This window comes from Vigna umbellata, chromosome 6 (genome assembly GCF_029865625.1).
Source record: "Vigna umbellata cultivar VRB3 chromosome 6, Vumbellata_1.0, whole genome shotgun sequence".
Lineage (NCBI taxonomy): Eukaryota > Viridiplantae > Streptophyta > Magnoliopsida > Fabales > Fabaceae > Vigna > Vigna umbellata.
This window is the reverse complement of record NC_142170.1, coordinates 2,670,074-2,742,162: the sequence shown is the minus strand read 5'-3', so window position 1 is coordinate 2,742,162 and position 72,089 is coordinate 2,670,074. Positions and strand designations below refer to the sequence as shown.

General features: G+C 34.8%; 1 protein-coding gene and 2 pseudogenes across 1 annotated transcript; 1 reads left to right on the top strand and 2 right to left on the bottom strand.

The window, feature by feature from the left end:
* Nucleotides 1-19,874: 19,874 nt before the first annotated feature.
* On the top strand, nucleotides 19,875-20,870 carry LOC148196577 (uncharacterized; annotated as a pseudogene).
* Nucleotides 20,871-27,084: 6,214 nt separating this feature from the next.
* Nucleotides 27,085-36,944, bottom strand: LOC124846846 (glutamate receptor 2.8-like). The gene is made up of 5 exons (XM_088093288.1): nucleotides 36,549-36,944; nucleotides 33,857-35,100; nucleotides 28,372-28,681; nucleotides 27,876-28,273; nucleotides 27,085-27,639 (listed from the first exon to the last, which is right to left on the bottom strand). Exons 1-5 carry the CDS (start codon nucleotides 36,802-36,804, stop codon nucleotides 27,250-27,252), a joined length of 2,598 nt encoding a protein of 865 aa, XP_087949414.1. The 5' UTR covers nucleotides 36,805-36,944; the 3' UTR covers nucleotides 27,085-27,249.
* Nucleotides 36,945-50,331: 13,387 nt separating this feature from the next.
* LOC148196576 (cellulose synthase-like protein D3 pseudogene) lies at nucleotides 50,332-51,341 on the bottom strand (annotated as a pseudogene).
* Nucleotides 51,342-72,089: the final 20,748 nt, after the last annotated feature.

The following is a 72,089-nucleotide window of genomic DNA, read 5'->3' as shown; positions in this document are numbered from 1 at the left end:
CTACACCATTTCAAAATATATAAAACTTAATATCCCTTTACTATTTATATAGATACATTACAATACTTTTTTAAGGTTTAGAAGTTAAATCATGTAGACTATCAAGTATCAACTTATTTCAAGTATTCATTAACCTATTTTAAGTATCCTATTTTGGACAGTGAAAACGACATTAACAAAAATATCCAAAGTTTTTAAAGATGATATTTAGCATGAAACCTGAAAATAAATTAAAATTGATCTAAATATAAAACAAAATAAGAGGAAGAAAATAAATTAAAATTGATCTAAGTATAAAGCATGAATAATGATTATAGAAAGAACTCAAGTTAGATCACAAATTACAGAATAAACAATTTTCTCCTAGGGAGCTAAAGTTAATTTTAGGCTTAATAGCATACTTATGTTAAGTGATTTTTTTCAATTTAGTACCCGATTTTAAAAGTGCATACATTGGATCCTAAAGTTGTCAAAATTGTATGAATCAAGTCTCTTCCATTAGATTGGCAGAAACGGAGTTAACTCCCAATTGACGTGGTGAAGGAATCTGCACTTTTTCTTCTCCTTTGCTTTTCCTGCAATGTCCCAACTTTTTCTCTCTTTTCTATATTTTTATGAAATATTTTTTTCTCTCCTTTTTTTCTTTTCTTTTCTTGCAATGTCCCATCCTCCACTTAATAACAATGACCAAATCCGACGTTATTCCCTATGTAGCGCCATCGGAACTCACCCTAAACAGCAACAACCTATCCCCTCGGCTTATCTCTACAACCAGACATAGTGTTACTTCTTCGAATACTTGAATCTTTCTCCATTTCTTCAACCTTTCCCTACCATCATCATTGTCATCATCACCATACTAGGTTAATTTAACTACTAGCTACCATAAAAGTAATTAAAATTAAGATTTAGTCCTTCAAATTGCTACATTTTTAAATTGAAATTGAAATTGGATTTGTGTTCCTTCAAAACACATACAATGTCTCTTTGATGGTCAATATTTTCTTGATTTCACTTAGCTTATTGTGCTATATTTAATCAGGGAATTGTGCTTGAATGTCCAGTATTTCCCATTTTTGCTAATTGTGCTTAATTTGATCAGAAATTCTTATTTTAATTAATTTGAATTATTTGAGGCTAATTATTTGCATTATTAATTACAAGAAAATTGTTGGATAATATTTTGAGACATTAAAGGGGCTGCCACATAATTCAGGACTCTCCACAAAAGAAGTGTCCACATAAAGGAGGACACTATGGTGATTTTACTCTTTGGGCTTTTGAGAAAGAGGTGCTTCAATTGAGAAGGAGAGTGACGTCCAGCAAAGGTGACGACCTAGCTTGCAGGATAAAGGGTGCTTCATCATTGGAAGCACACAGCTGCCACGGCCTACACACGTTCATTTTCAACGTTGGAGAGGTGCACATGGGTCTTTAGATTTTAAAAGGAAGTCACGTCTACGTGAGAGGAGCTTCAAAAAGCAATTGGCTGAATTCAATTGTGTGTGCGCTATCCAGCGAGGCCCATGGGAAACTTATACTTGGAGCATCAAGCAAAGGGGAATTGAATATGAGGAAGGCAGCCGCCACCTAGGAAAAGGGGAGAAAAACACACGGACAGGGAAGCACATTTTTTTTCTTTCTTTGGAAACAAACGGTGCATGGATGGACGGTGATGTCCAGTATATTTAATTTTCTTCTTGTAGAAAGGGGTGTCGCGGCTAGGAGGGAGGAGACACACGGCCGAGAGCCAGCCGCCACACTTGCTGAGTTTTCTTTTTGGCTGGGAACGTTTTCATGGGAAGATGGAAAAAAATAAAATGTTGATTTTATTCCAGCAGCAGAAGGATGTAGTTTTTCTTTCGTTAGGGAAGCATGGTGATTGAGTAGAAGTGGTGCACGCTGATTCATTGGGAAAGGAGAGGGCTGTCATGGGAGAAGAGGACAGTAGCACGTTAGCAGCTCTCGGTTTTCACTTCTCCAAGCGGTGTGCACGGCCTGGAAGAAAGCCTCCACGCTGCAGCGTCAAGCAAGGAAAACACAAGAATAGGAAGGTGATTAATTGGGAGAAGTAGCATCCAGCTTGGTTGGAGACGGTGCAGCAGCACGCATAAGTAGAAGAGATGTGCACGGGAATTTACTTTGGAAGCAGAAGCGGTGATTTTAAATTGAAGATGCACGGTGATTAATTTTGGGGAGAGTATCTGTTACATCCAGCAGGCTCACGTCCAACATTGGGAAGCACATGGACTAAAGTTTCATTCGATTGGAATTGGCATAGCTGCCATGTCCACGAGAGGATAACCCAAAATAAATTCTAGTTTCTTTATTGTTCACGCGTCTTTACTTTGTGCTTTTTCGTGATGGAAATGTCTTGCTAGAAGACTTCAGCACTTCATTTATTAGGTCTAGGATGCATTTTATTATTCCTAGTGCTTGTAAATTTGCTCAATATGCATTCAATTGTTTCACACACTTTTACTTTGAAGTTATATTCCAGCCGCCTGGTGTTTTCAAGCTACATTATGTATTTCCTATTTTAGCTTAACGATGCATTTGAATAGCATTAGAAGCGTTTCTTCATTTTCTGTTACATTTTACTATTCATCATCTTTTTTACTGCTGCGTTCTGTCATTGCGTTTTATTGTTCATCTTGTTTTCAAATGTTGTTTCAATCTCGGTTTACTTTTACTGATGCTTCTACTATTGCGTTTAATGTTTAAGTTCATTTTGTACATTCAATTAAGCTGTTGTTACGTTTTCTGCGCATTTACTGTTCCAGCGTTTTGTTTTCAAATCCTGATGAATTCTACATTTTCTGGTTTTGGTGCGTTTAGACCGTTCGATCTCTGATTGTATCGTTCAACTTGTCTTCGTTTCCTATCTGTTCAATTTATTGTTTTCGTTCACTATGTTGTCTATTTTGTTCGGCTTCTTTATCTTCCTGCATTTCTAATTTTCTCACTTGCTTTAGAGACCGTTAGGTCTCAACGTAGAACCGTTCGGTCATTTGTAGGACTGTTCGGTCTTTCATGTTTTGTCCATTTATTTCAATGTTTTCAATTATGTTTTGTTGTATTTAATTTCCAGTTTTAATTTAGTTCATTTCGAATCACAAAAACACTTTCAAAACCCTCTACTACGTGTTTGACCTAAGCCTCGAACCACATTTGGTCCTTCAGAGACGACCTATGAGTCACTTCCTAGCACTATACTACATTTATTTGCACATCAAGACAACCCAATCACTCTCTCGTCCACATTCCAATTAACTGAGGTTACTACACTGTTTAACAGGATTTGTGCATCGAATGGTCCATGGATTCCGAACAAAAAAAAAATACAGTTTGAGCATCTTCTATATCTGGGTCAAGACAAAAATGGACGATGACAATAACAAGAGGGAGAGAAACCGAAGACAGTGGAAATGTTCGGTGCACATGGAAAAAAAAGGTTGAAATTCAGTATTTCTACAAGATAGCTAGGATAATGTGAAAACGAGACATCAATCCATTCAATTCAACTGTTCTTGGGTGGTTCTGCTCAATGCCTCGTATCTTTAAAAGCCACACTCGGATTTTACTGTGAGCGGTTGAGATTACGAAGAGGACCAAAAACACGATTTAGTCCAAAGAAATCCAGAAAAATTGGATGTTTACCTTACACAATTAACACTAACTAGAAAATGAATCAATTCCTTCTAAAACCAAGGGGATTTTTCGTTTTTCTGCAGGAAATTATTAAGAAGAGAGAAATTAGAGAACAATAGCAAGAACATATGATTATCAAAACTGAATTAACTGTTGCGACCAAGACTACAAGGTTGCGATCAGAACCAATTTATTCAGTTCTAATTTTGATTAAGTACATTAGTTTCTCTCACCAAAATCAGGTCTGGCCAGAACTTCGTTTATGGTTGTAGGAAAAGTGACGGGATTTCAGTTCTGAAGCTATGGAAAATGTAAATCTATGTTGAAAATTCAAGTAAATTTGAAAGCTTCTATCAGCGACGATGGATATAAACTTAGTCTTTACACCCAAGCAAGCAACGATCGTCTTTGTAATTACAGGACAAGCAGAACGTTCAGATCTTCAAAACCCCTTTTTTTCTCACAAAAAATGTATCTACGAGGCAAAAAGAAAAATCAGGAATAACTTAGCACAAACATCAAAGGAAAGAATAGAGGAACGAAATAAGGCAAAAACAAAACTCGGGTCTTATTTCCCAACCTTCAAAACTGGAAATCTTCTGCTACTTATTAATCACAATGATAAAAGGAAATCTCCATAACGTATTTCAATTGAAAATTTAAAACAGAATTGGGACAAACTCATGGAAACTCACGAGATTGACAGTGGACTCGAAAGGAAATAAGAGAGTTTGATGAAGTGGAGGATGGGTGTGGTGAAAAAGAAGGAGAGAGAGACAGAGAAAAAAAGTATTTCATAAAGATATAGAAAAGAGAGAAAAAACAATATTGCAGGAAAAGCAGTGGAGAAAGAAGAAAAAGTGCAGATTCCTTCACCACGTTAGTTGGGAGTTAACTCCGTTTCTGGAAATTTAAGGGATGTGACTTGATTCATACAATTTTGACAACTTTAAGACCTAATGTATACACCTTTAAAACCGGATACTAAACTGAAAAAAATCACTTAACATAAGGACCAAATAAGCTATTAAGCCTTAATTTATCTATAAAAAGCTAACTATAGAATGAATTCTTCCTCAAACTGTTTACGACATAATGATTACTGTAGCTAAATATTTATGGAAAAAGGGAATAGAGAATAAAATAGTATTTAAGAATTAAGATCCTATTTAGTTAACATAAAATCATTTATTTGCAAGATTAACTACTCAATGATTTTCAAGATTTATTTTGCCAAAAAACAGTATGTTGCTCAACTTTTAATTTAGTTTATAGTGTCAAAAGGCCTGAAATGAAAAATCTAATTTAATGTTGTATATTTGTGCAATGTTTTGCATTCTTTTAATATTCTAGAATTCAAGTGACAAGTGAGAAAAGAGGAGGAAAACCTTCTAAAGATGCGACAACTCTGTTGAAATTTTTCACCACCAATTTGTACAGATCCTCCCCAGACCAAATGAGATATAGCCTCACATAGCTCGCAATTGTTAGGATATTTACCCTATTTATCATCATTATATTGTGTCAAGGGTTACCTTATTTATCATGATTATATTGTGTCTAGGGTTACCCTATTTATCATGATTATATTGTGTCTAAGGTTACCCTAATCATGATTTTATTGTGTCTAGGGTTATCCTAATTATCATGATTATATTGTGTCTAGGGTTATCCTAATTATCATGTACTCTTGTATCAATTTATTTTTATAAATAGAAGATTAGGAGAGGGATAAATCAAGCCCTCAAAAAGTATTTTATAGTATAATTATAAGTTGGAATCAGAGCAGGTTGTCTGAGTATCTTCCTACTTTGTCTTTGCTGCTGCTGGTGGCCAATGGTAACCGCCACCAGCGGCCTAAAAAATTTCATCTTTTCTGAAATACCGTAATGAGTCGTCCTGTTCTGGTTTCTTTCTGGTCTCCAAATCATACTTATTGTCTGCAACTATCTGACACCGTTTGTCACTTTCCGGTGTCGTTTGTCATTTTCTGATGCCGTTTGCTATTGTATGGGGCTTTTTGCCGCTGTCGACTTAGCATTATTTTTCCACTGTGAGGAGTTTTCCACATAAGTTTGTCACCATCAACCTCTGTTCCCTACCATTCTGACGTCGTCCGCCACTATTCACCGTCGGTCACTGCCACAGTGTAGTCTGACAACCAATGGATCTAGATTGCCTCCGTGAGCGACGGACAACCTAGCCTGTTTCGAGGGCTAGTTCTCATCCAAGCGCCGCCATGCGTGAAACATCCTTCTGACCTCCGCTGCCACTACCATCTCGTTTCTATGGCGACCCATCCCTGGTGGTCGCTGCCTCATTCTCCTCCACACGCACCGTCACGCACGACTTCTCTCTGATCAGCTTCTAGCGTGTGTTTGTCACGCATCACCTTTCTGGTGTTAGAGTGACACCGCGCCACTGTCGGTCGTCTCACTAAAGCCTCTAGAGTTCGTTTCTTACCTTGTTTTTTTGGTTCGCTGGGTGTAACTCAGACCTAGGCCTTTCTCCTTTGATCGTTTTTTAACCCTAAGTCCTTCACATCTCCTTTGTTTCATCATTGTGTGATTCGCCAAATCATGCTGAGTTCATATTTACTAGTGGTTCATAATTTTGAAGTCATGCGTTGAAGGTTGCTCATGGCATAATAGGAGTCTATTTCAGCAGTCCTTTGTCAGATATATTTTTGGATGCTTTGATGAATAAAGGAGACCATTATGATCATCAACCTTCATGACTTTTCATTGGCGCGTCGTCATTTTCACTGTTCGCCGTGAGTGGGAGTATGTTTCCTACCACTGCAATATGTTTTCAGCCACTGCATAATGATGGACAAATTTATGATCACCAAAATATGATGTCACAAACTTGTTTAACAATCGGCAAGTATGACCGAGTCGTTTCAAGTAATAAACTCGGTAAGACCAAGTATCGTTCTCCCAAAGGACTCACGGCCTAGTTTAATTATGTGATTTGTTGATTAGCTAAGACTTAAGAACAAAATAATTGGATTTTACTATGCAAAAGACGAAAATAAACATGTATGCATGAGATTGATCAATGGCTTAAACAAAAGACAGACACTTTCAATGAAATATATTGATGAATATGTTGTTGGGGGTCAATTTCATCTTATCCACTCTCATATATTTTAGGAATTCAACATTCAAGTCATCATTGTTAATGTCACTCTCTAAATTACCTTTCAAGAAGGCTTCTCCCTAATTACGAGTTCATACGATTCCTAGCATTCCTAATAATTAGTTTTTTTAGCACAGGAGCTTAAGGCAACCAATATACTATTGAGAGAAATTCCCCGGATCTAGACTTCCCCGTACGTTCCCGTATCGACAAAACCAATAATCATGCATTGAATAAGTTAAACAAAGCAAGCATTGAGCAAAGAGGAAAAACCCTAACTAATGATGAAAGAAAGCATAAGTCTTAGATTAAGATGCAAGCACAAATTCCATATATGAGAGCTTCAAAAGATTACATTGATTCCCCAACAAACATACAAGGTTTAGTTCACCATATTCATGGTGAACCTAGATGAACAATAATGAAAGAATGAAAGAGATAGAAAAACCCGAGAAAGAGAAGAGGAGAGCTGTCACCATCTCCCAATCTACCCCAAGGGGTGGAAGAGAGAGTGTTTGCTTCGTTTATGCCAAAGATACCAACCCTAAGACATCTAGGTCTTTAAATAGAACATAAAAATAATAAAAAACGGGTCCAGGCCCAAACAGATCATAAAATCGCATAAAACTGGCCCAAAACTCGTCTGGTTGACTTTTTTCGTATTCTGGTTGACTGGTTGACTTTTTGGTTGACTGGTTGACTTTTCTGGTTGACTGGTTGTCTTTTTGGTTGACTGGTTGACTTTTCTGGTTGACTGGTTGACTTTTCTGATTCCATCTCTCTCCTTCTTCACTTCTTTCACTAAATTCACCTTAAAACCTGCACAAAAACACTGAAATCAAGCATAAACCTGTCCAGCTCTCTTATTTCTGAAAATATGGATAAAAGCATGATTTCAAGCTAGTTTCTAAGTGTAAAGGTTGCTTTTTGTGTCAATTTTAAGCATGAAAATAACAGTTTTTCAACTGTTATCACAACCCCAAACTTAGAACTTTGCTTGTCCTCAAGCAAACAAGATGTAACTCAATCTTCAACCAATTCATATGATGGTTCACTCATTCAAAAATCCTCTTTTTCAAGATAAGTAACAACTTCACTCAAACTTATGACCAAGAGTTCAATCAAGATGTGCACATGCTTTAGTATTCACAAAGTCATTTAAATTCCAACAAATGCTATTTTTCATGAATGATCAATCAATTAAGCATGGATGTTCATGTGCTTATGGAATATTTCCTCACTAGGTAAAGTGTTTCACTCAACACACAAGTGTATAAGAGGTAAAGTGTTTCACTCATTCACTCCACTATCACAATGTTACATGAATCAACTTTGCCTTTCATTTTACCACAATAAAAAACATTCACAAGCATGCATCATTACAAGGACTTTTCAATGGCTTATAATGTGGCTGGGCTAACAAGAAAATTGGTTTTTCTGGATCACAAAATCCTTGAGTTAAGATTATCATAACAACACAATTATTCTTATTTTTCCCAACTTGCCTTTGCATTTGCATTGGGCTTTGCTTCTTTTTCTTTTCTTTTCTTTTTTTTTTCTTTGCATATTCTTACTTTTTAGCTCTTAGCTCAATGCTTTTCCTTTTTCATGTTTTCCCAACAACCCCAAACTTGAACATTTAACAATACCACACAAGATCTTCTACTTAACTCAAGGTAAAGATTTTCAATCAAGGGTTTCAGTGTATGTTCAAGGCTAAGGGTTCAAAGGATAGAACACAAAGTGTTCTCTTTTAGTGGGCTAACTTTATGAATTTGGCCAATAAAAAGGGTTCCAACAAACGGCCTTGATCACATGATGCAAAACAAGCAATTGATTCAATCATAGAAAACCTGGGCAAAGTCATTCATGCTTTCAAAGTAATAGCATTCAATCAATAACAACTCTGGAGCTCAAAACCTCACATATAAGCTCATTGACATTTGACATACACATCCTGCTTAATTTCACAATCACAATCATAATATCCTGTATTTGTTCACAAAGCTTGTGAATCACCTGTATAAGCATTTTATGTGCACATCTATCTCAACATCAATCAATCACTAATCATCATCAAGCATTACTTATCACACAATCACAGTTAATAGCAAACCATCATAACAAACCAGGTTTCCAATAGAGTACATCAAACCCTAATCTAAAACAAAAAATAAATAAGTTTAGAAAACTTAAACCAACAAAAGCATAAGCATATGATAGCATTCATCCGTAAATGCTATCTCAGCTCCTCATCAATCTGAGCTGTCCTCTGTATCTTCCTCTTCTTGGATCTTATAGTCTTGATTCTTTTTGCCCGATGAGGAGGCCATCCCTGCATCAAACATAATTCACAAAACCAAAAGATACATTGTTAAGTATTAGTAAACCACAATGAAGAAATCAGCCCCTTCACTGATGCTCTCTCCCAACCCCAAACTTAGATGGAAAACTAGTGAGCAAGTGAGTGGAAGGGAGATTTTCTAAAGAGGGATGAGGGAAAAGTTGTAGAGAACCTTTGAAAAGGTATGTAGGAGTGTGTGTGCAGAGAAGAGCCTGAAAATAAACGCATTTGCGCATCTTAGGGTATAAAAATACCCTAATGGGCTCGGATCCCGCTAAGGGGAAACTAAAGCCCATCTGCGAGAGTACCGCTCAGCGGTAAGTTGTCGCTCAGCGGCACTTTCGTGAAGTGCTCTTCTCCTTCTTTTCTTAACCTACGTGCCTCCTAGACATGCCCCTCACTGGTTCCCTGCAATTCAATGTTTAAAATACTTATGCAAACCCTAACTAAAATAAAACAAACAAAAACAATCAATCAACTGGGTTGCCTCCCAAGTAGCGCTTGTTTAACGTCACGAGCCTGACCCAAAATCCACCAACACCCATCAGTAGGTGTTTAAAATCTCACTAACACCCATCAGTAGGTGTTAAAAACTTACCAACACTCATCAGTAGGTGCAAAATTTTCTCATCAACACCCATCAGTAGGTGTTACACACTTAGTATCCTTCAGTAGATACTTAACCACCTAGCATCCATCAGTAGATGCTATGTTCAGCAAAATATTCACAAAATCATGTTCAACAGATTAAAAATTACAAACTAAAATAAAATTAAAAGTTTTTAAATCACTGGGTTGCCTCCCAACAAGCGCTCTTTTAACGTCATTAGCTTGACCCAGTAAAGCTCAAGTTCCTTCTTTATAGTTGATGTTGTCATCCCACCAACTCCTCAGCTGTTTCCTGTGAACTATTTTGGTCCTTCTAGCATGTGGAGACTCTATCTCTATCATCTCCTTCTCTTTAAAGCCCTTCACAACCCACAACTTGTTCTTGATTCTTACAGGTGTGCCAAGTTGGAGTCTTCTTTTCTCCCAGTCACCAGGAATTTCTCCTCCTCTTCCAATCTTTTCTTCCTTGTGTACCTGAAACAACAAACAATGGTTACCTGCAACATTGAGATTTTCATCTTTACGGCTAGTCATGGGTGCATCTTGAAATGCAGCTTTATAACTAGCTTCATCCTCCTGTGCTTGCGTCTCATCTTTGAAGACGTCTATAACCACTCTCTCCTCCCTGTCCTGGAGCACCATTATACCTTCATTTACATCAATGATAGCTCTGGCCGTTTTCATAAACGGTCTTCCAAGTATGATAGGTATCTTCTCTGTCTCCATCTTCATCACCACAAAGTCTGCCAAGAACTGAAGTTTGCCAACACAAACTATAATGTCCTCTGCAATCCCACATGGCTCCTTTGAAGATCCATCGACCATTACTAGATTAACCTTTACAGGTTTCACATTAACATTGCCAATTTGCTCCAGTAAAGAATAAGGTATCAAGTTAACACTTGAACCTAAATCAAGGAGAGCTTTCTTCACCTTTTTCTTCCCTATGGTACAAGGGATAGAAAAACTGCCTGGATCTGTTGCTTTAGGAGGGAATGACTCTTTTTTAACAGTTATACACTCCTTTGCTTCATCATCTTTACGTCTTTTCTTTGTAGAGATGTTTTCATCAGATTTTGTGTAAACTGTGATTTGCTGTAGAATCTGCTCCCAAGGTGCATCATTATCCATCATTCTGAATAATTCTGTGAAGTCCAGTTGTTTCCCTTGATGGATTGGAAAAGGAAAAGTACTTTTGCTCTCTATTTCTCTTCTCTCTTCTGTATCTAACTCAACTTTCTCATCATCAACACTCTCTACCATCTTGCACTCTTCTCTGGGGTTAACCTCAGTATTAGCCCCAAAATTTCTATTTGGCCTTTCTTCCACCTGTTTGGTGATCTGCCCCATCTGAGTCTCCAAATTTTTTATAGCAGCTTCAGTGCTCTTTTGGGTAGACTCAGTTTTCTGTATGAAATTGCTAAGAGTTTCCTCCATCCTCATGGATCTTTCATTAAGCATAGATAACTGTTGCCATAAGGTGGGTTGCTGCTGCTGCTTATTATATTGACCAGCTTGCCCAGTTTGCCCTTGACCAATATTTGGGTGTGGTTTCCACCCCTGATTGTAGCTTCCTTGACGATACTGATTGGTCATGTAGTTTACATCCTCTACGGCTTCAACTGGAAAGGCACATTGACCATTGATATGGTCGCCTCCACATAATTCGCACAACTGGGTTTGTACCTGTGCAGCAGTTTTCAACTCTTTGGGTAATTGTGCAAGAGTTTTAGTCAGAGTCTCCAACTGTTGAGTTAGAATTTTGTTTTGAGCTAGCAGGGCATCATGTGTCTGTAATTGGAGGACTCCTTTTTGCATAGGAGCTCCTCTCTCATTGTGTAGCTCATTATCACTAGTAGCCATGTTTTCTATAATCTCTGTTGCTTCCTCTGGAGTTTTCCATTTAATATTGCCTCCTGCTGAGGCGTCCAGCATCATCTTGGTTTGTGAACCAAGCCCTCCAAGGAAAGTTAAGACTACTTCCTGATCTTCAAAGCCATGCGTGGGTGTTTTTCTTAGCAAGCTTTTGTATCTGTCCCATGCATGCCCCAGTGATTCTTCCATACCCTGCTTAAATGAAGAAATCTCTTGTTTGCCTTTTGTCACCTTAGATTGTGGGTAGTACTTGTTTAAAAATTTTGTGACCACTGCTTCCCACTCTGTGAAACTTTCTTCTGGGAAAGAATTCAACCAAAGCTTAGCATTGCCTCCCAATGAGAAAGGAAACAAGCTAAGTTTGATAGCTTCGTCTGGCACCCCATTAATCTTGACTGTGTTGCAAATCTCATTGAAGGTAGTGAGGTGCTCATATGGGCTTTCATGAGATAACCCATTAAATTGGTTGCTTTTCACCAGTTGAATCAGTGCTGGTTTGACCTCCATATTAGCTGCATTGACTCTAGGTTTAGCTATACTGTTAAAGTGCTGAGGTCCAGCTATATTGGTGTAGTCAGCAAGAGTTCTTCTAACATTGTTGTTATCCATATTTTCTGTGCTATGAACAGAACCTTGTGGTGATGATTGTAAGAGAGTTTCTAGAGAAGGGAAAAGTTCTCTAGATGTTCGGATTCTTCTCCTCCGTCTACTCTCGTCTAGACCTTCAAGCAGAGGTTCTGTTGTTTTCTTGCTCCTTGTTCTAATTGTTTCCTGCATGCACAAGAAAACAAAACCCTAGAAAAGATTTGTTAGCACAAAAAGATATAGGAGAAGATATAGATTCAGAAGATAAAAGATTCAGAGGATAAGATAAAATAATATAAAATAAAATAAAATAAAATAAAATATAATCTAATCAAATCAAATAAAATAAAATAAAATCTAATCTAATCAAATCAAATCAAATATAATCTAATCAAATAAAATCAAATCAAATCAAATCAAATCAAATAAGATAAAATAAAATAAAATAAAATAAAATAAAATCAAATCAAATAAAATCAAATAAAATAAAACCAAATCAAATAAAAACCGAAAAAATAAAAACAGAAAATAAAAACAGAAATTCAAAATTAAAGTCAAAGATAATCAATAATCACACAAATTAACCAGTTAAACCAGAGTCCCCGGCAACGGCGCCAAAAACTTGATGGACAAATTTATGATCACCAAAATATGATGTCACAAACTTGTTTAACAATCGGCAAGTATGACCGAATCGTTTCAAGTAATAAACTCGGTAAGACCAAGTATCGTTCTCCCAAAGGACTCACGGCCTAGTTTAGTTATGTGATTTGTTGATTAGCTAAGACTTAAGAACAAGATAATTGGATTTTACTATGCAAAAGACGAAAATAAACATGTATGCATGAGGTTGATCAATAGCTAAAACAAAAGACAAACACTTTCAATGAAATATATTGATGAATATGTTGTTGGGGGTCAATTTCATCTTATCCACTCTCATATATTTTAGGAATTCAACATTCAAGTCATCATTGTTAATGCCACTCTCTAAATTACCTTTCAAGAAGGCTTCTCCCTAATTACGAGTTCATACGATTCCTAGCATTCCTAATAATTAGTTTTTTTAGCACAGGAGCTTAAGGCAACCAATATACTATTGGGAGAAATTCCCCGGATCTAGACTTCCCCGTACGTTCCCGTATCGACAAAACCAATAATCATGCATTGAATAAGTTAAACAAAGCAAGCATTGAGCAAAGAGGAAAAACCCTAACTAATGATGAAAGAAAGCATAAGTCTTAGATTAAGATGCAAGCACAAATTCCATATATGAGAGCTTCAAAAGATTACATCGATTCCCCAACAAACATACAAGGTTTAGTTCACCATATTCATGGTGAACCTAGATGAACAATAATGAAAGAATGAAAGAGATAGAAAAACCCGAGAAAGAGAAGAGGAGAGCTGTCACCATCTCCCAATCTACCCCAAGGGGTGGAAGAGAGAGTGTTTGCTTCGTTTCTGCCAAAGATACCAACCCTAAGACATCTAGGTCTTTAAATAGAACATAAAAATAATAAAAAACGGGTCCAGGCCCAAACAGATCATAAAATCGCATAAAACTGGCCCAAAACTCGTCTCGCTGACTTTTTTCGTATTCTGGTTGACTGGTTGACTTTTTGGTTGACTTTTCTGGTTGACTGGTTGACTGGTTGACTTTTCTGGTTGACTGGTTGACTTTTCTGGTTTCTGGTTGACTTTTCTGATTCCATCTCTCTCCTTCTTCACTTCTTTCACTAAATTCACCTTAAAACCTGCACAAAAACACTGAAATCAAGCATAAACCTGTCCAGCTCTCTTATTTCTGAAAATATGGATAAAAGCATGATTTCAAGCTAGTTTCTAAGTGTAAAGGTTGCTTTTTGTGTCAATTTTAAGCCGTGAGTGGGAGTATGTTTCCTACCACTGCAATATGTTTTCAGCCACTGCATAACCCATAGTCAGTGATGGCAATCCATGTAGTTTGTCTCCTTTAGCCACTTCAGGCTCCATGCTTACTTGATGGCAGTTTAGTCCCAGTAGTTTGGTCGCTTTCATGATGGCAATTTAATCCCTGTAGTTTGTCGCTTTTAGCCACTGTAGGCCCCATCCTTACTTGATGGCAATCCAGTCTCTGTAGTTTGTCTCTATGTACCATTGTTGGTTGTCATCCACTCCTGATAGAAATCTCTTTTATCAAATTCATTCTAGTTGAAAGTTCATGGTGCTAGTTGAAGTTTCGTGGTTGTCCACTGTTGTCCAATATTATTCGCCATAAGCTTCTGAGGAGTCTCTTTGGCTACGTTCAATTTAGTTTAGAGACATTCTCTCTCAATATTCTGAAGCATTCGTGCATATTGTTCTAAGCTTAAGTTTCCAAGTTTCTAAAGAGATCTCAAATTGAGTTTATCTATTCCAAGCTTGGTACATACAATTTGTATGCAAAAGCTTAAGGAGGAGTGTTAGGATATTTACCCTATTTATCATCATTATATTGTGTCAAGGGTTATCCTATTTATCATAATTATATTGTGTCTAGGATTACTCTATTTATGATGATTATATTTTGTCTAAGGTTACCCTAATTATTATGATTATATTGTGTCTAAGGTTACCCTAATTATCATGTACTCTTGTTGATAATGGTTGAAAAACCATTATTTTTATACTGAATTTTGACATTAAAAACACCCTTTATGACTTAGAAACTAGATTGAAATCATGCTTTTGCTTAAGTTGTGGAAATAAAAGAGTTGCATGGGTTTTATGCTTGTTTTTCCTTGTTTTGACAGGAATCAAGATGAATTGGATGAAGAAGTTGAAGTAGCAAGGACTTGGACTAAGGAAAGGAAGGAAAGTTGAACAAAAGAAGAATCACAGCCACCGCTGAGCGCCATTTTCACCGTTGAGCGCCAAGCTTGCTGTTGAGTTCTATGTCTGATGCCTAAGCGCCATCGCTGAGGGCTAATCCAAGTATCGCAGTCACCGTTGAGCGGCATTTCTACCACTGAGCGCCAAAGTCTGCTGTTGAGTTCACTGTTTCGCGCCTGGGCACGATCGCTGAGCGTCATTCTGAGTGTCGCACCTACCGCTGAGAACAATTTCCAGCACTGAGCGCTGGCGACTTGGGCCTGGGGTTTAGTCGACCTAGGGTTCATATCTTTGGATAGAAAGAGGCGAAAATACAGTCCTTTCGCCCCCTAGAGGCGGATTTTGGATGTGTAAGCTCCGATCTTAAACTTTTAGGGTTCTATCTTTCATTCTTTTCATTATTTTCATCTAGTTTCACCATGTCTATGGTGAAGAAAAATTCCATTGTTGTTGGGGAAACGATGTAATCCTTTGAAACACTCATGTATTGAATTGATTCTTGATTATATATGCTTTACTTCATTAATTGTTAGGGTTTTTCCTCTATACTCTATGCTTGCTTTGTTTAACGCATTCATAGCATGATAATTGATTTTGTCGATATGGACACATACGGGGAAATTCTCCCAAAAGCAATATTACCTAGACATAGGGATAGGAGGGTTTGTTGTCTTTAAGCTTTTGTGCGAATGTAATGCATGATTAATTTCTAGGGAGACAAGACATTGTGAACTAGTAATTTGGATTAGGCTTTCTTCACCGAGACATCGGGTTTAAGGTAAATTAGAAAGTGGCATTAACATTAATGAAGGAGATGAATTCATAAATACATGAGAGTGGATACGATAAGTCGGAAACCCCAACAACATAATCATTTCATAGTTTATATCAATCACTTTTGCATCTTTCAATCCAATTGATCAACACTTGCATTCATGTTTATTTTCCGCAATATAAAAACAATGATTTCGTTTACAAGTCTTATTTAATCAAGAAATCACATAACCGTTTAGGTCGTGAGTCTTTTGGAAAACGATACTTGGTCTTACCACTTATTATTACTTGATATGATTCGGTACACTTGCCGGAGTGTTAACACTTGTATCAATTTATTTTTATAAATAGAAGATTATGAGATGGATAAATCAAGACCTCAAAAATTATTTTACAGTTTAATTCTCAAGTGCAATAAACCCTGCACACCACAACAACACTGTTATCCTACACATCTACATATATCATTATCCCAACGTTGCCATGAACTAAAATAAAATGCTTTCACAAAAAAAGATGAAAAGAATGTCGCCCAACTAGCAATTAAAATAAAGACCATAATATGTCGTACAACTTATTTTATAGATCTTACAAATTTTCTTTTTTACAAGTGAAGCTCTCACTTGAAAGACATTAGATTTGCACCATTTGTTAGCATATTTCGGATAATATGGAAGATGCATAATTCTTCCGGATTTGATAAAACTATCAAATTTAATTTTAACATAGCTTTGAACATTGCAGGCTGCATGACATTAACTGGTAATTTGACTAGGATAGTGGCACAACTTAGTGGTTTGTGATGGGCACTAAGACCTACATCATATTCGTTCCAACTCTCATTTCACTAATATACTTCTTGTGTAATTGTAATATGCATGAGTTGGCTTTTTTTAAAAGTTTAGTGGTTATAACAAGATTTTAGAACTTCATTGGATATTTATGTGTTCTTGTATTCTTTATAAAATGATGTTGTATAAACTGATAGAAAAAAGTTAGTTAAAAAAAATTAAAATTATGATAGAACATTCATTATTATAACTTAATATCATATTGTTTAAAGTAATAGAACATCCTTTGAATGAAGCAAATGCTTTTAGGCTAATGACAATATTTTACAATATTTTGTATAAAGCATAACAGTCCATAATTACTCAGTTTGGTATCTAATGAAGCAAGCTCCAACATCTGTGAACTAACTTCCTCCACACATTAATCTTCTGGGATTGTAACATTAGATAATTTGATAGCTAAATCAATAATATAGCCAATAACTAAGGCCTCCATTTCCAAGGAGAATACAAGAGCATCAAACATATTTCCAAAATACAAGTTAATGACATGTATATATATACACAAATAAAATTTCAAAAATGAGGACAAAGTCGGCATGTTTTGTCTTACCAGTTGAGAATTTTTTAGCAAAAGAGTCTCCAAATCTTGTAACACAGCTAATGGGGCTCCCTGATACTAAACTATATATGAATTTAATCCTTTTCCTTTGCTTGTTTCAGGAGAGATCATCACACTTGTGGAAAATATACTTTTAATAGCAATTTTTTATACCTATTAAAATTCAGCAGGTATAGAAAGTGGCATGATGACAGTTTTGTAAATATGAGGAACTTTTTTACACCGACTACAATAAAAGCATGTATGAAAAGTGGTACGATGGCAATATTGTAATAAAATACAATAGAAAGTTCTTTTTTTATACCTGTTAAGACTAGAGTAGGTATAGATTATTGATCTATAGCGGTTAAATATTATAACAAGTATGAATTATTTTTTATATTCAATTTGTTTTCCCCACAATACTTTCTCTTCTGTGCAAAAATTCATTCTAATTACCATTGTTCTCCATTCGGTCGTGTGAGGTGGTTAGGTGACGCTCTTGTTCGGTGTTTGAAGTTGTTCCTCACACCTTCTATCTCACATTCACTCACGAATGAAGCAACATCTTTTTCTCTCTCGCACATCAGAGAGCATTTCTCATTGTATGTGTCATCTTCCCCGAGATTTCAGTGGCTCGAGAGCTCATCCTTCACCATCATAGAGCATCTTCCTCACTTTCAGGTTAGGGTTTCTCCCGCATTTCCTCATTTCCTCATCTTTGACCGATTGAAATTTCACTTAAATATCATTTCACCTTCAATCTACATCTTCCACCGATTATAATCACATTCTTCCGATTATAATCCCTTTCCATCGTTTAAAACCCCTTTTCCACCGATCAATCGGTCCATTCTAGGGTTCCTTGGTTCCTTCAGGGTTATGCATCGATTAAACCATCAAGTTCTCTTGAAGGTTTGAGGCAAACATTTTGTATTTTAGTTTCTTTTATGATTTACTTTGTTGCATAATATATATGTTTGATTTTCAAACCCAAAAGTGAAAATAATAAATAAATTGTTCAGTAAAATAGTATTTCTAAATGCATTTATGAGCGAGGAGGTATACAAAGAATTGAAGCATTCATTTACTATTTGGTTATATAAGCTCTAAATAATACTTTCAGTGTAGACATTCAACGTGATGATTTCATTTAATTAGTTCATCAACATTTGGTGTTGTAGATTGTTCATTTACAAGTGTCTAAGCAAATATGAAGGAACTGATGATCGAAGCACACCACAGGTAATAATTAATAGATAAGAAAACCTTCCTCATTTTTACCATAATGTTGTGTGTCGGTATAATATGCAATAGGAAATTTCTTTACTGATTGAGTATAGTTGAAGTTCAATCTGAATTCTTATTGAGATGTAAACCAGTAGATTTAGTGAAACCTTCATTTTATTGCACAAATAATTGGAAGAAAGTTGAAAAATTAATTAGTGGAAGCTTCTATGCTTTAATCGCAATCTAGTTTCGAACCAGAGCCTATAGGTTATGAACTCACCACGCTTCCACATGTCACTCTAATTGTTTAAATGTGTCTTCCAAATTAACATAACAATTGTAAAATCATTTAAAATTTACTTCCCAAAATGAACCTTTTACGGAAACAAATTGCAAAGTTGAGGTTGAATTATGATTTTTATTTCTGCAATTTGAGGTAATTCTGATTTTGGGGCGTTAAAAGTTTGGGATCTGGGAAGGAATTAAGGATTGTAGAAACCGTTGATTTTTTTAATTACCTGGTACTTAGTTTGGTCATTTATAAATAGAAAGCAAGGAGAATTTGTAGCTTTGGAAGTGGCATTGCTTTTGGGATCTCGTCAACAACCTTCAGTTTTGAGATAATCTGCATGCATAGCAACTATTGTTGTCTTATGTGTTTTCGCATTGTATTCAAAGTTTTCATCTGATCTGCTAGTTATGTGTTTGTATTGGCTTATTTTGGAATAGTCCAGAGTCTCATGACAGATGTAGTTTTTATGGTTTTTGAAATGAGCCCTTTTTAATATATGAAACAACCTTGAGGATATCCTTAGCCCATGCTTCCGGTTCAAATTGATTCCTAAGATATTATCAGGCTTGAACATTTCTTTTGAAACAAAGTCACAGTGCATCCCTTTATTTACCTTAGGATATGCTTTCCAAATCTTAATTTTAAATACTTTAGATCATAGCCATGATTCTCGAATCCATAAATGTGAATTACTTTCTAATTCAAAGGCCTATAACACCTTCACCTCTTGACTGTGAATTGTGAAGACTGAGTTCTGAAACTAATTCTCACTAGTTTAAACGAGTTATATCCACGAAAGATCATAAATTACTTGGGTTAAAATCTCATGATTGTCATGTATAGATGCAACAACTTCTACTAGTGGCTATTCAGAGCATATTGCCTAGGAATCTTAGACACACATTAACAAGATTGTGCTTTCTTTTCAATGCAATATGTAGTAAAGTTATTGAAATTGAGAAGTTGGATCAATTAGAAAATGAGGTTGTGGTCATATTGTGTCAGTTGGAGATGTATTTTCCTCCATCATTCTTTGATATTATGGTGCACTTGATTATTCATCTAGTTAGAGAAGTTATAATTTTTGGTCTAGTATTCTTACGATGGATGTACCCTATTGAGTGATACATGAAGATGTTAAAAGGCTATGTAAAGAACCAATATCGTCCTGAAGCATCAATCGTTGAAATATATATTGTTGAGGAAGTTATCGAGTTTTGTACAAACTATTTATTAGATGTTAAAGCTATAGGGGTACCTAGGTCTTGTTATCATGGAAGAGGTGTCGGTAAGGGTACTAGAAGTGCAAAAGTTGTCACCCTGAAGAGAGTTGAAATTCTACGAGGACATATGTATATATTGAATAACACTGAAGAAGTCATCCCCTACTTAAGTGCTCATAAAGATATAGTTAAGAGAAAAAATCCACGAATGCCTCAAAAGTAGGTCATTAATGAGAACAATAAAACCTTTTTAAAGTGGTTCAAACAACAAGTTCAAGCTGACCGTACAACTTTTGATACATTAAATTGGCTATCAAGTTAGCCAAACTTTGATGTCATATGTTGGTGTGGGTACGATATCAATAACTACATATTTCATACACAAAAAGAAGATGAAAAAAGCACCACTCAAAATAGTGGAGTAATGGTTGTGGCCGAATTAATGCATTTCTCGAGTTCAAAGGACAAAAATCCTATGATGGCATCCATGTGCTACTTTTGTGTAATTGAAGATATTTGGGTGATAGATTACACAAGTTTCAAAGTACTTGTTTTTAAATGTAAGTGGGTTAATGGTAATATTGGCGTGAGGATCAATGATCTAGGTTTTATATTGGTTGACCTAGAAAAGGAAGGTTATATTGAAGAGCCATTTATCATGGCGTCTTAGGCAAAATAAGTGTTTTATGTCACTGGTCCCAAAGACAATAGATGGTCGGTGGTTCTCCAAGATAGAACATTGCATTATACTAATGACAATGATGAAGTCGTTCTTCATATTAGTGAAACTCCGTCTTTCTCATCAAATATGCCAACCTTGAATGTCAATAATGAAGTAGACGACGTCCATGCCATACGTGATGATCACCACGAAGGGTTGTGGGAGAACATTGCAACTTGACAATGCAAAAATTGAAATTTTAGATGTATTATATATTTTGCTTTGTTATTTTATCTATTAATTATTATTAACACTTAATGATTTATGTAGGGAAATGCTTGGTGACGTACCATCTGGTGACCTCCCACCTTCACAAGGTGCGCACGACATTCATACACCTAGCACGAAATTCATCAGTTATGTAGCCTTGCTCAGTAGAAGCAAGGCATCCATTCTTTGTGATGATTAGGATCATGTTCCAGAGAACGTGAAGAACCAAATATGGTAGAGCATCTTGGTATGAAATCTTAACTTTTATATAATGTGTCATTAACATATATAAGTAATTTTAATCCAAAACTGGAGTTTTATGTAGATTAATCCCATGAGAAATGTTATGGCATAGAAGGAAGGTGACAACCAAATTATCACTGTCACCTGCCTGCATGAGTAGATTAGGTAATAAATATCATATTGAACATAAAGAATTAAATTATGCTTCTAGTGAATAGAAAACAACCTCTCCATAGTTTATTTCCCACTATTTATTTCCGGTAAGGTTCTAGAATCCTTATAAATTGTTTAATAGGAAGAGTGATTAGGTTAGCAATGTTCTACATCCACGTGTTCATTTCCCACTATAAATTACGTATCTAATAAAATTACGTATCCCAACCCCACTTGTCCCGTTCCCCTCCAACCCATCACTCAACAAACCTACCTTCCCTAAAGTTACGTATCTAATAGCTCAAATACGAGCATATTCATCTAGAAAAGGAGCATAAAGGTACTTAGAAAAGATAGAAACTCTATAAAGAATAGAGTTGCTTCATTTTATCAGTATCCTTCATCTATCAGTTTTAAACAAAAGTCAAAATTGACTCATCATGAGAAATAAATTTAATGGTGAATACGTTTCAGTCCTCAACTTATTCTATACTAGAAAAAAAATCTTACATTTATAAACTGCAATAAAAAAAATAAAAATACAGTAGATACATCCCTATATTACTTTCAAGTGCATTGAGTTTTTTAAAAATATCTCATTCATTCTTATTGCACAAGTCACATATGACATCCTAAACACTAATCTTTTGAGGACGAAATGGATTTCATATGTCGGGGAAAGATGGAAGAATTTCAAGATTATGCTTACAAGTCATTATATTTATGGTTCCAAAACTGATAAAAGTCCTTGAGAAAAGTATCAATTTCTTGATGAGGAAACATGACAAGCCTTTAAGTTGAAGTAATAAGATCCTGCCTTTCAGGTAAATTCATTTTATATCATAGTTTAACTATTTATGTTAACATATTGCTAACATAATTAATTATCTATACACTAATGTCATAGGCTAAGAGGAGAGCTACACAAGAGATCGCAAAGAAAAATGTCCACCCCCACATATTGTCTCGTGTGGGTTATGAGAAATTGGAGCAGAAAATGATGAAAGAGGCATCTGCCTCTAATCCTATTGGGGGCTCTAATACGAGTACCATAACTCGTCCTCCACGCCATGTTACAGGAAGAGAGCTCGCCAAAGACCATCTGGGAGTACACATCTAAGGAAACAACGAGCATAGCTAGGCGCATTATAAGTCCATATATTAACAACATATGATCTCCCATATGTGATTAACTTAACTTTAAATATTTGGTTGTAGGATGAGTTGGTAGAGCAGAGCACATAGGGTACATTCACTCCTGAGGGCCGTAAGGACATATTGGCAATTGCCATTGGTCGTCCAGAGCATTCTGGACGTGTTCGAGGTGTTGGTAAATTTATTGGGATCCGTCAATTCTTGGGTCCTCCAACAAGTCATCATAGTAAAGCCCATGTTAGTGAGGAGGTCCTCAAGGGTATAAGAGAAGAAATTAGGCAGGAGATGAGGGAGGAAAGGAGGGAGGAGATCAGCGAGATGAAGAAAGAGTACAGTGATATGCGAGCACAATTGAAGAAGGAGTTCTCTAATATATGGGCACAATTGTTAGCAGATGTGCGAGCAGAATTAGCCTCCTCCTCAAGCCAGCCTAGGAATCCCCCTCAACTTTCTCATCTTTGTATAAGCACAAAGGAGAGTTGTGATGTTTCTCCTCAAAACGCTTCTCCCACTATTGATGCAGACGACGAGTTGTTTAATGATAATGCCCTACAGTTCTTGGTGGCCTTAGGTAATTTATCTTATTATATTGTCTAGATGTACTTGTTTGTTGAATTATATTCTTTGATATATTACAAATATTATTTGGATAAATTAGGTAAAATGTATACATTGGGGTCAACCATACACCATGAAACCATTACAGCTGATATGATGAGAGTGGTGGCTGTAGACGTATCAGATGCTACAGCTCGAGTCCCTGTGCCCTCTTAGGATGTTTAGACACTGGAACAGGCCCGTGGAAATTTTATCCTTTGGCCCCTTAGATTATCAAGAACAATTGTGAAGGAGGTAATTGTTTTAATTAGGCACTTTGTTGATTTTATTAGTACTATTAGTATTTTGCAAGTTTTTAAATATGTATACCAGGTTGAAGCACAAGGGTAAGAAGATATGAATGAATCACTACAACAACCGTCGCAGCCGCCACAACAAATAATTCTAGAACAACTTGGTGTGTTGGAAGTGAAGATCTCCCTCTCTTCTATAGAGTTACAAATGCCTCCTGAAGGCACAAACAAGACATCTTTGCTCTCTTTCTTCATATGTCAGAGGGATATTTTTGAAATTCTCTCTGGCACTGATATGTTATGTATATCAGTACTACAACTTTGGTTGTTGTAAGTAAATTTCTACATTTTTGAATTTTAAACATATTCAATATTTTATTCTAACATTATTCATTTTCAATGTTTAAGGTATTTACATCAGTTGAGCATTGAAAAGAAGAATGATCATTTATGGTTTTATTGACCCTATTGCCATTCAAGGAGTTGGGAATAAAGGTGAAGAGGTCCAAAAGTACCTCTTAGAGGCTTTAGTAAACGGAAAAAATCAAGTGTACTTAGCACCTTATTTGCAACACTAAGTATATAATTTTTATTAATAAAATTCTATTTATGTAAATGTTATTTAACACTATTATTGTTTGAATCTGCAGGGGTCACTTGCAATTGTTACTAATTCTTCCTCAACAGTTTCTTGTAGTTCTCTTATGTTCATTGCACAAAAAACCTCACACTTTGGCAATTAAAAGTACACTAATATTGTAAGTTTTTTAACAATTTAATTGTTGTGTACACATAACTGATTTTACTAAGTTCCTTAGGACTCATTTCAATATACATTTAACTTTATAGAGTGGTTGAGACATATTCAAGGTTGCAGGGAACACATATCGTCTCTAGAAAGAAGTTGTTGTTTATTGCACCAACTTTAAGTAGTTAATCTTTCAAACTATAAATACAATAATAAATTTTATGATATTTTATAAATTTAACTTGTAGTGCTCACGTCAACCGGAAGCTTTGAGTGCGAATATTATGTCATGATGCACATGTCATAAAGGATGTTCGGGAGCAGTGGGCTACATTTCTTTTAACCATTTGTAAATGATTAGATGTTTCAATACTACATTTTGAGTTTAGGAACTATTTTATGTGTAACTATGTTAAGTAACTATGTTGGAAGTAACTATGTTAGGTAAATATATTTAGGAAGTTTTTAGGTAAATATTACATTTTGGTGTGATAATGGAAACAATATTGATTATTTTACTTGTTATTGATTATTTAAACTGTATTCTGAGATTGAATTTTATGCATGTCTGGATATGGATAGTAGCACATACAAATCAAATATTTAAAAAAAAAGTCTTTTTTTATACCGGTTAAAGCCACATCAGTTATAAAAAGTCATGTTTTTCACAACTGTTATAATACCACCAAGTATAAAAGTGAGACTCTATTATACCTATTATAGCACCAGCAGGTATAAAAAGAGAGTTTTTTTCTCTAACAACGAAGGGGACTTTTTATACCTTATCCCATAGTACTAGGTGTAAATATCAAACTTTTATACCCATTATAAACAACACAAGTATAAAAAGTAAAACTTTTTACACTAGCTCTAGAGTAGGTATAAAAAATCGAAAACTTTTTATACCTCTTGCTTCTATACATGCTTGAAAACAAGTATAAAATTCCATTTTTTAACATGTATAAAAAACTTTTTTTATCATAGTGTTAGTTGATATGGAATCATGTGTGCCTCTAGGATTCAGATTTCATCCAACAAAAGAGGAGCTTATGGGGTACTATCTAAGAGGAAGATAAACTCCCTAAAAATCGATCTAGATGTTATTGTTGAGATTGATCTCTACAAAATGGAACCCTGGGACAAACAAGGTATATTAATTACCCAGAAATGCTTTCTTAAATTAAAGGGACATGAATAATCTTTAAGAAATCATAATTCAAGTTCAGAAAATTTAATCAACTTCATCTGTTAACTATATATCATAACGTTGTATATGGAGCGAGTTATGACATTATATACTTACAAAGTTGTTGATGTGCTTGTTTGAAATTATGCAGATATGTGCAAGCTAGGATATGAGCAACATAATGAGTGGTACTTTTTCAGCCATAAAGATAAGAAGTATCCTGCAGGAATAAGAACTAACAGGGCGACTGTTGTTGGATTCTTGAAAGCGACTGGAAGGGACAAGGCCCTTGGTCTTCTACAGGACGTGCCCCTAATGGAAGGAAAACGGACTGGATTATGCATGAATATAGGCATCAAACCTCTGAACCATACTGTATCTAACATACCCATACTGTGTTTCATAATAATTCTTCTGCTGAATAATATCTTCGTTAATCACTACTAAACCATGAAGATGGAAGAGATAAGATGAACATACCAAGAAGGATTTGAGTTTGAGGGGTTCGAGACAGAATGTTTTGCACTGTAGTGATAGAAATCGTCCCAGCAGATTCTTGGTACCTTCAACAAGTTTCATTAACTTTTACGTAAATACAAAAACTGGAAAGCCAAAGCCAGAGACGAAATGTTTTTGAGTTATAACACAAAGATCGAACATCAGTAGATCGAACAAAGAACGAGAGAGCCAAAATCAGATAGCCAAGATCGAACACAGTCTTACCTCGACCTCGACCTAAGATCGGTTAGCGACAGCGCCAGAACACCTCGACCTCACGCAACCCACAAATGCCTCGACGCCTCAATGCCTCCATCTTGACGCTCAACCAAGTAGGAGAAGACGAACACGAAGCCAAGCAGGAGAAGATAAAGACGAAGCCAAGCAGGAGAAGATTGTGGTGCGGGGAAGGATTTGGAGGAAAAAATGATGAAGGCAGGGAGGGAGATTAAAGTTTAGATATTTTTAGAGAATTAGATTAGATAGATGAAGACGCAGGGAGGGAATATGGACTGGGTAAGTATTTTGAAAATAAAAAAGTTATATTTTAGAGACGGTTTTTGTTATTAATCGCCGAAAAATTTAAAATTAATAAAAAAAAGTACTTGCGGTTTTAGATATATATTTAACTTTAAGTGTATTTTAAATAAGGATATCAAACTTTAATAATTATTTTAAATTTTTAAAACTTTCTTCAAAATGCATCCTATCTAAATCTAAACTTATTTTCTATTATGAAATTAGGATAAATTTGTAGGATTAACTATTTCTAAAATCCTCTTTCTGATAACTCACCAGTAATTCTTCTTCTTCATATCTAAAACTACTTTATATATAAAAGTAAAGTAAATAGGTAGTTAACTTTTCTGGTCAAATACAGTCTCCTTCTAGCTTTGACCACCATAGATATTATTGAATTATGATGCTATGTCATTGGTCATTGGGGAGTGTGACCCTTTTGAACTTGGATCATTCCCACTTGTACTGATGAGATACGAGAGTTTCATATTTATACTAATTTTTCATAAGATAGAGTTATAATAGTGTGAACTAATGCATCCAACAATAATCACTCACTACAGAAAGATATGCAGGTACTTGAAGTAAAGATGAAAATTCATTGTGGCTTAATCTAATTACAAAGTTTCAGAAATTTTCAAGAGCTGAACACACAATTATATTTGCTAATAAGAGGTATAGAACTCGCTTGTTGTGCATTGCAGCAAAATATATATTCTTGGACTGAAAACGAAATTTCCAAACAAATCAGTCAAAGTTATGAAGGAGTGCTGCTAATTAAGGGTGAAACATAATAAACAAATTTAGTTTTATTAACTTAAATTTTGTTTATTAATACAAGAACTGTACAGTGATATTTACAACAACATTTTTCCTTTGCATCAGTTACATTGTTAGCAGTACGTTATAACTTATACTTAGTAATTTTATATTATGTAACTTTCAGTTCTATAACAACACTTTCCACTCCTCAAGCAAGTACAACCTTTGACATGTTTAAACTTGAGTTTGTGTAACATGTGTGGTTGAAGAGGTCGTAGGGCTTTCTGCAACATCACTTACTTTTCTTGACATTCTTCTCTTTGCATGGTTACATTGTCGAATGATCATTGTGGTTAGTCTCCAGATTGTTTTCTCTTCACTGTTTGCATAATTCATACGGAAAACATAAACCAAGAGAGAAAATGTTGATGTGCCTGCTGTCAATATGAAGAGGACCCAGAAGCTATTCGGGCTAAGACTTGCAGTTTCTCCATTTACTTTTGTGTCTTCACATTCCTCTGATGCAAGCATTTTGTTCTCTATTTCACTTACCTTGCCGATTTCTACTAAATTTAGAAGTGCTTTGTTTACATAAGGAATCAATGGAGACCCCCTTGCAAATGCCTAACACACACAATACAGAAGGAGTTAAACAAACTTCCATAACCAAAGAAAGAGACTAGTAAAACACTTCCTATTTGTTGGTTAAACTTTATCATCAGGAACTATACATTATGACTGAAACTTGTCAATGAAAAGTGTTTCGCCAACAAATGGTATATTTTAAAAGAATCTATCAGAAAGTATATCCTTAAAAGGTGCATAAATAAAAGCTATGAGAATATTGTTGCATCACATACAAACCCAAATCCTCCAACTTTGAACAAAGGCCCGGCTTGAATAAACTCTTTACAGTACTTTGCTAGGAAAATTTTGGCTGCAGGAACTTCCAGAAAGGCAACTCCTATTTCTTTTCTTCTGAAAGCTTCAGCATATTCTTCAAGTTCTCCATAGTTCCTCATGTTTTCAGGGTGGAACCGCAACACTTTCTCCACATAATGTTTCAGAAAGGATCCTGAACTGTATCCAACCCTGACGTTGCTATTCCGTAGCTGATCAATATTATCTGTAGTTGGTTCAAGCCGTTCAGCAGTTAGCATGCTGGCAAGGTTAGCTGTGTAAGTCTGTGTTATGATAAGTGCCACAAACAACCAAACCACCATAACCATCTTTGATAAATTGCTATGTAGCTTGTCTCCTATGTTCAGTCGAATGAGCCGAATTAGAATTATCTAAGTATTGAACAATGAGATAAATGATGGCATACAAGAACATAGAATCTTAAATTAAAATTACCATCTAACTTGATTAGAGGGGTCAATGCCAACCAAGCCATGGTCCCAGTTTGATTCAGCATGGAACCTGTAATTTCAGGACTGTGGCGTCTTTCCAACATCCAAAGAATGAAGCCATTGTAGATAACCATGGCCAGTATTAAAAGCCACATAGTATTTGTAAAAGGTTTCATAAATAACCAACCTCTGTGATCCACATTTGATTTAAGGGGAACTACCATCACCACTCCTGGATCAGTGTATGGCTGAGTGAATTCTGCATACTGATATCGATATGAAATTATGCTCACATCAATTACTGCATCGAAATTCTGTTTCATGCATACACAAACGAAAATGTGGGAACAAGTGTCAGTAGCTATGAAGTGCATATATGAATAAATATACGAATACGGACATAGACACTAAATTCTAAAAAAATATAGAAAAACCTAAGATATAAAAGTACTAAAATGTAATCAAAGTTTTATAATATTGTAGAAAAGTCTAAGATAGGAAGAAAAAATCAAAAACATTCTACATAGATAAAAATCTAGAACATTTCACATAAGTTGTAGCTAGTATATTCTAGAATAATCTATGAGTTTATAAATACCCATGAACTTTATCATTTGATGTAAGACAACATCTATCACAACTAAGACAACTATAAAATATACTTCCTTCAACTATTCCATTCATAGTCTACTATCTCCACATTTCCTTTACCCCCATCAATTATTCCTTCATAACTTCAAAATACTAATAGTGGTACCAAAGCTATGTTTGGTCATCTACTGAACATAGATAAAAAAGTTTAATCTACTTCAAACAAAACTATAACTCCATTAATTACTACTTTCAAAATATTTTCTCAACTCATGACTACTTCCAATCAAACATCACCAATTTTAGTACCTATTTTCACAAAAGAAAATTATGATTTTTGGAGTGTAAAAATGAAGACATTATTTTGGTCTCAAGATTTATGGGACATTATAGAAGAGGGATTCACTACTCCAAAAGACACCTCCACTCTTATTGCAGCTCAAAAGAAGGAGTTAAAGGAAAACATAAAGAATGATTCAAGAGCTTTATTTGCACTTCAACAAGCAGTTGATGACACAATTTTTTCAAGAATAATAGATGACACAAGTGCAAACCACGCTTGGAACACAATATAAGAGCAGTTTTAAGGAAGTGAGGATACACAATGTTAAACTTCATTCTCTAAGACAATAGGAATGAAAGAATTTAAGACCATTAAAGACTACTATTCTAGAATAAAAGAAACAAATAGTAATGAAAGCCTATGGAGAAAATATTCTTTACAAAAATATCGTTGAGAAAATTTTAGTTTTTATTCCCCAAAAATATAATGCAATCACAACTATGATTTAACAAATACAAGATTTGGCTACATTGTCAGTAACACAACAAATGAGCTCTCTTTAAGCTTATGAACAAATATTGAAAAGACATAAAGAAGAATCAGTCAAAAATATCTTTCAATCAAAACTAAAGTTATGGTCATGGAATAAAGAATATGAAGGAAATAAAAGTAGAGGAGAATTTTCTAAAAGTAAAGAAAATTCTAGAAGTTTCTTTGTGACTCGTCAAGGAAAATATCCTCTATGTGACATCTGTAAAAGCACAAGTGACTTGGAAAAATATTGTTGGCATCATGAAAAACCTCAATAGTACTGTAAGAAATTTGGTCACATAGAGAACTATTGTCATAATAAAAATAAGCATAAAGCAAACTTTGTTGGAGAACATAATAAGGAGAAACTCTTATTCTATGCCAATCAAGAATCTCTTAGTGAAGAAAGAAGTTGGTACTTCGATAGTGGATACAACAATCATATGTTGAAAGATCAAAGCATCTTCAAAGCCATTGATAAATTTGTCAATGTCAAAGTTCGGCTAGGAAAGGACACCTTAGTGGAGTCTATAAGCAAAGGAACTGTCATGGTGGAGACAAAGAAAAGTACAAAATTCATCAAGGACGTTTTACTACTTCCAAATCTTAAAGAAAATCTTTTAAGTATTGTCCAAATGATGAAGAATGGATATTCTCTTCATTTTGAGAAATATACATGTAAAGTTTATGATAGTAAAATGATAGAAATTTGCCAAGTAAAAATGGAGAAGAGAAATAGAAGCTTTCTATAAGCTTCAAATCTAGAACTAATATTGTCATGAAGGTAGAAGTTTATGAGTCATGGCTTTGGCATACGAGATTTGGTCACTTCAACACACATGCCTTAAAGCTTATATATCAGAAAACATGTGAAAGATCTTCCATTCTTGAAGGAGAATAATGAATCATTTGAAGGACTGAAATTGGTATATAAAAAGCTTAATCTTGATGAAACTATACAAAAGCACAAGGAAAGATTGGTCGCTAAAGGCTACTCATAATAACTAGGAATAGAATACAATGAAACATTGGTTCAAGTTGCTCGCTTAGATACAATTAGAGTTTTAATAGCTCTTGCAGCACAAAAAGGATGGAACGTTTATGAATTGAATGTTAAATCAGCATTTCTAAATGGAGTGCTCGAAGAAGAGTTTTATGTGGAACACCCACAAGGCTTCACCAACAAAGGAAATAAAGGCAAAGTACTAAGACTTAAAAATGCATTATATAGCCTGAAGCAAGCTCCTCAAGCATGGTATAGCAAGATTGATCAATAATTCATCGATCAAGGACTCATGAAGAGCATGAGTGAGCCAAAACTATATAGTAAGACACAAGGTCATTATCATCTCATTATGTCCTTATATGTTGATGATCTGATCTATACATGAAACAATATGAAATGATGAAAGAATTTAAAGAAGAAATATTGAAGACATTTGAGATGACCAACCTTGGCTTGATGAACTATTTCCTCGGTATAGAGGTGAAACAAATAAAAAGGTATATTTATATCTCAAAAGGAATATATTGAAGCTTTACTAAAGAAGTTCAAGATGAGAATGCTTGTAAACCTGTCACTACTCCGTTGGTGGTAAACGAGAAGCTACAAAAAGATGATGGAGCACAAAAGTAGATGCATCACGTTGCAGGAGTTTGATTGGAAGTCTCTTGTATCTCGCAGCCACACTACCACACATTATGTATACTACAAGTCTTTATCAAGATTCATGCAAAAGTCAAGTCAGATTCATTATGGAGTAGGAAAAAGAATTTTAAGATATCTACAAAGCACAAAGGAGTTTAGTATATGGTACAAAACCATGATTAACTCAAAGATGATTGGCTACGCAGATAGTGATTGGGCAAGATCAATGGACGACATGAAGAGTACGTCAGGATACGCTTTCTCACTAGGATAAAATATTTTATCTTGGGCATCAAAGAAGCAACTGTGGCACAATCAACAACAGTAGTAGAGTATGTAGCAATTGTTGAAACCACGAGTCGGGCAATATGGCTTTGAAGAATAGTTAAAGAAATGGGTGAACCACAAGATGGATCGACTATTATCTATTGTGACAACAAATCGACAATAGTAATAGTAGAAAATCCAGTCCATCTTCAAAGAACAAAACACATAGTCATTAAATATCACTTAATTCGAGATAAAGAGACAAGTAGACAAATTTGACTCGAGTACTGCCCAACAAAAGACCAAGAGGCAGATATTTTTTAAAAAGGCATTACTAAGACCAAGATTTGAACTATTATGCGCAATGTTTGGAATTACTGAATTTGCATTAAGGAGGAGTATTAAAGTGTAATGCAAATTCTAGAATAATATAGAAAATCTTAAGATATAAGCATTAAAATGTAATAAAAGTTCTAGAATATTGTAGAAAAGTCTAAGATAAGAAGAAAAAATCAAGAACATTCTACAAAGGTAAAAATCTAGGACATTTCACATAACACTAGTGCATTCAAGGGATATGGCCTCGGTTATTTTCAGTTATAGACACCGGTTCCATAACCGAGGCATATACGAACGAGATAAAAAAAATACGCATTTTGCCTCGGTTCTAGAACCGAGTTAGAAGGGTTTGAATTCTGTTTCGGTTTCACAAACAACCGAGTCAGTATAGTTTTTTAATTTTTTTAATATGAACCGGGATCAGTTGTTTGTTTCTCATTTTTATGGTTTCTCGTTGTTGCAACACAGGTCAAGATCTCTGCCAGACTCTAAAATTTTTTTAACAATCCTTCACAATGCACTGATGTTTCTGGAGTCACAAACAAGGTCACTCCTCCTCCTTGCCAATCATTGCCAGAGAAAGAGCAACTCCAATGTCTTCTTCCAACCAAAAACACAAACTCTTCCAACCAAAAACACAATCACAGAAACGGAGAAAGTAGATGGAGGAGACGAGAAACACTATCTAAACGAAAAACAAAAAATCAGAGACCCAAAACGCAGATCCATTTCGCCACACCTGCAGAGAAACTGAACTAAAAACCAAAAACACAGATCCAACGCCTAAACGCCACCACGCCGCCGCCGCCGCATCCTCGCCGCTCCATCATCGCAGCCGCCATCGCAGTACCGTCGTTGCTCTCTCGCGGCATCGTCGCGGGCTCTCTCGCCGCCTCACCGTCGCGGGCTCTCTCGCCTCACCGTCACAGGCTCTCGCCGCACCATTGCGAGCTCTCTCTTCTTCTTGGCCGTGGGCACCGTCTTGGGGTACGTCGCAGGGTCCTACAGCTGCCTCCACCTCTGAGTGCCAAAACCCTAAGAACCAATATCGTTTTGGGGATGCGGGGGGAGAAGAGGGTGGTGAGGGAATGGTGGAGTTGAGGGAGAGGAGAGTGGATAAAGGAAGGGTTGTAGGAGAAGAAGGGAGGGAGACGAGAGTGGAGAAAGGAAGGGTTGCAGAGAGGAAAGGAGGGGGACGGGAGTGGAGAAACGAAGAAAAATTGGGATTCTGAGATTGGGAAAATTGGGGTTCTGAAATTGGGGTTATGAGATTGGGAAAGTGAAGAAAAATGAGAAAGGGTATATGCCTCGGTCCCGTCTCAGCCGAGGCATAAACGTGGGTATATGCTTCGGTCCCCGCCTCAACCGAGGCATAAACGTGGTTTCGTCCCAGGTCTGACACAACCGAGGTCATTGGCTCTGATTGGACTTTTGCCAGACGAAAAAGTGGACCTTTAGGAATCGGTTTTATTATTAACCGAGTTAAAATTCTTTATACGTTTCGGTTGTCCTTTAACCGAGACGTATAAGGCGAGTTAAAAAGCAACTTTTTTACTAGTGTAAGTAGTGGCTAACATGTTTTAAACTAATCTATAGGTTATAAATGTCCATGTACTCTATAAGAAAACATCTACAAAATACACTTCTTTCAATTATTACTTTCACATTCTACTGGCTCTACATTTTCTTTACCCATCAATTATTCTCTTTACTAACCGACACTACATAGAAACACAACTAAATTAAAAATATATAGGACATGGTACAAATAACGAGAAAGGATAGATTGAAAGACTTGGTACAAATAATACTATAGTTAACAAGTCTTACCTTCAAATAAACTTGCTTCACCAAATTATCGTACGTGTCATTGAAAGGATAGAATTTGTAGGGCAAGTGATAGGGCAGCAACTCCATAGTTGCTCTAAAAATATCAATGGTGAATCCTTGGAACGTGGTGGTATTTTCTGTTTGGTCGTGAATTACAGTTACGGATTGTTTCAATGTGGCCAAAACGGGGACCCCAATTCTAAGTGGTTTATCCAATGCTGGAATCCATCCTCTTGGTATTCCCCAAGGTCTTCCTGGCCATAAAACTTGTCCAAGTTCCTTCATTGAAGAATTGAAAGCAGCATTTTGGCCTATAGTATTTGAGAAACCTAGTCCCTTTGTCCAGAACCCAATTTTCTTATAATCTTTCCCCATCACATTGATGATCTGAAAAGTATCTGAAGGGTCTAACTTTTGGTCAGTGAAATGAATTTTTCCACTTAAGCCATTAAAATTATTGAGTAGAATCTTATCCATTAACGTTTGATCCTTTTTGTTGGTTGTTTGGATCATGGATAGAGCAAGAGTCCATGTAGCATCATAAGCACGTGCTGCAAATATCCCAGGCTCATTGTTAAGTTCATGAGGGTTCTCTGAGCTAAATTTTTTTCTAAATTTAGAGTAGAAGTCCTCGTATTGAAGCCCTATTTCTGGGAAGTAGCTCTTTACTCCAATTATCCCTTGCATTAAGGATACAGTGGAAGAGTTCAATGAATGGACAAGACTTGTAAGAGGATCCGTAACGATCCATACATAACCTTTCTCCATCATTTTCAATTTCTTTGCAGTTTGAAATAGGTTTATGGCCAAAGGAACTGACAAATTAACAACAAAAACTCTGCAATAGCCATTCCTAAGTTTCTCTAGTTCTTGAGGCAGTGAAGAGGAGCTTAACGGAGGGATGGCCAAAACATTGCTTATATGAACACCTGACACACTAAGATCACTATAGAGATGAGAGAACATTCTCGTGGATGAAGAATCAGTATCATCGTATATTATGTTAACGTTGTACCATTCAAAGGAATGTACAATAGCTGCTACTGCTTTCATCTGCTTAAACTGATTAGGTGAGATTTGCACAAGGTAGGGCCACTTCAATGTTGACCAATTTGGAGTTGCATCAGCTAGAGATAGAACTGGGGTCACATTTTGGCTACAAATATCAGCCACTAAAGTTGTCTCTTTCCATGTATCAGGCCCTATAATTGCTTCCACTTTTTGTGTATCAATAAGATCTCTAGCTGCAGAAGAAGAGTGGGCATTGTTATACATAGCTTAGAACTTAATTATTTCAATAAACTGTTGTAAACACTTAAAAAAAGATTAAATATAATTTTAATTCTTAAATATTTAAACAAAATTAAAATTAATATATGTTTGAATTTTTTATACATTTTGATTTTCAAATTTTATAAAATAGATATAGTTAAATTGTTTTGACTTGTTAAACATGTTTTGCAATTGATATTAAAACTAAAATATATTAAACAATATAAACAACTCAATTAATAACTTGAAATGAAAGAGATTAATAAGTTTTAAAAATATTTAATATAATTTGATTAAAATAATTATATTTAATTATTTTTAAAATTTAAATATTTTAACTTTTAAATTTCATGACTAAATATATATTTAATAAAAAATAATTATATAAAATGAAATAAATTAAAACTAATTTTTAAAGAAGTGAATTTTTTTTTTAAGAAATTCTAGTTGAATTAAATTACCTTTTCGAGATGCCACATGAAAACAATTTCTCCAATAAATTTCATCACTTAATTTTCAATGAATATCTATAAAAAAAAAATCATCCTGGTGACCCAATACTAGAAAATCCCCACTACAATCTCATTTCTGCAACCAATTCAATTTTAAGCCAAAACATCAGTGTTTCATTGAAAACAAAAGATGACTTAATTGGAGAACAAGAGAGCGAGAAAAGAAGTGAAAACATTTCATCAGTTCTGATGAAAATTAAAGCCTCTGCTTACACATGAAAAGATGTAACAGAAACTGTAAAATATGAAACTTAAACTCTTATTTTTCTTTTATCAATATTTAAAGAAAAAAAAGCTAGTTTGATACTAATTTTAAAAAAACATTCATTTCACAATACTTTGATAATATAATAATATATTATGACTTTAAATTAAAAATAATATAATTATAATTTATTATTTGACTGTATTAATGAACTTAATTTATAGTTTTGCAGTGTCATGCTATCATTGCTCATAATGATGATAACATACAACTAAATGCCGCCTAGGACTGATGTAAAGAGTGGTTTGGAAATTTTGTCAGCCATTAAATAACCTGGCCGGCAGGCCCTCTAACAAAATATCTATATATATATATATATATATATATATATATATATATATATATAACGACAACAAGTCTTAACTAACTGTACATACAAAATATAATTATTGATTTATTAATAACAGTTTTTTATTTTTCCGTTCTTCGAAAAGAATTTACCCTAAAACTTTTTGATGTAATCTTTCAAATTATAATTGTCTATGATTTTGATTTATTAATAACATGTTTACATTTAAGTTCAATGAGTCATAACGTAGAATTAAAGCTAATAATTTATTATATGACAGAAGGGTTTATAATAGTTTTGTCCAAGTTGAATAGAATATGAAAGAATGAAAGAGTAGTGGGAAAGAAGAAAGACCTGCTAGGGCAGCCTGAAGAGGATCACCATGTGAGTCCCTTATCTGTAAAACAAAACTTTGATTGCTGTAATGATAGAAATCTTCCATTGCCATCTTAACAGCAACTATTTCCTCTTTACCGTTACGGGAATTGTTGTCTGTAATAACTCCTATGGTACCCTTCATCTTCACATGCATGCCATCATCAACACTTGCTTTTCCTAATGCAGTGCTCATCAAACAAAGGAGAGGAACAAGCACATGCAAGCTACCCATAATACCAAAGAATAGCTATGCATCATTCATCCATATATTCCTTTATATGTAGCCAAAAAAACTTGTAAGTCAATTCATTGAGTCAAATTCCATTCTTCTAGATTGAAAAGAAGTTTAGAGGCAAAGAGTGACAACTTGCCTTCGCCTTTAATATAGACTTGTCTAATTATATTATAGTTGTCGAGTTCAATGGAGTCACTCAAAGCTTTTTAAAAAAATTAAGGGATATCATTAAAAAAAAAAGTGACCTCATGATGTTAGTGATTATTTTTCACGAACTTTATATTTCTTTTTTTCTTTAATCATCAAACAAGGATTAATCCTTGATATATTCGTTTAAGTTGTTGGTTTATGAGTTGAGCATGGGACGACAACGACAAAAGAGAACGTAGAGCACATATTTTAAGTATAAGAGATAACAAGACAACGATTGAGGGGTTTGGCGCAATTCTGCCTCTAGTAAGCCTTCTGGCCAGCAACCAGTTTCGTCGAAAAAGAGGTGCCAACGACAAATGTGTCTAATATTTGTTGAGAGTTTTCCTTTTTTTTTTTTTAATTAGATTGTCAATGAATACATGTTACTTGTATTTGAATATATTTTTTATTCTTTATATTTAAGAAAATAACTTGAAATTTCTTTCAATTATTTTCCACCCTTTTATGCAAGTTAGATTATGTTTAAATTTCAACTTTTGCATGTCAATTCTAAACCATATAGAAAATGCAAATTTTCTATATTGATTGTATCTATACCAATTTTAAAAATAGTATAGAAAATTGTTTTTAATCGATATAAAAAACTTTTCATAAAAGTGTTAAGATTAATGAAGATCATGCTAACAGTTTCTTTTTTAAATATGAAAAATATTTCTATATAGAATTAAAATAATAAATAAGGACCTTCTGGATATACAAATTTTAATTTAGCATAACAACAGTAATTTTTTTTAAATTGCAAAGTTAATTTTTATTCTTTCTGGTCTTGGTGTCCAAATTTAAAACATCTCTAAACTAGCTTAAAACGGTTCCTAGACGAAAGATTATTTGAGGAATAGAAGAAAATTTGATGAGAAAGATTAATTTTTATTTTATGTGTTGTCAAGATTCTTCCTTTCGTGTTGGAACTTCCACATGCTGACTTTCCATAATATAAGTATATTTATTATTTATTTTAGGTACCTTCAAACATAATTACTATTGCCAAGAAATTTGAATTGGTATACAGTCGCCTCAATGACTATATGACCACTTCAAATAAATCACGGGAAGTCAACTTCCATGTCAATGTCTCACTCACTATAAAAATAATTGATTTTAAAAATAATTGATTGTAAGAGGGTTATTTTTTTTTGACAATTTTGGAAATTGAATAATTTCCGACAGTTTATGTTTAAAACCATAAGTATTTTTTCTTATTATTTTTTTAAACTTTTTGACGAATAATAGCAAAAACCACCCTTAAATTATAATGTTTTTATAGAGCTGTCAAAATGAGTCACAATCCGCAGGTCAATTTGACCCATAACGGGTTCGAGCCGGGTTGACTTTGAAAAAATTATATTTCTTTTTATGTGGGTCAGATTTCAACCCGGCTCATTTAAACCCGACTCATGCGGGTTGAACCCGTGGTGGACCGGGTGGGTCCACTAATCCACCTACCTAATTTTATTTTATTAAAATTTAATTTTCATTTTACAAAAAACTAGTTATTATTTTTTTTGCTTGAAAAAATTATTTAAATTCTTTATTTTCAAAATTAATTAAACACCCATATTGGGAGTGAAAATTGAGAGTGAAATTTGTTTAAATTTGAATTATATAAAGTTTGTAAATTTTTTATATTTTAAAAAAATTGTAATTAAGTAAGTAGGAGCCAACCCGTTTACCTACCAACCCGTGGTGGGTCGGACTGGGTTCTAATTTTTCTGGCTTGCTAATAAATCACTACAAAAAAGAAGGGCATTACCGAAGGCCAGAAGCCCTCGGAAACAGCCAAAAACCGTCTGTAGAAGGTAATTACCGAAGGCTTATCGACGGCCAAAGAGCCCTCGGTAAATACCTTGTCGCTAACATTTACCGAGGACTTCTGCCCTTCGGTAATTACCGAGGGCCAAAAGTCTTCGGTAATTACCAAAGGGCAGAAGCCTTCGGTAATTACCGAAGGGCAAAAGCCCTCGGTAATTTCCGAAGGGCAAAGGCCTTCGGTAAGTGCCTAACGTGGGAATTTACCGAAGGGCAAAAGCCTTCGGTAATTTCGAGGGAAATGTAAGGGACAATTGTGTTCTGGCGAAACCAACAACATATACCATACCTGCATAACAGTTTTCAATCACAAACAGACCTGCTAAACAGTTTTCAAGCACATACAGACCTACATAATGTGCATCTGAAAGATGCAATCATTGATCAATATCCATAGAACATACAGTAATTTATAGAATATCCATTAATCCATAGAACATGTATTTATAGTTTAAACATAAAACAATCAATCTTAATGATGTTCTAACATTCAAAGTCACCAAGTTCATCTAACATCGAAATTATCTAAACTCCAAATGTTCTAATATCCAAATGTTTCTATAACAAGTAATAAGAAAATGAAACTAATAATGTACATAACTATCATCAGAATGATATTCATCATCCTGCTCCTCTATTGATGGGTGAACTGGTGTGGGTTGGACTGGTGTGGGTTGGACTGATGAGGGTTGGACTGATGTGGGCTGCTGAGGGACAGCGGGTGACGAGGAGGGTTGTGGCTGGGTCGGAGGGATAACTAATTCATCCTATGAAGTAGCAGGCAACACTCTCATGACCAGGGCCTTAAAGTTTGTAAACTCTACTCTCAAATCAGTGATTTCCTGGTCACATTGCTGCAGTGCCTGCGTGAGGCGAAGAACGACCTCGTCAGGAGTAGTGGTGGAAGAAGAAGGTTGGTGCTTCAGAGTACCTCCTCTCAATGCTGTATAGTTTGCAGCAAGTTGTCATGCACCGTACACTCGTCCCTTTTTCTTCCCACCAACGATGTCGATCCAGCACTGTGTCCTACGGATGTCATCTTCTGCATTACTGGCATCATCCGGTGTAGGAGCTGACTCATGTTCAGATCTAACCTGTGAAAGTCTCATAGAAAATTCTTCCTGTTGAAACATTAAAAGCAATGTTAGGGAATGATAGAATAACTTAACTGAAAAATTAGTAATAGTAATAGTGTTATTTGCTTACATGAGTCTTCCGAGATCTTTCATCAACGAATTGATTAGTGCCCTTCCTTACATGAGTCTGTGCAAAGACCTCATCAACATGGACCGCCCGTCCTAGAGCTTGTGCCTGTAACATAATTTAGAATTATATCAAGTATGTATGAAATAAATACATAACTTATATATGAAAGAAAAAGTTATGTAATGAAATTATACCATACGAATGGCATGCTCATGAATGGTGATCGACCCACCAGTATGTAGGGTGCCACCCCTTTCAGACGCTCTGTTCCTCTGGGCTTTGGCACATTTATTGCGAAACTCTACTGTATTCCAATGAGCCAGTAAAGAGTTCCAAATTTGTTCACCCAGCCAGTAAGGGCGCTGTCCTGCATTGCGGGCATCCCTAAACATCTCTGACAGTCGATGAGATGCTTTCATGTGGAAATTTCTGTGTATCTGACTTTCATGTTCAGGTTTCCACTGCACCTTCATCTATAACATTGTAGAGAACAAACATTGATTATAGAACATACTAAAATAAGAGGGACAATTAGTTAAATAGATTGTTCACCTGAAAGCGCTCCCAGAATGACTTTTTGTCGTCATCAGGAATTGCTCCCCAAGTAGGCCATGGACTTAGAAACTGTTGCTTAATTGAACGTGTGATGGCCTGGGAAGCAACCCTAGATGGAATAAACCTGCAGGATAAAAGTCATTTGAATTACAATAGGGTTTAAACATCAAATTATATCAAGAGATTAAAAACTTACCCTTTACCATACGGCTCAATCCATGGTCGATCATGGAGGGGCGGGTCAAGACCTTCACCATCACCACTTGAATCTTGATCAGCAGATGGTGTGACAGTGTCAGAAGGCTGTATAACAGATGAGGAAGGTATAGAAGTAGGGTCAGGGACAGGAGTGGGGGTTATAACCACAGGGGGAGAAGTGGGGGTTATAATTACAGGAGGAGGAAGAGGGTCTGTTGTAGGGGTAGTAGAAGGCTGTACTGTAGGGATAGGAGTAGGGTCTACTGCAGGTGTAGGAGGCTGTACTGTAGGGGTAGGAGGAGGCCCCACAGATGATGTACTGGCGGCAGCAATGGTAGGTAGTCTAGCAGGCACCCTAAGTACATACTTTTGGTGCCTGTCGTTGCCTCTTTCTAGGCCTTCCTACCCCTTTTCCTGGTCAGGATGTTCTGAACCTTGTCCTGCCATTACTGCATTGAAATGGTTACAAATAAAGCGAAAAAATAGAAATGATTAACGAAGGATCAATGGTTATTAAAGTAAATGTATAAATAATTGCATACAACTTTTAAGATGGTATTTATGATAATTGTATTGAAATGACAGTTCAATTTGCTACAATGGATGTCCAACATTCAATCATCGTCGTCATGATCTTCATCTTCATCTTCTTCTTCATCATCGTCTTTATCATCATCATCTTCGTCTTCTTCTTCGTCGTCATCATCATCATCATCTTCTTGTTCGTCTTCGTATTCTTCTTTTTCTTCTTCTTCTTCCTCTTCTTCTTGTTCTTCATCACCTTGTATTGTTGCTTGTAATTCATCTCCATCACAATCAGGGTCGACCAATGCGGTTATACGTTCAACTTCAATAACTTCTTGTGGTTGTGACATTTGGTCAAGTTGGTAGGCAACATCTTCCTCAACCTCATTTGAGTCAATGCGACCTCTAGGCTTGGTTTGTATTGCTACGGCCCAACCACGCTTGTCAATATTGCGGAATGGTGGATATGGCACATAATAAACCTGTCTGACATTAGTTGGTAGAATGAAAGGATCAAACGGTCGATATCTTAATCTCTGGTTGAGTTCGACAATATTAAAGCGTGGATCGACTCTAGTACCAGCTCTAGAAGGATCAAACCATTCACAATAAAAAAGTACTACTCTGTTTGGAGAAGTAGTGTTGTTGTACTCTAACTCATATATTTTATGAATGATGCCATAGAAATCATCATAACAACCCTCTGTTAGGCCCTTCACATACACACCACAATTTGATGTTTTCTTTCCTTTAGACCATTCATGTGTATGGAATTTGTAACCATTGGTGAAGTAAGTGTGCCATTCTTTGACACATCTCATTGGCCAATTCGATAGATGTCTTAACTCTTGAACCGTGGGAGTTAATGCCTGATTAAAAACCTACAAAGGTACTAACAAAATTATAAAAGCAACAGTCAAATTAACCTTACTCTAAATGTAGGAAAAAGTACGAACCTGATTTCTAAACCAATGGGGAAACTCTGAGTGTATTCTAGCAGAAGTATTTCCTTCTGCGACTTGCTCAGCCACAACAAATGAGCTGGTACAAATGAAATTCATTAGTGTATAATAATTGAACCGTTTGAAAGATAAGAGATGGATAATGACATACTCAAGGTACGGCTTTACTTCACTACAATTGATTAAGACATGGACATGAGCAGAGTTGAATTCAGCATCAGTTAACCAATGAGTGAATTCTTTCCCTACGTGACGGCCTGATTGTCGGAACACTGATAATGCACCTTCACGTGGTTCAACTTGCCATTGCATTTCATTTCTGACATGAGTGGGGGACAACATGAAGTTTTTGAAATAATGTGAACAAAAATACGTTGTCTCTCTGTGCAAGTAAGCTGCACAAATTGAGCCTTCTACTCTAGCTTTATTTTTAACTGAACGTTTGGATTCTCCCATAAACCTTTCAAATGGATACATCCACCTGTATTGCACAGGTCCCCCAAGCCAAGCTTCATATGCAAGATGAATTGGAATATGCTCCATTGAATCAAAGAATGCAGGAGCGAATATTCTTTCTAATTTGCAGAGAATAATTGGGATATTTTCATCCATCTTTTTAAGGGAATTCTCCTTTAGTGTCGTGCAACACAAATCTTTAAAGAAGTTACTGATCTCTATCAGTGGATTTAACACGTGTATTGGCAAACAACTGAACGCAAGAGGGATTAAAGTCTCCATGAATACATGACAATCATGACTCTTCAAACCTTGAATAGCACCGTTCTGAACATTGGCACATCTGGACAAGTTAGAAGCATATCCATCTGGCATTCTAAGCTCCTTGATCCATCCACACACTATTCTTGCCTCGTCTTTTGAAATGGTGTAATTTGCTTTTGGTTTAAATAATCGACCGTTACCTTGCACCTTCAACTCTAAGTCTTTTCATCCACAATACAAAGGTAAATCTTTTCTTGCTTTCTCATTATCTTTTGTTTTACCTATAACATTCATAACTGTGTTGAAGACATTGTCAAAGAAATTCTTTTCTGTGTGCATGACATCGAGGTTGTGTCTTAGCAAGTTGTCTTTCCAATAGGGAAGTTCCCAGAATATGCTTCTTTTAGTCCAATTATGCCATTCTCCAAACCCTTCTATCCTATTCTAACCAGATTCAGTGACTTTTGGATAGTCTTTCACTCTTCTCTAAACGTGTGATCCAGTGAACTTGGGCGGGGGCATATCCGTTTCAACTTGCCCTTTGTGAAATGCCTTTTTATTTCTTCTAAAGGGGTGATCAATGGGCAAGAACCGTCGATGACAGTCAAACCAACTACTTTTCTGACCATAACTCAATTGGAATGACTTTGTATGTTCCATGCAATGTGGACAAGCTAATCGACCATGCGTGCTCCAACCAGATAACATCCCATACGCTGGGAAGTCATTAATAGTCCACATCAAGGCTGCCCTCATAAGGAAATTTTGCTTCCTTGAAACGTCATACGTCCAAACACCATTCCATAACTTCTTCAAATCATCGATCAAAGGCTCCAAATAAACATCAATCAATGATTTAGGATTAGATGGACCTGGTATTATACACGATAGAAACATGTAAGGCTTTGTCATACACATCTCAGGTGGTAGATTGTATGGGGTAACTATCACGGGCCAGCATGAATATGGTGATGTAGACGCCTGAATGTATGGGGTAAACCCATCAGAGCATAGACCAAGTCTGACGTTACGTGGTTCGCTAGCAAAGGATGGATGTTTACGATTGAAGAGCTTCCAAGCTTCACCATCAGAAGGATGACGCAAAAATCCCAGAGTTTTGTTACCATCATGCCATGTCATGTGTTGTGATGTTTGCATTGAAGTAAACAATCTTTGTAATCTTGGAATTATAGGCAAGTAGAACATGGACTTTATTGGAATTGGTTTTTTTTGCCTCCTTCCAGCATGCATTGTATGATATCAAGGTGAGCCACAAAACTTGCATTCAACCAACAATGCATCATTTTTGCCATTGTCATTGTCATAGAATAACATACATCCATTAACACAACAATCAATCTTCTTGACATCCAATCCCAACTTTGAAACACATTTTTTGGCTTGGTAATAATTCTTCGGCATGAAATTGTTTAGTGGTGTCAAATCTAACATCAATTTTGTATAGAAGTCCACTGCTTGAATGGGAACATTCCAATTAGATTTGCCACCATGAGTCTAATACACACTGACAATTTTGACTCAGATGAACCTTTAAATACAGGTAGATTTGCCTCTGTAAGTAAATTGTAAAACCTCTGCGTCGTTTCATTTGGAGGCTCTTCATCATGACTATCGTCTGCTTCTTCAGCATGATGACGAAGAGCATTGTCCACCATCTCTTGCATATACGCAAATTGATCTATCTCAGATGTATGTACAATAGTATTCGAACCTGATGCAAGCCGTTTTACAGCTGTAGTGGAGGTTGAAGGAATTTCTTCACCATGAAATGTCCAGACCGTGTAATTAGGCATGAACCCTTTTTGGTAAAGGTGAACTTTGACGACTTCATCTTTCAAAATCCTTGTACATTCGCACTTGATGCATGGACATCGAATCCCTCCATCAAGGGCATAATATTGACATCGTCGGGCCGTCTCCACGAACTCTTCAACTCCGATGACAAAAGATTCCTTCAAACCTCTCCTTCCACTATAACAACGATCGTACATCCATCCACGATGATTGAGAAAATGGGCCATGTTCTGTGACAAGCCAAAGAACTCAAAACTTAGCCAAAACAACAACCCTCCATGTGACACAAGTAATAAACCTATTACTACTCAAGCCGAACATGGAAGGCAATTTCAACACTATTGTCATAGGCATTCAATAAGGGCATGCAAAGACAAGTCCTCAATATTGAAATGTCTTTGACATCCTAAGTGGTTGTGTATTAAATTTGGGGGAGTCAATTTTCTGACATTAATGAAGTTCTCTTTTATAGAGTACTTCCACATATTATGTACATTGTAAGTGTTTAAGGTACTTTCATCCTTCTCATTCCATTGAGAATGTGTGTAGTACCATAGGACTTTAAAAGACTACTTAACTTAATCAAGCTGTACCCTAATAAATGAACATACAATACAGAGGAACATACAATATATACATCAACATACAACATATACATGAACATTCACTCATGGCCTAAATGTAGGTTTGATAACAAATTTCTGCATGGAAATAAAATTCTCACCTACTTTAGTCTATTTATAGGTGTTCAATAGTCAAATTCTGTTTTTCTTTTTATTTTTCAATTGAGACTTCATTTTTATCTTTCTTTTATCTTTTAAAAGTGGTGTAGATAGTTAGTTTACTGTTTTGGTGAGTACTTTAATAGACTTTGCATTCTTTGCACTTTTATTGTCTTTTAGGTACTACTTTTAGGTTTCTAAGTTGTCAAATTTAGAGTTTAAGGTTTTTTTGTAGTGTGAGTTCTTAATTAGCTAGGTTCTACCATTCTTAACTTGTTAGGGTAGTTTATTTGTAGTATATTTTCCTAGTTTAGTGCAGTTTGCAATTGTAGTACTTTAAACTTGTTAGGATAAGAACATTACACATTCTTAGGTTAGTTTAGGTGAATTTCGAAATTGTCACCTATTTAGTACACTTTTTAGATTCTAGGGTGTCATATTTTGTAGTGTGAGTTTATAGTTAGACTTCTTTATGGATGTTCTATACTGTTTTTGATCATATAACTCCATTTGGAAACATCATACCAGCTTTTGCCAATCCAGAAATAAAGATTAAAGTTTGGCAAATTTCAAACAGCACATGAAATGCACACTGCACCAGAAAATGACTTTGAAAATGGTGGTTTCAAACCCAAAAATGCTTGGAAGTATTTCAACAGCTTAAGTGATGCTTCAAGCAAGTTTATATCATCAATTTGAAGGTGTGCAATGACTTAAACAATAAAGAAAAAGACTACACCAGAAAATCACTGCTCTACTTCCAAACATGAGGCAAATTTGGTGGTTTAAAGGGTGATTTTACACAAACACGTTTCGACACATAATTTGATGTTTTGAGCAACTTTGTATCATCAATTTGGATGTGTTTAAACACTGAAACAGCCAAGAAACACACTGCAGCAGAAAATCACTAGCTCACTTCCAATTTTAGGCAAAAGTGATGGTCTAGGAAGTGATTTTGCATAATGGCTCAAATTTGACCAAATGAACAGTGCATACAAGGTCCAAATGACAAAATAAACTTGCACTAATGGTAAAAATGCACTAAAACAATCAGATTCATCAAATCACCCCTGCTACAGCTAATTATGCAGCATTTTTTACACCAAATTTGCACCAGAATTGAAAACAAATACTAGAATCAAACTGGACAGCACAAACAAAGCTTATGGAAGTCCTAATTCACTACATCTAGCTGCAAAATATTAGCTACGAGATGTTTAAACATGTAAAACACATGCAAGGATATCAATCACGGTGAAAAGATTGATTAAAATCTGTGACAACACTTTGCTAATGGATTTTAAGCAACTTAGATATGCTTTTTGCATTTTATGGATTAATACAAGTTGCCACTACTTGAGACATGTGTAATAACATCAAATGAACATGTTCAAATCTTCAGAACAACAAAATGTGCACTGGAATAGGTTTTGGATATTGCACCAGATTTGAAAATTATGTGCAGACTTTGAAAACCAGAATAACTTTTTTTATGCTTTAGCTTATATCATCCAGGCTAGACATTGCCTCATTGCCTTTTATGGATTTATATATTGGTACACATGCATCTAAACACATATTTGCAAAGAAAACACAGAAAATAAAGGCTGGAACAGAATCAACACTTCATGACAGAAATAACACTACACATAAGGCACATGACTTTAGACAGAACTGGAAAATGGATATGCAAGCTGGAATTCAACTCAAGCAAACGAAATTCACTGATTAAAATGATGAAGAAACACTAAGGAACATTGGAAGTACAAGCACAACAACAACAAACACGATTTAAACTGATTTCTCACCTTTTTAGTACACTTTTTTAGGTTCTAACTTCTCAAAATTTGAGTTTTAGTTACTTGTTTGCTTTTGAGTAGTTTCCTAGTGTCATTTCACTAATTTATACTTGTTAGGATATTAACATTAGTTATTGTTAGTCTACTTTAGGTGAATTGCCTCTTTCTCACCCTTTTAGTAGACTTTTTTAGGTTCTACATACTCAAACTTTGAAGTTGAGGTAATTCTTTACTTTTGACAAATTTCCTAGCTTCATTGTACTAGTTTAAACTTGTTAGGATGTTAAATATAGTAGTACTCTTTTTAGGTTTTAGGTAGTCAAATTTTGAGATTTTGCTACTTATCCAATTTGACATCTCTATTACCTTCATTTAAGTACTTTAAACTTGTTAGGATAACAACAACATACTTTCTTTGGTTATATTAGGTGAATTTCGAAATTGTCACCTATTTAGAACACTTTTCATGTTTTAAGTACTTCAATTTTGAGACTTCACAATTGAAGTCCAAAATCATATGTTCAACTTTGACTTTAGAGTTCACTTTCACAATTAAAGTCGAAATTCATGTACAGGTTGTTGGAGACTTTAAGAGACATATATTTTAACATGTTGAAGGCCAAATTAATCACTGGAGTGCCCTTAACCACTACCAGTTGGAGCAAAGTTAATAAAGTTTAACCTAAGAGATGGTCTACTTTAGCCTTAGTAAGGAATTTTTAGTTTTTTAGTTAATATATAAACTATAAACCAACTATAACTTTGGTTCCTCCTTCTAGTTTGGTAACTTGGGGGATTCAAGATAGTATATAACCAACATATATGCATGTTGGTTTGTTCTTGTACTCTACTTCATCCTTATAGTTACTCATTTTAAGTTTTACCATGTATTGAAAGAAATTTTTAAGGGTGTTGTCATGGTCTTTTTCCAAGAGGGAATTTCGGTTCAAGGGTGGAGAACAAGGTGTGGAGATTATATATGAGAAGAATATGCAACACAGACAACACAAGAGAGAAGACAAAAGGCGAAAGAGAAAGAGAGATAAAAGGCAAACAAAATTTTATTTACCAAAAGGAGGGGCCAGCATGTTTATTTATCAAATTGTTGCATGGCTATAGGGTTTTATACAGATCAATCACGAGCAAAATAAAGCAAGGCAAACAAAAGAAGACATCATTTACCTACCTGGAAATGATGAAGTCTTCGACAGTTGAGTGTAGCCCTTAAACAATGACACTTTTGCAACTAACTTTAACCCACTCCGTTTGAAGCTTCCAAATGTTATGTTCTCCTAATTGAAACCTCAAAACCTTGTAGAATAATGGACAATTTTAATTAGCAAAACGCAACAACAACAAAAGATTAATCATCAAACACCCTATATCCATCCCAAACCTTCACAACTTTAACTTTAAGGTTTCTGAAAACATTTACCAGAATCTACTTATGCAAATAGTTGAATTGTCAAAGTAACATGTGTTCCACTAACTCTGTCTGTGAATTAATTTGGTCCATGAGCCATGTTCATTTGGTTTTGTCATATAAGATAATTCTATTGTCCACTCACGGCCAGATTATAAACAAAGCTACTTACTTCTTCATCATACACAATTACCACTTCCATATTATATATATATATATATATATATATATATATATATATATACACATATATATATATTTATTCAGATTCCATGGTGGCTAATATTACTTGACTGTCATATGCAGAGATTTCTACACCAACAAAATGAGACTTGTAGTCCACCATTTCAAATGATAATGTGGTAGTGAAAGTGGATTTAAAAAGCAAGAACACTGCACAAAAACTGAAAATGGAAAAATAACCATTTGAACATTGCACAGAACTTTAAAATGGAAAAATAAACTTGCTCAAACTCTGTATATGCACAAACACAACAAGATTCAACAAATCATACCAGACATTGCCAAATATGCATGAAAATGTTACCAAAACTACACCAGAATTTAGAATTCAGTGAAATGAAATGAAGACAACAGTTGCAATGACTCTAAGACATCCTAAAACACTTGATATAACTGCAGAGAATCCGCTAGAAGAATTTAAACACCTAAGACACAAGCAAAGATATCAATCACGGTGAAAAGATTGATAAAAAAAGCAATAACAGCACCTTGTTTCAGGATTTATTAGCAACTCCACTATGCTTTTTGCACTTTAGTGTACTTGGAACATGTTTAATATCATTATACAAACTTGCACATTGCTTAAGAAACAAAAAAGTTCCACTGAAACAGATTTATGAGATTGCACCAGATTTATTCCATTTTGTGCAGAATTTTTGAAACAAAATGATGTTTTAACTGATGTAGCACGTATAATCAAGGCTAGACATTGTCTCATTGCCTTATATGATTCATAAATGACTACAAATGCACTGCAACTAGAGAAAAGAAACAAACCTTAGCTGGAAACAAAATTCTACACTAGAAAAAGTCCTAGTTTGGTGGTTTGATACTAAAAAACATATGCAAGTGATTTAAACACACAACTGAATGTTCAAGTAACTTTATTTTATGATTTTAATTGTCTTTAAACACTGAAATGAGTTATAAATAGCCTGCAACTCAAAATCACTACTCCACTTCTATTTTAACTCAAAAAGTGATGGTTTTCACCGTGTTAAATGTCCTTGCAATGTCCGGTTCGAGTTTGATCATGCTTAGTTGTTGTTTTCAAGATTAGTTTAGTGTATTTACACTTTCTATAGTCATTTGCATTGATAGCTAGATGTTTGAATCATTATAACTTAGAATGAGGTGTGTAGTTGTTTAATTTGCTACATTATTACTATTTCTATGCCAAATAATCACTCAAAAGACTTTGTTTTGATGATTTAAAGTTGTTCTAAAATTCTAATTTGACTTATAACCACTGTTGTGCAATTTCACAACTCAAAACCTCAATTTACAGTTCATTTTTTCTAGTGCAAAGTTGAATCCAACTCTGATTTTTGAATTTATGAATTTGTAATTGGTTTGGGCTGTATAACTATGAGACCTGACCATACAAAAACAATGGTAGGTGTCTTCCCTCTCCTTCCCATCAATCCTTTTGCAAAAGGGTAAAGATGTGTCAATACCCAAAAACTGAAAAAAAAACACCATCAAGTAGACGGCTCCATTGACGTATAATACTATATATTGTTCTACTAACTCCAACTGTTATTCCTATCAGGTTAACCATCATGATTGTGATTTGTGGTATCCTAAGGGATGTCCACTTCACAACATAGAGATCAACAAACTCATCATCTACATCATCCCCACCAGATTTTGATGTCAAGGTGAAAGAGATTTCAATCCCTGCTATCACTTTGAGCAAACCCTGCAGCACTGCAGCTAGATGTGCACTTGTTCCTCCAATCAACCAAAACCACTCGTTTCTCCACCACTCTTCCAGCTCAACGCCGGACCACTTGATTTCAAGCACAGCCAGCATGCACAAAGTCACAGTGATGGTCAAGAGATAAACAAGGAAAGTGACGTTGACAGTTTGAACAATGAATTGGCTTGAGAAGAGGGAGAGTGCAGGGAGGAAGCAGTAGACTATAAGGAAAAAGGAAGTGAATGGATAGATTCCAACATTAAGATATGCAATCCGTTGAAGAAACTTCATTCTTGGGCTAGCTAGAAATGCATTGTTTGTTGAGAAGAATATTTCAACCCACCCAGTTGCCCATCTTAGGACTTGATGTAGTCTGTTAGTGAGATTTATGGGAGCTGTGCCACGGAATGCATCACGCTTGGTAACATAGTAAACTGATTTCCATCCTCTATTGTGCATCATGTAGCCAGTAACGACATCCTCAGTAACTGATCCATAGATCCATCCGACACGCTGTCCCCATTCAGTTTTATCCTCGTACCAGCAAGAGATCACACTGATGGCCTCTGCCACGGTTGATGCATCAAGAAGCTCACGTGGTATGGTGAGGGCGCCAAGAGGGCGCCCATTCTTCAATGTAGGGTGATCAGCAAGTGGATTTAATATCAAACCGATTAAATGGATTGCTCGATATAAGTGGTTAGTATAACTATTTTTTTTATGGTGGTTGGACTTAGACTTAGACCTAAAATTTGTAACCTATAAGTCCTACTAAGTACACTTTAAACCATTCAATCAATATCAAAGGTTCACTTCGTAGTTGAAGTTTTGCGTAGTTAGAGCACACAGTTGCAAGCTTTAGAAGCAAAGACAACAGACCAATAAACTTTCTCAATCAAACAACATCATATACTGCTGCCACAAGAACATCAAACAGATTCAAGAACATTGTAACTCATAATGAATTTTTAAACGCACAACTTACCTCAACCAAGAAAGCCCTTGACGATGGCAACCTTTGTACAACACGACAGCCACACAAGCCCACAACGACGCCTCCAACAAAGTCCCTTAACTAAGTTCCTTGAAGTTCTGAGCACACCGTCCTGAGGTCGCCACAACACCGTCGTCACGCCACTACCACCACCTTCGAACAACCCCCTCGGAATAATGTAATCCCTCAACCACCACCCTCCTCACCGGTACTATCCTAACGTCGACACAGCAATTGCAACAAAAAAGGGGTTAATTTTGATTTCAGAAGAACAGAGGAAGATGCTTGGGGGTTCTGAGGTGAGAGACGAAAAATTGGGGGAAAGCTTCTGTGGAAACTAAAATTTGGAGAATGGGAGAGGGAAATCCCAAATTTTCATTTCACTAGGTCGATGCTTGTACCGACGGCCTATGGAGCCTTCGGTAAACTCAAAAAGCCTTTGGTAATCAACCACTTACATGATCGTCGGTACATCCTTCGGTAAATCGACTTTACCGAAGGCCCCAAAGGTTGTCGGTATTATTCCTTCGAAAATTAACGTTTTTCCTGTAGTGAATTAGTCGGGTTGGGTTGGCTCACTAAGTGACCAATCCGTGGTGGGCTGGACCGGGTCGGGTCGAATGGCCTGTTTTGACAGCTCTATTTTTTTTTATTTTTAGAATACCTACCCAATCCATATCCCCTCCCTCGCACCTTCAGTCATTGATAGGTTGTCGTTGAAGCTATCAAATTAATACTACTTTTCAAGGCAACTTGATGGACGAAGCCTGAGGAGTTCGGACCGACGGAGGCAGCAGAAGGCGATCCGGATCTTCGAAGCTTCTCCGACGAGTGAAGACACAGCGGAATGGAGAGGAAGCTCTAAATCGAAGAATGACTCGAATGAAATCTAAGGAAAACCGAGAGCGAACACAACAAAACCCTAGACCGAGGTTTAATCGGTGGAAAACCTTATAAACACGAAGGAAACCCTAGAACGGTGAGGAATCACTAAACTGACCGATTAATCGGTGGAAATGGTGTTTTAAACGGTGGAAAGGAGAAGAACGAAGGTTGGAGAGGTGTTTAATCGGTCAAAACTCAAAGAAAATGAAGAAATGGTGAAAATGATGTGGAATCTGTGAAGAGAATGAGGCTTATAGATGATGAAGAGGTGAATCTGTGAAGAGAGAAATGGAGTAGAGGGTTACTGTGATAATGATGCGTTTGAGAAGGAGAAACCCTAGCAGATGAGGTTTCTTCGAAGTGGAAATGTGAGTAATGAGGATGCGCGAGTGGGAAAATGGGAAATGAAGTGGTGCGTGTCTGATGAATGAGGGAGCTGACGCGGGACTGAATGGAGAGCGCTGACGTGCATGCAAGGTGGCAGCGAAGGAGAGGCAGTGTGGGATGAGAGAGAAAGCACCGTGAAAATGGAAAATGGAAAGGAGAGAGTGTGCTTGGAAGGTGGCTAGAGGGAGTCTTTGGACTCTCTAACCTGACTTTCAAGAGAGAATTGTTTCTATTTCAGAAAACTTAATTCTCATTAATCTCAAAAGTGCTAATACAAGAGAGGAGTTGGGTATTTATAGTAACCCATACTCCTTAAGAGCTAAGCTAGGAAAAGTAAAAATACAAAAGAAAAACTAAGTCAAGTAGGATTCCATCACAACTTCAATATTGCCAAGTAGTATTCAAGAAGGTAGATAGGGCTAAAGTAACCCTGAGTCGTCTCCCAACGAACACGGAATTGCTTTTGAATATCTGACTCTTATGCTATGCAATGCTTATGAATAAAAATCATGTTTGGAGAATGTTTAAAGAACAAATAATAAACTTAAAAACAGTTATGATTAAATAGGCTAATTCCACTGCTTTTCCAAGATAGATTCATCATCGGTTATTCACGGATAATTGTTCAATTGATATTATTGTTTAAGTTTCAAATTAATTAAAGTACATTCTTAATTAATTTGAGGGCGATCATGCATTTAACCAAAGTAAATTCTCAATCAAATGCAAAACCTTTCTAGATTATTCACAATAAATTCAACCAAAGTACATTCTCAATCAAATTCTATTGTGTTTAATCATGTCTATTCTTAAATCTCCTAACCAAGTTAAAAGTTAATCAATCAAAGTAAATTCTCAATTGATTATAGTTGAAATTATTACTACCAACCAAAGTACATTCTCAATTGATAGTAAAAACCATTTAATCATATGAAAGTTCCTAAATTAAATCAAAGTAAATTCTCAATTAAACCCAGAAACCCTAGAACTCATATAATCAATATGCATGTAGATTCAAACATATTATGATGCAAAAATCTTTGCTTTTAACAAGATAGAGAGATGAAAGACATAGAGAGAACAACTTAAATCAATAACCAAAGTAAACAATTGCATTAACTGAACGTAACCTCAGAATCCGTCATGTAATTACAGCAGAATAGCCCTAGATGCTTAGCTCTCCATGAATGGAGTTGAATACAAGATGAAAGAAAAGTGAGAGGAGTATGAGAGAATGAATTAAGTGAAGTCCCCTGGGTCTCTTTATATAGGCTTGATTGGGCTTGGACTCTGAATAGTTTGTTGATAAGATATTTTCTGTTGATATATTATATCTTTCAAATATTCATTAGATTAAATCAGTTTTAAAGAATATTTGATAGATATTAACTTAATTATCTTATATCCTATATCTTCCAAATAACTAAAAGATTTAGATAAAAGATTATTTGGAAGATATTTTCTGTTGATATTCCCAAATTAAATTCAACAACTGAATTTTATCTTTTAGATTTTCTGACTTTCCAAAATGGCACAAATACCCTGAAATTTCCTCTATCTGCACTTTAGCCCCTTCTGAATTTTCCAAATAAAATCTGATTTTGGGCCTTGAATTGCCATTTGGACCAATAAAACTTATATTCTCAGCTGCACAAATAAACATTAGAACATCCAAGAATAATTTATGCACTAAAACTCACTTTTTACGTCTCTTTATTTCCCAAAACCCAACAATTCCAATCATCACAAATTCACTTAAAATAAACCATTTAAGCACAATTATCCCATCAAAAATTTGAATTTTAAAGCATAAATGTGGGCATAAATATGCACTCATCACACCCCCACACTTATCCTTTTGCACTCCTGGGCAAAATTGATTAATTCCAAGACTTTGTTCTGAGTCATTTTATTCCATATTTGCATTTGGATCAAAAGAATGAGTAGCACTAGACATAGATCAATCATCTAGACATTACTTTGTCATGGACATGCAAATGAAATCACTCTATTCTTCACACATAAGTTGACCTTTTTTGAATTCCCAAGAAAATAAAATATGAAAGGTAACACTCAAGTCAATATGTATTTATTCCTCTCCAACTCTCTCATGTGTTTTTGGCTTGTGTTTACACTCAAAATACCCATGTAAGTAGACACCCATGATATTTAGCAAGATTCTAACATTCACATACTTCAGAAAACATGTAATTATTGATCATGAGGGCTTTTTAAAGGTTGTATTGAGGCCAGGGCAAAGGTAGGAAATTTTCTTGGAATTTCTGAGCTTTTGAAATTGATATAGAAAGAGTAATGACACTTGATTTCAAAAACAACTCTATTTCTTGCTCTTTTAAGGAAGATCTTTTTCTTTTTCTTTTTCTTTTTTTTTTTTTGAAAACTCCAACTTTTCATCTTCCTTTTTGCTTTTTTAATTGTTATTTTGTGGGTGATGTACTCACCCACACACTTATTGCTCACTTTACTTCTAACAGAATCCATTACTCATTCTTCTTTCCTAAGGTAAGGAACATATGATTTTTCTTCTTTTTTTTTTATTTGACAATGACTTGAAACAAGAAAAATAGGCTTCAGACTCAAAGAGGGTTCCAATGGATTAATGTTAGGACAAGCAATGCCTCAATCATATCAAATCATGCATATTCACCTCAGTTGCACAACACAGAATCAAGCTAACTATTAGAGTATCAACAAAGCATGCGCATATCACTCAAGAAAAATAGGTATGACACATGGTGGTTCATCCTTAACATTAAGCTCAAAACTCACATGGTTTCAAATTTCTTTCACATCAGGAAATTCTCAAGTCAACTCAATCAGCAAATCATAAAAGCAATCCACTCATATCAACATGACTCTCTTTTTTTTTTCTTGAATTCATGATCATTCCAGTTACCGATTCAAACTCTCAAATCCAATGCAAATATTTATTAAAAACAAACAAAATAGACAAACAAAATAGGGAACAAAATTAATTGTTTCCCCACACCCCCACACTTAAACTATGCATTGTCCTCAATGTATGCCTTATATATAAAATGCAAAGAAAAAGTATGAGGGAACTTACCTCCTTCATGGTGGAAGGAATGCTAGTAGGACTTCATTGGAAAAGTCATCCTGGATAGGAATGCTATCTTTTCCCTTTTCAATCCTACTAAGATGGTCAACTACTACATTATGTGACCCACTTCTGTCTTGAATAGGAGTCAACTTGTCCTTGTCGTTCTTGACCATTGTGATTCCATATTTCTCGGGAACCACATGTATAGGGCCCACCCAAGTGCTGTCAGAATTTGAATATATAAGACCTATTTGTAGCAACTTGGTGTCCTTTTTCTTTACAACCCCCATCAGTTGAGGATTCAGTCTTCCTTGAGGTTGTCTCACTGGTTTAGCATCCTTCTCCAAAACGGGTGGTTGTACCACAGATGGAAACATCTTACTGCCTAAGGTATTCTCAGCCACCTCAACATCACACTCGGACGCCACAGAGGTATCATCTATTAATATTGCGTCCTCAATATCACCTGCTTTACTGGTTCCTTTTTCGTCCAAAATTAGGGACGACATATTTGAAAAAGAAAAATTGTTTACAACATCACTTGATAAGTCAATACAAAACAAAGAATGATCTTTAATCTGGTGCTTCCCAGCTTCCAACACGTTGAACTGCACCTTCTTGTCTCCTATCTCCATTGTCAATGATCCTGCATGCACATCTATCTTGGTTCGTGCTGTCATCATGAAGGGTCTTCCCAAGATAATAGTTGTTGGACTGATTCCTTCATCATCCTTCATGTCCAAGATATAAAAATCTGCAGGAAAAATTAATTTGTCTACTTAGACAAGGACGTCCTCAAGCACACCTGCAGGGTTAACTGTGCTACGGTTGGCCAGTTGAATGACCACACCAGTAGTCTTAAGAGGTCCCATAGATAGAGAAGTAAACACTGATAAAGGCATTACATTTATGGAAGCCCCTAAATCTAGCATGGCATTGTCAAACTTTGAATTTCCAATAACGCATGGAACAGAAAACATACCTGGATCTTTGCATTTTCGCGGTATTTCAATATGCTTCTTAATCAAGCTTGACACATTCCTTCCCAAATTCACAACCTCATTATCCCTAAAACGCCTTCTATTTGTACAAATTTCTTTCAAAAACTTGGCGTATTTAGGGATTTGTTGAACAGCATCTAGCAAGGGAATATTGATCTCCACCTTTTTGAAAGTATTTAAGATCTCTTGATCTAACTCCTCCATTTTTTTGTTTCTCGGCTTCAACCGATTTGGATATGGAGGAGGTGGAGAATAAGATGAAGAAGAATTTTTAGAAGAAGAGTTAAAAGATACTAACCTGGATTTATCAGTGGTAGTCTCAGGTGATGGTTCACTCGGTCCTCCATTGTCATCAATTTGTGCTCCTTCTTTCTCCTTATCTTCATCCTCTTGGGCTCCTTCAGAGCTTTCTACTTGCTTACCCGTTCTCAAAGTAATAGCACTTACATTTTGCGGGTTGATCACTGTTTGTGCAGGTAGTTTGTTTGATTCCTTAGCCTCTAATTTTTCCACCCTCTGAGTCAAATCTACAATTGATTTCTTGATTTCTGAATTTTGCTCAAGTATTGTTTTCATGAAATCTTGTAGTGACATTTTAGGTTGAGATTGTTGCCTTTGTTGAGGTGGAACATAAGGTTGCATGTTCTGCTATTTGGAGGATGAGTCATGATAATTCTGGTATGGTCTATTTCCTCCAATCATGTTTGCAGCAAAAACTTGAGATGGATTTTCCACAGTGGTCTCCACCAAGCTAGGACATTCATCAGTATAATGGTTAGTTGAAATGCAAATTCCACACTTCTTAACAATTTGTTGAGTTGAGGTTTTAAACAAACTTGCAATCTCATCGAGTTTGCTTTCTAGCTTATTCAATATTTCATCTATCCTCTTTCCATCAACTACACCATTATCAATTTCATGTACTCCCTTCAACAAAGTCACTGAATTTTCTCTTGTTCCATATTGTTGATTGTCTACTGCCTTCCTTTCTATTAGATCTATACCATCTTCTGGTGACCTGTCTGAGAAAGATCCTCCGCTTGCAGCATCTGCCCATGACCTATCAGTAGGACTTAAGCCTTCATAAAAGCTTAGAATAAAATCTTCCATTTGGATTTGAGGGCATGAAGAACATAGTTTCTTGAATCTTTCCCAATATTCACTAAGATTCTCTTATCTCTCTGTCTTATATCTTGAATTTCTCTACGGATAGTTGATAATCTGGATACAGGAAAATACTTCTCAGGAAAGAGTCTTTCAATAGTTTCCCAATTTGTAATCCGTGCAGAGAGATAATACCACCAATCTTAAGCTGCGCCTTGAAGAGTAAAAGGAAAAGCTCTCATTTTAAGGCTCTCTATTGTGATCCTTGGAGATCTAAAGTTTTCACACAACATGTGAAATTGTCTCAAGTGCTTGTGTGGATTCTCCCTTGATAACCCATTGAACTTTGGTAAGGCATTTAACAGGTCAGGTCTCAGCTCCCACTCCTCATTAGGGTATTCAATGTTACTTCGGATAGCTGTATTGTGGGAGGTGGCTAATTGTCTGATGGTTCTTTGTGCCATATTGTTTGGGTTAGGATCAGGTAAGGGATTAGATGATATGTTTGTGACTGGAGATAACGAAGGTGGAATGACTTCAGATGTAGGAAGTGTTCCCTCAGTAGAACACCCAAATTTCAATCTTCTCCGCAGCTTACGCAAATTCCTTTCGACTTCCGGGTTAATTTGATAAAATTCTCCCGGGTTAGCTCTGGTCATGCACTACGCAATCTGCTTGAAGTTGTTTCTCTGTTATTTCTCTTTTTCTTTTGTTCTTGCTTTAGATAAAGATTTCAAATAAGAGATAAGAGAGACTTGTTGGGTCCATTCCCAGGAAAGAGAGGTGCGTCACAACGGACAACTTAAGTACCAAGTCTTTCCTAGCCAGAGTGTATTCAAACTAGCCTCAAGTATTTCTCAAGAGAAATTCTTAATAAAAAGAAGAAAAAAGATTTTTTTTTTCCAAAACAAGAATGACTAAAGACTACAAAATAACTCATTAAATTAAATGTATGTGCGTTAAATAAAAATAAAAAAAAATAAAAATAAAATAAAAATAAAAATAAAAGTAAAAACAAGAATCAAAATATTCAAAATACTAACCGTATTCCCCGGCAACGGCGCCAAATTTGATAGGCTGTCGTTGAAGCTATCAAATTAATACTACTTTTCAAGGCAACTTCAGTATTGCCAAGTAGTATTCAAGAAGGTAGATAGGGCTAAAGTAACCCTGAGTCGTCTCCCAACGAACACGGAATTGCTTTTGAATATCTGACTCTTATGCTATGCAATGCTTATGAATAAAAATCATGTTTGGAGAATGTTTAAAGAACAAATAATAAACTTAAAAACAGTTATGATTAAATAGGCTAATTCCACTGCTTTTCCAAGATAGATTCATCATCGGTTATTCACGGATAATTGTTCAATTGATTATTGTTTAAGTTTCAAATTAATTAAAGTACATTCTTAATTAATTTGAGGGCGATCATGCATTTAACCAAAGTAAATTCTCAATCAAATGCAAAACCTTTCTAGATTATTCACAATAAATTCAACCAAAGTACATTCTCAATCAAATTCTATTGTGTTTAATCATGTCTATTCTTAAATCTCCTAACCAAGTTAAAAGTTAATCAATCAAAGTAAATTCTCAATTGATTATAGTTGAAATTATTACTACCAACCAAAGTACATTCTCAATTGATAGTAAAAACCATTTAATCATATGAAAGTTCCTAAATTAAATCAAAGTAAATTCTCAATTAAACCCAAAAACCCTAGAACTCATATAATCAATATGCATGTAGATTCAAACACATTATGATGCAAAAATATTTGCTTTTAACAAGATAGAGAGATGAAAGACATAGAGAGAACAACTTAAATCAATAACCAAAGTAAACAATTGCATTAACTGAACATAACCTCAGAATCCATCATGGAATTACAGCAGAATAGCCCTAGATGAAAGAAAAGTGAGAGGAGTATGAGAGAATGAATTAAGTGAAGTCCCCTGGGTCTCTTTATATAGGCTTGATTGGGCTTGGACTCTGAATAGTTTGTTGATAAGATATTTTCTGTTGATATATTATATCTTTCAAATATTCATTAGATTAAATGAGTTTTAAAGAATATTTGATAGATATTAACTTAATTATCTTATATCCTATATCTTCCAAATAACTAAAAGATTTAGATAAAAAATTATTTGGAAGATATTTTCTGTTGATATTCCCAAATTAAATTCAATAACTGAGTTTTATCTTTTAGATTTTCTGACTTTCCAAAATGGCACAAATACCCTGAAATTTCCTCTATCTACACTTTAGCCCCTTCTGAATTTTCCAAATAAAATCTGATTTTGGGTCTTGAATTGCCATGATTTTGGGTCTTGAATTGCCATTTGGACCAATAAAACTTATATTCTCAGTTGCACAAATAAACATTAGAACATCCAAGAATAATTTATGCACTAAAACTCACTTTTTACGTCTCTTTATTTCCAAAAACCCAACAATTCCAATCATCACAAATTCACTTAAAATAAACCATTTAAGCACAATTATCCCATCAAAAATTTGAATTTTAAAGCATAAATGTGGGCATAAATATGCACTCATCAGTCATACATCTAATCTAATTCTCTAAAACTATCTAAACTTTAACCTCCCTCCTTGCCTTCATCAAATTTTCCCCCAAATCTTTCCTGTACCACAATCTTCTCCTGCTTGGCTTCGTGTCTTCTCCTACTTGGTTGAGCATCAAGGTGGAGTCGTCAAGGTGTTGAGGCACTTGTGGGTTGAGTGAGGTAGAGGTGCTCTGGCACGCTCATCAATGACCGCCAAGGTAAGACTGTGTTTGATCTTGCCTCTCTGGTTTTGGTTTTTGAAGTCATCCACTTATGAACCACTTCGATCCCAGTCACGAAAAATTATGTGTTTTCTGTTATGGATCAATAGCTTGGTAAGGTGTTTAGGATAGTCTTTGTTTTGGCTGATGTTGAATAGTTTTGAATGCTCTTATACTTCGCTAGCTAAATGAGATGTCATGTTTCACACATCTGTATGTGTTTACTTATTGTTACTACATTTCCTCTGCTTTTATGAAAGAAATGTTGAGCAGGAGCCAAATTATAGTGTTTTATGAGGATTCATCATGATATATATTTGCTTAATATGATGGAAGCTAATTACGGTTTAGTTATGTAATAAGAATTACTATATAATGAGATATTACACTTTTCAACTAAGAAATGAAAGTAAAGTTCAAAGAGTTTTCTGCCATGTGGGCTACCTGTTATGATTATGTTACTTGTACCTAAAATGTAATTTGCAAAATATTTAGGTTTCTCCTTGGCATGTGGGCTACATTTATTTTTTTGTTTTGTGAGTAATCTCTTGTTTTTAGGTTTGTTCTTCTGTGTTTTTTATTAAAATGTGCTTGTGTAGATTTGGCTGATCAAAGTTCAGATTCGAAGAGACCTTTCATGAGATTAACCGCTTTAAGTTCTTTCCTAAAGTTGCCAAACAAGGGAGGGATCATCCTCATCAATTCTGAGCTAGTCTCCATATATATTTCATCTTTTGAATCACTTTCCTTGTTAGTCTTTCTTAAATATAGTTCTGGTTTTATTATGGCTGTTTCTAAATATTAATATGAATGTTTCTGATGAATGAGTTTCATTTGTTTTGGATTTTATGGTGTTGTCTTGTTCGTTGTCATGTTGACCGAAAATGGTATCTATAATAAGCTTGGTGCAGAGGTAAGAAATTATGTTCGAATTCTATTGATTTTTATCATATGTTCTGATGCTTTCATGGAATTTGGGAGATGTTATGTAGTTTAATTGTTTTGCTGTCATGATGGTAAATGAAACTTAAGCTTTCTGTGAATGGTATAGGATTTTCTGTATATGTAAGTTTTTCACAATCCACAATTTCTCTTGTAAGACACTGATTATCATGGTTTATGGGGATAATGGTTATGCTCTTTATGCCTCCAAAACTTTATACAAAAGATCTGGAAAAGATGGTAAAAGATAAAAAGGTGAACAACAAAATGCAAATAATGTTCTAGTTCAATTTCCTTGATAAATAAAAATAAAAATTTGAACATGATTTGTGTAGAGATAACTCAAGTTATTAGCTTTGTAGTGTTATTGATTTTGTACTGGCAAAATAGGACTAATAGCAACCAACACTAACTACCAAATCAATGTTTTGTTACAACCAACAGTCTCAAGTCATGCTCGTTACAAGGTTCTTTTCTCACTCCAAAGAGAACTTGACTAGAAAGTAAAAGTCAAAAGCTTAATGCACATAGGAGAAAATATAATAATTGCTTATTTTTTGGTAATGCCATTTATTAACTAGATTGAATCAAAAGTAACCCGCCCTCGCAATAAAGATGAGGTATCATCATATGAGACCTCATCATGAATCTTTGAATTAGTACTACTGTTGTCAAATTCAAACAACATCTTTTTCTTTCCCAACTAAACAAAAGGAAAAACTATTCTACCAATTATTAAAAAATTTGTCAGTGCCAATGAATTTTTCCATTGTCACTTCCTTGATGGAAGGCTAAACAATATTTTGTCCCTGTGAGGAGTCTAAAGTGCAAGGTTACTGCAGATTCTTTACATAGCCTCAGAATTAAGAAAGTTTGTAAAGTAATCAAACTTTATCAGAAAAAGCATAATTTGCCAGGTGGTTTTATTATATACATAGTGAAGTTTCTATTGCACAAAAACATATATTGTGTGGAAGTTGGTGATAAAGAAGAACCAGCAGTTCTTTGTATGGCAACTTTGATGGAATGATTTGGGACAAGGATATATTGATAAATAAAAATAAAAATTTGAGTTATCACTACATTTTCGATAGTTTTGAAGAAACTCTTAAAAATAAGAGCAGTTAAACCTAGGCTATTTTCAGCGGTTCCTATAAAATCTCGACTATTTTCGACAGTTTTTAAAAATCCCTAAAAATTACGACGATTTTTTTAGAAACTCTAGAAATTGTAACGGGTTCGTACAAAATCGCAAATAATGTTTAACAATGTCGCTTTTTCTAAAGCTTTTTTTGCAACCGTGAGAAACGAATTCTCCAATAATTAAAACCGTTGATAACTCTAAAAATAATTCCTGAAAAAATTATATAAATTTTGTAGTGGCGGCAAATAAATTAGTACCATTAAAACAAATATATAAATATATATATATATATGTTTTATTTTCGTAAACTTTTTTATTCTTTTACTATGTATTCATATATATTAAGAAAATGATGTATTGATAAATAAAAATAAAAATTTGAGTTATCACTACATTTTCGATAGTTTTGAAGGAAATTCTTAAAAATAAGAGCGGTTAAACCTAGGCTATTTTCAGCGGTTCCTATAAAATCTCGACTATTTTCGACAGTTTTTAAAAATCCCTAAAAATTACGACGATTTTTCTAGAAACTCTAGAAATTGTAACGGGTTCGTACAAAATCGCAAATAATGTTTAACAATGTCGCTTTTTCTAAAGTTTTTTTTGCAACCGTGAGAAACGAATTCTCCAATAATTAAAACAGTTGATTACTCTAAAAATAATTCCTGAAAAAATTATATAATTTTGTAGTGGCGGCAAATAAATTAGTACCATTAAAATAAATATATAAATATATATATATATATATATATATATATATATGTTTTATTTTCGTAAACTTTTTTATTCTTTTACTATGTATTCATATATATTAAGAAAATGATGTAGAATCGTTTTTGAAATTTTATAAATAATTTAATTTTGACTCGAGTAATTATCATTGACTTCTTCATATAAGTTGTTACAGTAAAAATTGTATGTAAACGAAACAAATTTGAATATTTTTCTGTTAATCTACCAGTTTAGAATTATATATAAATTAAGATATACGAATTTCAATTATTAACTAATAAAAAATTATTAGTGTGATTCTTAAGATGATCATTGTTCTTATAAAATGCAACTTTTCTTAACCTTTTCCATAGTTTCTTCTCCTTTTGAATCATAAAATGATTTAAAAGTGCTGATTGAAGTTTAATAGTTAAGAAGTTATGACTTCATAAAGTAGTTAGAAGTCATAGAATAACTTTGTTTAATTAAATATGAATGGATCAAGTCAGAAAATCTAACACTTTTTTTCTAATTGAATTAAATTGAAAACAGTGTTTATATGAATCAAACCAATTTTTTGTTTGATTCAATGTATTTTATTTTAAAATAGAAATTAAAACTATTTTATAACTAAATTTGTTTTTTATGTATTTATTTTTCATAAACATTTATTAAGGCTTCATCTTATATTAATATGTTTATATCTTTGAACCTAAATTGAAAAGAAATTATAAAAGCTCAATAAAATAAAGTTCAATTCTTCAAAGAACAAAATCAAACCAATCTAAAAGCTTAATTGCTTATTTGATCTTTACATTTAGAAATTTTTTTTCTGTTTAATACTCCTATTTAGAAATGCCTCTATGTTAACGTCGAAAGAATATGCATTTTTTCTTATTTCATAGGCACGAGCATTCTCTCTCTTCTATATTCCTCTTTCTCCCTCCTTCATTAATTATCTCTATATTTCACAAAATAATAAACATATAGGTTTAGTAGTTAAACACATATTAGGATTTAAATCAACTTCAAATTTGTATATTTTTCAAATTTGATATTTCACGAAAATTCATTAAATTTTATTAGTTTAATTAAATTTATACTACTTCAATTAGTTTATAACTTACAACCTATTTAAATTGTTTCTATTACTATTCTTTATCTTTAAATACATTTTTTTTAATTTTGTTTTAATTATCGTTTTTTATTAGATTAAATTAAGAATTAAATAGAAGTATTAAAAAAAAATACGAATGCCATTATTTAAAAATCCTAAATTAATAATTATGAACAAGATATTGTTATTTAGAAATAAAAAAAATCATTTGTATAATAAAAATTATATGATTATTTTTATATAATTTTACAATTACAGACTAACTAATTTTTAGTTAATATTTATCAGTTAGAAGTTTATTAACAGAACAGTAATTTATCAACTATTCATAATGTAGAATTAAAGCTGATAATTTATTATGACAGAAGGTTTATAATAGTTATGTCCAAGTTGAATAGAATACGGAAGAATGGAAGAGTAGTGGGAAAGAAGAAAGACCTGCTAGGGCAGCCTGAAGAGGATCGCCATGTGAGTCCCTTATCTGTAAACCAAAACTTTGATTGCTGTAATGATAGAAATCTTCCATTGCCATCTTAACAGCAACTATTTCCTCTTTACCGTTACGGGAATTGTTGTCTGTAATAACTCCTATGGTACCCTTCATCTTCACATGCATGCCATCATCAACACTTGCTTTTCCTAATGCACTGATCATCAAACAAAGGAGAGGAACAAGCACATCAAGCTACCCATAATACCAAAGAATAGCTATGCATCATTCATCCATATATTCCTTTATATATGTAGCCAAAAAAAACTTGTCAATTCAATTCATTGAGTCAAATTCCATTCTTCTAGACTGAAAGAAGTTTAAGATCTTCTTTCCTACATATCAGGTTCTCAAAAACCTCCTCAACGAGAATGTTCTCCTACATTCGACACAGAACAAAACACAAACATCACAGAATATAAAAACAGCATAACCCATCAATTAAACCAAAAAAGGCACTACGAGAAAGAGACTTAAAGAGATTTGGTCTAGCATACCCGACTCTACCTAAGTCAATTTGGTTTAACCTTCATCTTGAATTAACTTAACACAACTTTGGACTCAAAACTGATTTAATTTGACTTGAGTTGAACTTAGATGCATTGTGATTTTAAATTTCAAAATCGAAAATATGATTCAATATAAATTTAATCGAAACCTAGGTGGATTGTATTTGAAATAAAAATATAAATATGAATTTAAAATAAATCAATTCAAACAGACTTAAAGTTAAATTAATATGATTTAAATTATTAAGAAATGGTTTTACAATTTATATTTGGATTAAATATATTTCTAATCCCTAAACTATTTTGCGATTTTGTTTTTATTCTCTCTTTTAAACTTTGGTAGACTTTGATCCTTATTCTTAAGGAAACTGTAATATTTCATCTTCCAAAACTAATTAACGTCGTTTAAAACAGACTGAGCTGGCTAACGGTGTGCCACATGATTTTCTCTCTTTCTGAAACTGAGTCAACTCTTTTTCTATGAACTTCCTCCACCACGCGACAGTTCTACTTCCACTAGCATCACCACTACCACTATTTCTAGAGAGTCCATTGTCGCTTTCCATGTTTGTTCGTCCAGCATTAACTGTTGTTTCTCCCATTTTGGCTATTGCTTCAATTGTTGCTTCCTGAAACACTTCTATTGATGCAAATAAGGATGTTTTTTATAGGCTGGAAAGTGGATGTTTGGTGCAAACATTTGGTTGAAGCCACTGCTAGCAAACTTATAACTTCAGATTTAGCATAAGCATTATTAGTAGTGGAACCCATATCAATGTTATTGGTAGCACCATTTGAATTTTGGTTAGGAAGATTGTCGCTTGAATGAGATTGAATATCATGAGATGAGTCTTTCTTTGTAACTTCTAAGTTATTATTATAGGGAGAATAGCTTCCAACACATCCAGTGGGAGATTTCTTAATGCTAAAGGTTGCATTATACCTGTAGCAAAAGATTTTTAATAGTTAAACAATTAGTTATCCACCTTAAAATGAAAGATGATGATACTCGCGTGGAGAAGTGAAAAATGAAGACGAAGGCGTTGACGGAACCGCGGTTAGCGGTGACGATCAGTGTCACCGACTTAGTTGGGAGAAATAATGTCATAAGTATTTAGTGTCACCGGCGGCGTCTTCAGCTAGCGATGGTTGGGGTGCCAAGGTGTTAGGGTTCACGACCGGGAGAGGTCGGTCAGTCGTGAAGGGCGCGGGTTCTTTCGTTGGAGGCACCGGCGTGGCTGGCTGATGAACAAATCTTCGATCCCCGAAAACGGAGTCAAAAACTTGTTAACCCTCGGCAAGTGTAACCGAATCGTATCAAGTAATAAACCTGGTAAAACCAAGTATCGTTCTCCCAAAGGATTCACGACCTGTTGTGTGATTTTGTTGATTAATTAAGACTTGTGAACAAATTGTTGTAAGTTTCAAATGCAAAAGGCTGAAATGTAAATATGTATGCATGTGATGATCAATGGGCAAGAAGAAACAAAACACATGAATTGAAATATATGGATGAATATGTTGTTGGGGTTTATCAATTTCATCCTATCCACTCTCTTGTATTTAGGAATTCATTAATGTTAATGCCACTTTCTAAATTACTTAAAACCCGATGTCTCGGCGAAGAAAGCTTAATCATAATCACAAGTTTACAATGTCTTGTCTCCCTAGCAATTAATCATGCATTATAGTGAACAGAAGCTTAAAGGAAACCAACTATCATACTCCTATGTCTAGGTTTGTAATATACTGATGGGAGAGATTCCCCAGATCTAGATTTTCCTGTATGTGTCCATATCGACAAAACCAATAATCATGACATCGAATGAGTTAAACAATGCATGCTTTGACCAAAGAGGAAAAACCCTAACTATTAATGAAAGAAAGCATGTATCATAAAAATGATCTTGAAGAACAAATTTCATACAAGAGAGTTTCTAAGGATTTACATTGTTGTTGGGGGATTAATGTAGCCACTGAAATCTTATGTAAACTACTTTATTTTGAATGAATATATGCCTTTTTCATTGATTGTGAGAGTTTAATTTCTTTTCTTAATGCTTGTTGTGAAATAGCTACTCATGACACGATTTTAAGGTTTGCTTGATATTGGGAAATGTTGGGGAAATCTGAACTTGGATTAAACACCTAAAGGAAATAGTATCTAGGGATAGAACAAGGACCTTTGGTTGTCTTAAATCTCAATTCTTAATGCGAAAATAATTGTTAGGTCTTCCAAGGGATTGGAGCCTAATAAAGAAGTATAGGCTCTCTCTACCAAGGGATTGGGTTTGAGTAATTTAGTAGATTGACATTGGCATATTAATGAAGAGGAAGTGAATTTCTTTACATAAGAATGAAGTAGGTGAAATCATACACCCAACAATACCATTCCATATCATTTCAAATCTTACCATTTCCAAGTGTTTGAGTATCAAAAAGATCACTTTTATCAGTTACTTTGCATGTTTACTTTAATTGCACAAAAACCTAAATTATGAAGCATTCTTTAGTCTAAGTTAGCTGGAAATTATACGATTATTTGGTGACACGAGTCTCTTGGGAAACGATATTCGGTCTTACCGGTTTTATTACTTGAAAAGATTTGGTATACTTGCCAAATTCTCAACAATAACACATTATATGATCATCGTCAATAATTTATTTACAAACACACAAAAACAAACATGTGTGAGGTAAGCTACCAATAAAAAAATCATAAAAACAAGATACATACATACTAATTATATCAACAATGATCAAACACCTCATACATATAAATAATAATAATAGAGTTCCTAATTTATAACACAAACAATTTAATCTTCTTAAATTACTTGATCCTTGATCTTCAGCCCTAGATCCCCAATCTCATCACGAACATCATAAACATAAACTAAGCGTCAATCTCTTAATCACTCAACAAGTGAACCCGCATTAAGGCCTGGGGTTTTTGATGAGTGCATATTTATGCCCACATTTATGCTTTAAAATTCAAATTTTTGATGGGATAATTGTGCTTAAATGGTTGATTTTAAGTGAATTTGTGATGATTGGAATTGTTGGGTTTTGGAAAATAAAGAGACGTAAAAAGTGAGTTTTAGTGCATAAATTATTCTTGGATGTTCTAATGTTTATTTGTGCAGCTGAGAATATAAGTTTTATTGGTCCAAATGGCAATTCAAGGCCCAAAATCAGATTTTATTTGGAAAATTCAGAAGGGGCTAAAGTGCAGATAGAGGAAATTTCAGGGTATTTGTGCCATTTTGGAAAGTTAGAAAATCTAAAAGATAAAATTCAGTTGTTGAATTTAATTTGGGAATATCAACAGAAAATATCTTCCAAATAATTTTTTATCTAAATCTTTTAGTTATTTGGAAGATATAGGATATAAGATAATTAAGTTAATATCTATCAAATATTCTTTAAAACTGATTTAATCTAATGAATATTTGAAAGATATAATATATCAACAGAAAATATCTTATCAACAAACTATTCAGAGTCCAAGCCCAATCAAGCCTATATAAAGAGACCCAAGGGAGGCAGAAAAAGGGGACTTCACTTAATTCATTCATTCTCTCATACTCCTCTCACTTTTCTTTCGTCTTGTATTTAACTCCATTCATGGAGAGCTAAGCATCTAGGGCTATTCTGCTGTAATTCCATGACGGATTCTGAGGTCACGTTCAGTTAATGCAATTGTTTACTTTGATTATTGATTTAAGTTGTTCTCTCTATGTCTTTCATCTCTCTATCTTGTTAAAAGCAAATATTTTTGCATCATAATGTGTTTGAATCTACATGCATATTGATTATATGAGTTTTAGGGTTTCTAGGTTTAAATTGAGAATCTACTTTGATTTAATTTAGGAACTTTCATATGATTAAATGCTTTTTACTATCAATTGAGAATGTACTTTGATTGATTAGTAATAATGTCAACTATAATCAATTGAGAATTTACTTTGATTGATTAGCTTTTAATTTGGTTAAGAGATTTAAGAATAGACATGTTTAAACACAATAGAATTTGATTGAGAATTTACTTTGGTTGAATTTATTGTGAATAATCTAGAAAGGTTTTGCATTTGATTGAGAATTTACTTTGGTTAAATGCATGATCGCCCTCAAATTAATTAAGAATGTACTTTAATTAATTTGAAACTTAAACAATAATCAATTGAACAATTATCCGGGAATAACCGATGATGAATCTATCTTGGAAAAGCAGTGGAATTAGCCTATTTCATCGTAACTGTTTTTAAGTTTCTTATTTATTATTTAAACACTCTTCAACCATTACTTTTATTCATAAGCATTGCATAGCAATCGTAAGAGTCACAGATATTCAAAAGCAATTCTGTGTTCGTTGGGAGATGACTCAAGGTTACTTCAACCCTGTCTACTTTCTTGAATACTACTAGGCAATACTGAAGTTGCCTTGACAAGTAGTATTAATTTGATAGCTTCAATGACAGCCTATCAGTTTTATACAACTAATGGGTTATGTTCCATCTTTAAACACAAGTCCCACTAGATCTCTTGTTTCAAGCCTAGGGTTCACTAGATTTTTTCCAAAACCTAACGAAAGCGCAAATCGAGCTAAGAACGTTCTCATCCCCACAAGCATTAAGAGTAAAAACAAGAAATTAACATTTAAATGAAGATGCATATATATATAATCAAAGCATTTATAGGGTACAAGAGAGTTCAATAGTTAAATCTACCCCAAACAAAATGGGTTTGGCTCTCCAATTTCATGGAGATCCTCAAAGCTTACAAAAATGGAAGATGGAAGAAGGAGACCCAAGGAAGGAGAAGAAGATGTTCCCACATTCCCCAAGCAGCCTTCACGAGCTCCAAAAGTGAAGTCGCGCCTCCACACCGCGTCCTTGAGATTCAACTATGGTGTCCACACCATCATGCCACTTTCTATATTGGTTGAATCTAGAACCCGCATGGAAAGTTTTACAATATTTACAGTTATGTCACTACGCTACTTTTTATATAGGATGGATCATAACCAGTATAAAAAGTATCTATAAAAGTATTTTTTGCACTAGTGATATGAAGATGCAACTATGATCAAAAGCATATTAGATAACACAAAATCAATAGTTGAGTTCAGAAATAGTAACATTAGCTAACTATTGGGGTTTGAAATCCTAATTATATACTATTCCAAACAAGTTTAATGGATGTAAAAGAATGTATAATGGATGAAAGATTGTAGATATTGAATGCAAGACTCACAACTACCATAATCAATTAAAAAATAATAATATACAGATCAATGATATCCTTCAATTTAGTAGTACCTTCCTTAGATTCCACAAAACTACGAGTATATCAAATATAATCTTTCTCATTGCCAAATCATCGTCGTTAGTGAAATCCCACTCATCCCACCATGTTTCCTTGTGCATTAGGACAACCTCAACGATCTTCATTCCTTGTGATGACACACCAGCGATTGATAAGGGTGACAAGGCGTTAAGAATCCATTGGTTGAATGAGACTGTGTAGGAACAATCGGTATCGTTACAGAGTCATGCAGCGGAATAAATTAATGAAGCGGAAAGCGTGTTCGGTCAAACTCGTAATAAGATGGTCCGTTTTAGAAATTTAATTTTCTTAGAGAAAATTTGTCAAACAGTTGATGTGCATAAAACAGTAAAGAGTACAGGGAGAAGAAAAAGTGACACACTGGATTTTTATCCTGGTTCGATTCAAAAGAATCTACGTCCAGTTGTTAATCACTATAAAAAGTGATAAACGTTTTCACTAAAATCAGTTTCACAAATTACAATAAGAGTGAATAAAAACAGATAGATAAAACCTTCCTTCGACGAACGAATCGGAAGATGACCACCTTGCCAACTCGAAGAGAACCGCTCTGACTATCGACACACGAAACACGAGCTTCTCCTATTCACGAAACCAGGCAAAGCACTTGAACTAGCTTTTTAGAACTTCCTCAGACAAACTGTATTCTTAAAAAGCTAAGAGTGCTCTTCTAAAAGTTTTGGAACTACATTATATAGCCAACTGGTCTAAGTTCGCAGAGATGAATTATATCTGCCACAAATAATTGATTATTGTTAGTGATAATCGATTATTTGAGTCCGTTACAAGGTTTTTCAAAAGTGATAATCGATTATCCTGAGGAATAATCGATTATTCCAGAGACTTTGGCAGTTCTAATCAAAACTAGTGATAATCGATTATT

Excerpts from the sequence above, each read along its gene's own strand:
- LOC124846846 (XM_088093288.1), bottom strand. The coding sequence starts at position 36,804 with ATGGGTAGCTTGCATGTGCTTGTTCCTCTCCTTTGTTTGATGAGCACT. Across the intron at positions 28,682-33,856 it reads TGAAGCAAGTTTATTTGAAG|AATTTCGATGCAGTAATTGA; the intron begins GTAAGACTTGTT and ends TGCATGAAACAG. Across the intron at positions 28,274-28,371 it reads CCCTCTAATCAAGTTAGATG|GAGACAAGCTACATAGCAAT; the intron begins GTAATTTTAATT and ends GACTGAACATAG.